This window comes from Nicotiana tabacum, chromosome 23 (genome assembly GCF_000715075.1).
Source record: "Nicotiana tabacum cultivar K326 chromosome 23, ASM71507v2, whole genome shotgun sequence".
NCBI classification, from domain to species: domain Eukaryota; kingdom Viridiplantae; phylum Streptophyta; class Magnoliopsida; order Solanales; family Solanaceae; genus Nicotiana; species Nicotiana tabacum.
In genome coordinates, this window is record NC_134102.1 from 41,382,002 (window position 1) to 41,454,090 (window position 72,089).

Genomic DNA, 72,089 nt, shown 5'->3' on the forward strand with positions numbered 1-72,089 from the left:
AATTGTTAGACCTATTTCTTACCAAACAGTAGAGTTATAATTGGAAAAGCCATTAAATAACGGATTTAAATAATTAAAAAAAATAAAAAAAAATAAAAAGCTTATGCATTACCGTCAACACATGAAAAAACTTTGGAGTGACTAATTTAAGAACTTAAAGGATGAGCTGAAAATACTCACTTTAATAATCACAAGATCTTCTTTCTGGAAGACCAAAATCAAACATTCTATTCCAAACGACCCTTCAACCGCGATGTACGCCTATATCCACTTCATGATCTCATTAAGAAAAAACAATTCACAAAAGACACATGAAATTTGATACTTCCATCGCTTTGATATTGTACATCTAACGACTCGGTCATTTTGAGAATATTAGTCCCGATCCTCCAATTATTGCTCCCTCTATTTTATCTTGTGGTTATGTGACTTGCCGGGGCGTTTAATTTGGTGTCGGGTTCGGGAGAGTTTCGGAGTGGAATGGGACACAGTCCCTAAATTGGAAGTTTAAGTCGTAGGAGTTGGCCGTAGTTTGACTTGTGTGAAGACGACTCCGGAATGTAGTTTTGACGGTTCCAATAGCTCCGTATGGTGATTTGCATCTTAGGGACGTGTTCGGATATTGATTTAGAGGTCCGTTGGTCATTTTGGCGTTAATTGGTGAAAATTGAAAAGTTGGAAGATTTTTGGAAAGTTTGACCGGGAGTGCACCTTTTGATATCGGAGTCGGATCCTGATTCTGGAAGTTGAAATAGGTCTGTAATATCAATTATGACTTGTTTGCAAAATTTGGGGTTAATCGGAGTTATTTTGGTATGAATCGGCATTGGTTTCGAAATTCGGAAGTTCATAAGCTCATTAAGCTTGAATCGATGCGCGATTCATGGTTTTAGTATTGTTCGATATGATTTGAAGACTCGACTAAGTTCGTATGATGTTTTGGGACTGTTGGTATATTTAGTTGAGGTTTTGGAGGCCTCGGGTGAGTTTCGAATGGTTAACGGATTAATTTTGGACTTAGAGGTTGGCTGAAGTTTTCTGGTGTCTGTGTATCTGGTTTCCTCTTTCGCTATCGCAAAGAAAGGGACGCGATCGTGAAGAGTTGTTACAGGCAGGGGGTGAATTATTCTTCGCGCTTGCGATATTAGGCCCGCGTTCGCATAGCTTTGAGAGTCCCAGGTCATCGCGGACGCGAGAAGGTTCTCGCGTTCGCGTAGAGGAATGGTCAGTTGGGGCATCAGGCTTTAAGCCTACGTGATCGCGTAGTTGTGCACAAGTTCGTGAAGAGTCAGGCCGGATAAGCATAGCGTTCGCAGCAGTGTCTTCGCGTTCGCGTAGACTATTTTGGAGGCTGTGATTATTTGTTCTTCGCGATCACGACATAGGTTCCGCGATCGCGATGCATAATGTATGGCAGAAACTTAAATATTTCAAAACGAGGGTTTGAGTTTATTTTCACAATTCGATTTTGGGAGCTCGGTGGGAGGCAATTCTTGGAGAGCTTTTCAAGGGAGTGGTTGGGGTAAGTGATTCTTACTTAGTTTTGGTTAAATTTCATGTTTATATCTTTGATTTCATCATTTAATTAGTTATTTGGGTTGATAATTGGGGGGAAATGGAGGAAAGTCCTTAGGCCGAATTTTGGAGATTTGATCGAGATTTTGATATCGGATTTGTGTAATTCTTATATGGTTGGTCTCGATATCGAATGGGTGTTCGGATTTTATAATTTTGGTCGGGTTCCGAGACGTGGGCCCGGGTTGACTTTTTGGAGCAATTTTTCAATTATTAGCTAAGATCACTATTTTATTATTTAAATTAGTTTTTTATAATTATATTTATAGTATAAAATTATTTTGGCTAGATTTGAGCCGTTCAGAGTTTGTTTTCAATCGTGGTTTGAAGTAAGTGACTTGTCTAACCTTGTGTGGAGAAAATTCTCCTTAGGATTTGATATCTTGGTGATAATTTATGATATGTGAAGGCCGTCTACGCAAGGTGATGAGTGCGTACACGGGCTAAATATTGAAATTTCGATTTTTGCTATGTAATTTCCTTTTCATGCCTTAATTGAGTCACTTTAGCATGTTATTGTTATCATGTTTAGCCTAATCTCACATGTCTACTTGTCTTATCTCCTATTTGCAACTTGTATCACATATTTAGTTGAATTACTTGTTTTTTTTAATTTCCGTATTCATTACTTAACTGTGAAAATTCTTTACTTGAAATTGCTTTCCTTGAAACATCATTTATTTAGTTGTTGTGTTTTGACTTTCTTGTTATTGTTGAAGTGTTGTTGTTATTATTGCACGAGGTTTCTGTCGTGTGGTTGTTATTGTTTGCACGAGGTTTCTGCCATGCGGTTGTTATTGTTGCACGAGATTTCTGTCGTGCCGTTGTGATTATTGATACGCATGCGGTGGTATAAGGTCTGGGTGTTGAAACGCATGCATTGAGATAAGGTGGGCTTGATATGCATGGCTAGTAGGGGAACTACTAGAAGCTCTGCGGTGTGATAAGGTGGGATAAAACGTGGGATGCTATTTCGAAAAAATAATTTTCAAAAACCAAATATAAAGGCTCCCGCAGTGATATAAGAAAAGACTGTGATTTATTTTTATGATTTGGGACTACGAGGCGGTACCTCGGGAGTGCCCTGTTGATATTCTTTATTTGCTGTACTGTTTTGTTCTTGTTTTCCCTAACATGTAAAATTCTTATTTTTCTTTCGTATTGTATTAGCTTTTCTTGATTCTGTGTTGTTATTTCCCGTAAATTTTTCATTGTTCATTTCCCTGTCATTTTTATTATATCATTATATTTTCTGCCTTATTTCTTATTTTCACCAGTACGGCCTTGACCTGGCCTCGTCACTACTCTACCGAGGTTAGGCTTGGCACTTACTAGGTACCATTGTGATGTACTCATATTACGGTTCTGCACATATTTTTATGCAGATCTATGTACATCATATCAGCCTCGATATTAGTGCATTATGTTGCTGATTTGGAGACTTCAAGGTACACCTGCTCGCGTCCGCAAGCCTCGGAGTCCCCTTCTACCCTGTGTTCCTTATTTTTTTATGTTTTGATAGACAGTGATGTATAAGATTATTCAGCATTGTATCTAGAGCTTGTGACTTATATCTTACCGGGGTTTGGGATATTGTACGTATTGAGCTTATAGTCTATTGATGTAACTATTGAAGTTTTGAAATTTTAAGTTTTTATTTGATGTTTCCGCATATTGTTAGGCTTATCTAGTCCTAAAGACTAGGTGTCGTCACGAAATCCTATGGAGGGAATTTGGGATCGTGACAAGTTGGTATCAGAGCTCTAGGTTCATAGGTGTTATGAGTCACAAGCAGGTTTAATAGTGTCTCGCGGATCGGTACAGAGACGTCTGTAATTATCTTCGGGGGGCTATGGAATTGTTAGGAAAAGCTTCACTTCTTTGATTCCTTATCACTTATTTGATTCCTTATCACTTATTTGACTCCCCGCCGCCCGTACCCCAGAGCAATGGGTCCAGGTTGACCAGGTCCAAGAGGTCATACCAGTGCAGTCGGTAGCCTGAGTTCAGTCCGAGGTTAGAGCAGCAGCTTCTGAAGAGGTGCAGCATAGGCTCGAGAGGTACAAGAAGTACCACCCTCTTACTTTCAGTGGCTTGGAGTCAGAGGATGCCCAGAGTTTTCTTGAGGAGTGCCATTGTATCCTCCGTACTATGGGTATTGCGTTCACTACATTCCAGCTTAGGGGAGCGGCTTATCGGTGGTGGCGAGCATATGAGTTGGGTAGTCCGGCCGAGGCAGCTTCACTCACTTGGACTCAGTTCTCAGATATGTTCTTGAGGGAGTATGTTCCCCAGAGTCTCAGAGATGCATGGCACGCAGAGTTTGAGCAGTTGTGCCAGAGTTCTATCACCGTGTCGGAGTATGCAGTTCGGTTTAGTGATTTCGCTATGCATGCACCAGCCTTGTTGCTACTGCTAGAGAGTGGGTCTGTCAATTTATCGAGGGGCTCAACCCCAGTATCAGATTTATCATGGCCTGAGTGTTGGAGATGGACATCGCATATCATCAGGTAGTGGGGATTGCTAGGAGATTTGAGGGTATGTTGACTCAGGAAAGAGAGAAGAGGGAGGCCAAGAGGTCTCGAGATTCAGGCACATATAGTGGTACACGTGCCCCAGCTGCAGCTCATCATGGTAGGGGCTATGTGAGTCGCCCTGTTCATTCCACACTTCCAGCTTCCAGCAGTATTTCGGCCACTCCTAGGCCTCAAGCTCCCTATTATGCACCGCCATTATCTAGTGCACCTCCTGCACAGGGTGCTTTCAGCGGTCAGTCTAGCCGATCAGGCCCGAGCCAACCTCAGCAGCCACATCCTCCAAGAGCTTGTTTTGAGTGTGGTGACACTCATCATATGGTGAGGGATTATCCCAGACTCAGGAGGGTTGCACCTCCACAGACTACTCAGGCTCCGCGTATTCCACCGGGCCCTCAGGTTTCTCAATCTGTGGTCGCCGCACCAGCTACCACCCCACTTGCACAACCAGCTAGAGGTGGAGGTTGGGTGGGTAAAGGTCGCCCTAGATGGGGAGGCCAGGCCAAATATTGCTCTTCCTGCTAGGACGAATGCAGTTACATCCGACTCTGTCATCACAGGTATTGTTCCGGTCTGTCATATAGATGCATCAGTCTTATTTGATCCGGGCTCTACTTATTCATATGTGTCATCTTATTTTGCTCTGTATTTGGGTGTATCCTGTGATTCTTTGAGTTCTTCTGTCTATGTGTCTACACCTGTGGTATATTTTATTATTGTTGACTGTGTGTATCGGTCGTGTTTGGTTGTTCTTAAATATTTTGAGACCAGAGCCGATTTATTGTTGCTCAGTATGGTAGATTTTGATGTTATTTTGGGCATGGACTGGTTGTCGCCCTATCATGCTATTCTTGATTGTCACGCCAAGACGGTGACGTTGGCTATGCCAGGTCTACCGTGGTTAGAGTGGAGAGGTACTTTAGATTATGTTCCTAGAAGGGTTATTTCATTTCTAAAGGCTCAACGGATGGTTGAGAAGGGGTGTAATGCATATCTAGCATATGTGAGAGATATTAGTGTTGATACTCCTACCGTCGAGCCAGTTCCGGTAGTGAGGGATTATCCAGATGTATTCCCGGTGGATCTTCCGGGCATGACGCCCGATAGAGATATCGCCTTTGGTATTGATTTGTTACCGGGTACTCATCCCATTTCTATTCCACCCCTATCGTATGGCCCCAACAGAGTTGAAAGAGTTAAAGGAACAGTTGCAGGAGTTGCTTGATAAGGGCTTCATTCTTGGTTTAGCGGGGTATTGCCATCAATTCGTGGAGGGTTTCTTATCTATTGTAGCACCTATGACCAGATTGGCCCAGAAGGGTGTTCCATTCAGGTGGACTGAGGAGTCTGAGGAGAGCTTTCAAAAGCTCAAGACTGGTTTGACTACAGACCTAGTGTTGGTATTGCCTACAGGTTCGGGGTCTTATATTATGTATTGTGATGTGTCGCGTATTGGTATAGGTGCGGTGTTGATGCAGGGCGGTAGGGTGATTGCCTACCCGTCTAGACAGTTGAAGGTTCATGAGAAGAACTATCATGTCTACGACCTCGAGCTAGCATCTATTATTCATGCCTTGAAGATATGGCAGCACTATTTGTACGGTGTCCCTTGTGAGGTCTACACCGATCACTAGAGTCTACATCATCTGTTCAAATAGAAGAATCTTAACTTGCGGCAGTGGAGGTGGTTAGAGTTGCTTAAGGACTATGATATCACCATTCTATATTATCCCCGGAAGGCCAATATGGTGGCCGCTGCCTTGAGTTGTAAGCCGGAGAGTTTGGGCAGCTTAGCATATCTACCAGTAGCAGAGAGGCCATTAGCCTTGGATTTTCAGGTCTTGGCCAACCAGTTTGTTAGATTGGATATTTCTGAGCCAAGCCGAGTTTTGGCTTGTGTGGTTTTTCGGTCTTATCTTTATGATCGTATCAGAGAGCGCCAGTATGACGACCCCCATCTGCTTATCCTCAAGGATACTGTTCAGCACGGCGATGCCAGAGAGGTCACTATTGGAGATGACGGTGTATTACGGATGCAGGGCACGCTATGTGTGCGCAATGTAGATGGTTTTCATGAGTTGATTCTCAAGGAGGATCACAGTTCGTGGTACTCCATTAATCCAGGTGTCGCGAAGATGTATCAGGATGTAAGGCAGCATTATTGGTGGAGGAGAATGAAGAAGTACATAGTGGAGTATGTATCTCAGTGCCTAAATTGTCAGCGGGTGAAGTATGAGCATCAGCAGCCAGGTGGATTGCTTTAGAAGCTAGAGATTTCGGAGTAAAAATGGGAGCGAATTACTATAGATTTTGTTGTTGGGCTCCCACGGACTCAGAGGAAGTTGGATGTAGTTTGGGTGATTATTGATAGATTGAGCAAGTCAGCTCATTTCATCCTAGTGGTGACTACTTACTCTTCGGAGCAGTTGGCTCAGATTTATATTTGCGAGATTGTCAAGATTCATGGTGTGCCGGTATCTATCATCTCTGACCGAGGTACGCAATTTACATCGCGGTTCTGGAGAGTTGTACAACATGAGTTAGGTAATCGGGTGGAGTTGAATACAACATTTCACCCTCAGACGGACGGACAGTCCAAGTGCACTATTCAGATATTAGAGGATATGCTTCATGCGTGTGTGATGGAGTTTGGGGGTTCTTGGGATCAATTCTTGCCGCTTGCGGAGTTTGCCTACAATAACAGCTACCAGTCAAGCATTCAGATAGCCCCGTACGAGGCTTTGTATGGTAGACGATGTCGATCTCCGGTGGGTTGGTTTGAGCTGGGCGAGGCTAGGCTAGGCTATTGGGTACATACATGGTTCAGGATGCTTTGGAAAGGTTAAATTGATTCAGTACCAACTTCGTACAACCCAATCCAGACAGAAGAGTTATGCGGATCGGAAGGTTCGCGACATTGCATTCATGTTTGGGGAGCGGGTCTTGCTGCGGGTTTCGACCATGAAGGGTGTTATGAGGTTTGGGAAGAAGGGCAAGTTGAGCCCTAGGTATATCGGGCCTTTTGAGATTCTTGATAAGGTTGTAAAGGTGGCCTACAAACTTGCACTACCACCTAGTCTAGCTGCAGTTCATCCAGTGTTCCATGTTTTTATGCTCTGGAAGTATCATGGTGATCCGTCTCATATGTTAAACTTCAGCTCAGTCCAGTTGGACAAGGATCTATGTTATTTTGAGGAGCCGGTGGCCATTTTGGACAGGCATGTTCGTAATTTGAGGTTGAAGAATATTGCTTCATTTAAGGTCCAGTGGAGGGTTCAGACAGTCGAGGAGGCAACTTGGGAGACCGGGCATGATATGTGTAGCCATTATGCTCATCTCTTCACCACTTCAGGTATGTCTCTATACTCGTTCGAGGACGAACGTTTGTTTTAAGAGGAGGAGGATGTAACGACCTGACCAGTCATTTTGAGAGTATTAGCCTCGATCCCCTAATTATTGCTCCCTTTATTTCATTTTATGGTTATGTGACTTGTCGGGGCGCTTGGTGTCGGGTTCGAGAGAGTTTCGGAGTGGAATGGGATACATAGTCCCTAAATTGGAAGTTTAAGTCGTAGGAGTTGTCCGTAGTTTGACTTGTGTGAAGACAACTCCGGAATAGAGTTTTGACGGTTCTAATAGCTCTGTATGGTGATTTGAGTCTTAGGGGCGTGTACAGATTTTTATTTAGATGTTCGTAGGTTATTTCGACGTTAATTGACGAAAGTTGGAAAGTTGGAAGATTTTTGGAAAGTTTGACCGGGAGTAGACTTTTTGATATCTTTGTCGAATCCCGATTTCGAAAGTTGGAATAGGTCTGTAATGTTAATTATGACTTCTGTGCAAAATTTGGGGTTAATCAGAGTTGTGTTTGGTATGAATCGGCATTTGATTTCAGAATTCGGAAGTTCATAAGTTCATTAGGCTTGAATCGATGCGCGATTCGTGGTTTTAGCATTGTTCGATGTGATTTGAAGGCTGGACTAAGTTCGTATGATATTTTGGGACTTGTTGGTATGTTTGGTTAAGGTTACGGAGGCCTCGGATGAGTTTCTGATGGTTAACAGATTAATTTTGGACTTAGAGGTTGGCTGAAGTTTTCTGGTGTCTTTGTATCTGGTTTCCTCTTTTGCGATCGCAAAGAAAGAGACGTGATCACGAAGAGTTGTTGCTGGCAGGTGGTGATTTATTCTTCGCGTTCGCGATATTAGGCCCGCGTTCGCGTAGCTTTGAGAGTCTCAGGTCATCGCGAACACGAGAAGGTTCACGCGTTCGCGAAGAGTCAGGCCGGGTAAGCATCGCGTTCGTAGTAGTGTCTTCGCGTTCACGTAGACTATTTTGGAGACTGTGATTATTTGTTCTTCGCGATCGCGAGGTAGGTTCCGCGATCGCGTTACATAACGTCTGGGTAGAAACTTAAATATTTCAAAATGAGGGTTTGAGTTCATTTTCACAATTTGATTTAGGGAGCTCGGTGGGAGGCGATTCTTGGAGAGATTTTCAAGGGAGTGATTGGGGTAAGTGATTCTTAGTTAGTTTTGGTTAAATTCCATATTTATATATATTTAATTTCATCATTTAATTAGTGATTTAGGTTAAAAATTGGGAGGAAATGGAGGAAAGACCTTGGGTCGAATTTAGGGGTTTTGATCGAGATGTTGATATCGGATTTGTGTAATTCTTGTATGGTTGGACTCGATATCGAATGGGTGTTCTTATTTTATAATTTCAGTCGGGTTCCGATACTTGGGCCCGGGTCGACCTTTTGGAGCGCCTTTTCAATTCTTAGCTAAGATCATTATTTTATTATTTAAATTAGTTTCATTTAGTTATATTTATAGTATGAAATTATTTTGGAAAGATTTGAGCCGTTCGGAGTTGGAAAATCAAGGGAAAGGCCTTCTAATTGATTGATTTAGCGTGATTTGAGGTATGTGACTTGTCTAACCTTATATGGGAGAAATTCCCCTTAGGATTTCGTATTTTGGTGATAATTTGTGATATTTTAAGGCCGTGTATGTAAGGTGACGAGTACGTACACGGGCTAAATATTGAAATTCTGGTTTTTTGCTACGTAGTTTCTTTTTTTCATGCATTAATTGAGTCAGTTTAGCACGTTATAGTCATCATTTTTAGTCTAATCGCACATGTCTACTTGTCTTATCTCCTATTTGCAACTTGTATCATATGTTTAGTTGAATTACTTGCTTTTCTTGATTTCCGTATTCATTACTTAACTGTGGAAATTCTTTACTTGAAATTACTATCTTTGAAACATCATTTATTTAGTTGTTGTGTTTTGGCTTTCGTGTTATTGTTAAAGTGTTGTTGTTATTGTTGCACGAGGTTTCTGTCATACAGTTGTTATTGTTTGCACGAAGTTTTTGCCGTGCAGTTGTTATTGTTGCATGAGGTTTCTGTCGTGCCGTTGTGATTATTGATACGCATGCGGTGCTATAAGGTGTGGATGTTGAAATGCATACCGTGAGATAAGATGGGCTAGATACGTATGGCTAGTAGGGGAACAACTAGAAACCCATACGGTATGATAAGGTGGGCTAAAGCGCGGGATGCTATTTCGAAAAAATAATTTTCAAAAATCAAATATAAAGGCTCCCGTGGTGATATAAGGAAAGACTGTGATTTGTTTTTATGATTTAGGACTACGAGGCAGTACCTCGAGAGTGCCATGTTGATATTCTTTATTTGATGTATTGTTTGGTTCTTCTTTTCCCTAACATGTAAAATTCTTGTTTTCCTTTCGTGTTGTATTAGTTTTTCTTGATTTCTTGTTGTTATTTCCCATAAATTCTTCATTGTTCACTTCCCTGACATTTTCATTATATCATTATATTTTCTGTCTTGTTTCTTAATTTCATCAGTAGGGCCTTGACCTGAACTCGTCACTACTCTACCGAGGTTAGGCTTGACACGTACTGGGTACCGTTATAGTGTACTCATACTACGTTTATGTACATATTTTTGTGCAGATCCAGGTACATCCTATCAGCCTCGATATTAGTGCGTTGTGTTGCTGCTTTGGAGATTTCAAGGTACACATACCCGTGTCCGCAGGTCTCGGAGTCTCCTTCTACCCTGTTTTCATTATTTCTTTATGTTGTGATAGACAGTGATGTATAGGATTGTTCAGCATTGTATCTAGAACTTGTGACTTATATCTCATCGGGTTTTGGAAAATTGTACGTATTGAGCTTATAGTCTATTGATGTAATTATTGAAGTTTTGAAATTTTAAATTTTTATTTGTTGTTTCCGTATATTATTAGGCTTATCTAGTCTCTATCGTCACGATATTCTACGACGGAAATTTAGGGTCATGACAGTACAGCGAGTGAGTGAACTGATCAACGATTTTAGATCTTCCAATTCCTTCTCAGTGAACAATCGATAAAGAGAGATATCGTATGGGTTGAGCTAAAATTAAGATCAAATTTAATTAATTTATAACTATAAAGTATAGTAAACGAAAGAAAATAGAGCGGATTTTTGGAAGACGATTCAGAATTAATTCTGTGATGATCACTTTTATCGTTTTATTCTGTGATTATTATTTCACCCTCGGACAAGTATAGATTATCCCGGTACTATTTTAAATTATGAGTTAATTTATTTCAGAATTAATAATCAAATATGGAATAAGGCGATACTAAATTTTTATCCCATAATTATTTTTGCTTATTTATCGTACCAAACGACCCAAAGGGATTGACTCTAAACTAACATAATAAACTCAGTCATCAAAAGACAACTATTTTGTTTTGAATTACAGATTAGTGAATGAGTAAAACAAAACCTTAAAAAAAAAGAGGAAAAGAAAAGTTGTTCACATTCAAAGTTCCAAACCAACCAAAATAGTTAAAGAGTTTATTTCCAAAAATATGGAATAACCCAAGCTGTAATTAACTTTATCATTTTCTGCCCACAATAGAAATTTTATTAAAGTAATAAGATTCTTTTATATATGTTTGTTTATTCCCTCGTATCATCAGGGGTGCACGTTTGGACAATTCGGATTGAGTATGAAAATTTTAGTTTGAATTTTCGATTTTCAGTTCGAAAAAATGATAATCCAAATCCAATCCAAATAAGTTCGGATTGGATCGGATATTTTTAGTTAGGATTCGGATTAATCGGTTTGGATATTTTGGATTTTCGGTTTTGAGCTTATAAGCTGAGATGTTTCTTCTTTTTATAAAAATGAATATCCAAATGAAGGACTCATATTAAATTGCTTAAAAAAAGTTCCTCATTTACACCGCAATCATCCAAATAAAGTATTCAAGTAATGAAATTATTATCAAGAAAATACAACAGAGACATTAATACGATCGATAAGGAATAGCAATAGTAAAATTATGTCCAAATAAAAAGTACTCTGACAGAAACTTAAAAATTAATATTCAATATATGAAATAATATCCAGTGAGTAGGGTATTTAACTTATTACTATTGGCATATGGATAATGGACTAAATATAAAGAATAAAAATTTCGGATTTTCGGATATCCAAAAGTTCGAAGTACCAAATCCAATATCCAATCCGAAATCCAAGAATTTTAATAATTAAATCCAAAATCCAACCCGTAATCCGAAAATCCAAACCAAAAATCTAAAAAATTTGAATTTCGATTTGAATTTCGGGTTTGCCCAAACTATGTCCACCCCTACCTGTCACCTTCAACCTCCCTCTCTCTATACTTGAAGCTATAAAAAGATGTTAAAAAGAAGTCTCCAATTTCTCAAACAAAAATTCTCATGCCCGCTTAAAGGCTCCCATTTTCTGTGACTTTGTCTGCTTCTCTCTTATTCTTTCTCGCTCTAAAACAATTTTGAGAAGAAAAAGATTGAAGAAGACAAAGCCACACACCTTCACTTTTGTTTTTCTTTTAAAGTATAGTAAGCGAAAGAAAATAGAGCGGATTTTTGGAAGACGATTAAGAATTAATTCTGTGATTATCAATTTTACCGTTTTATCTTATGATTATTATTTCACCCTCTGGAAGTACGATTATTAGAGGTATAGGTTTGTCGTGATCCGAAATTCTCACCTTCGGGACCGTGATGATGCCTAACATTTCACTCGCTAGGCAATCTAACGTTAGAGAAATTCTTAAACCAATTTATTAAAACAGTTCAAATAAATAAACCAATTAAATTGAGATGAAACTAAAATGAAGTACGAAGTAGCATAATAACCAGCATATCTAAATACAACCCGCAATATTGGAGTCACAAGTACACGAACTTCTACAAATAGAGTCTGAAATAAATACAATTGTTTCGAATGAAATGAACAATAAATAAGAAAAGAGAAAGGGGACTTCAAGGTCTGCGGACGCCAGTAGATTTACCTTGAGTCTCCAAATATGCCAATCCGAGCTAATGCACCTCAGGTACAGCTGGGACCAGTACCAAAGTCTGCACAAGAAGTGCGGAGTATAGTATGAGTACAACCGACCATATATACTCCATAAATGTCGAGCCTAACCTTGACGAGGTAGTGACGAGGCTATGACAGGACATTCACATAATTAAACCTGTACAAATAAAGATATACGTGCAACATAACAACAAATAGAGATTAAACACGTATGATTGGGAGGGGACATGCGACATGGGGTACAAGATACGGTAACTACAACAGGAAATGACAACATGAGACAGTCAAATAAACTATCAACCAATGAAAACGGATAAATATAATGAATAAAGATGGTACAACGTCACCCATCGTTCTTTTACTCTCAACCTCACCATGAAATAATAATAATAATGGCACGACATCACTCTTCGTGCTTTTACTTTCAACCTCACAGTGAAATAATAATAATGGCACGACATCACCCTTCGTGCTTTTACTTTTAACCTCTCTATGAAACGATAAATACGGCATGACATCACCCTTCGTGCTTTAACTCTCTTTTTCATCATGTATTAATCAGTAAATGAAGTAACAAATGGCACGTCATCACCCTTCGTGCTTTAACACTCTCTCTTACCATGTAGCAATGAATATAAACATTTGGGAGATAGAATAAGCAAGAATAAACTTTACGTCAACAACGGTTCCAAAATACCGAACCTCAACTTTCAAAAATACTCAATCATCACAAATAGTTCATAAATGTGGAAAGAACGATCAATTAAGTAATAAACTAGTCTAAGCATGGATATTATAATAAAAGAAGATAATAAATTACAAGGAAACAAGTCTCACCCGCATGCTTTAACCCAACAACAACGCATAGGTATTAGTCACCTCACATATACGTTGTACCCACACATTTAAACACATAGCAAATAGGCAAGCAAGTCCTAATCCCTCACGTCAAGGTTAACCATGATACTTACATCGTTCCGCAATCGACTCAAAGCCCAACCACGGCCTTGCCTTTAGAACAAGCCTCCGAACCAACCAAATCTAATAAATTATTAACCAAACGATTCAAAATAAGCCTTAGAAACTACCCACGAATGAAAGAGGTTCAATTTAGGTCATTATTGAAAAAGTCAACAAAAAGTCAACCTCGTGCCCGCTTGGTCAAAACTCGAAATTTGGACCAAAACCCGATTACCCATTCACCCGAGCCTGATTATGTAACAAAATTCGACCTCAATTCGAGGTCTAAGTTTTAATTTTATAAAAATCCCTAATTCTATCCAAATCCCCAATTTCTACCATAAAAATCCTATATTTAATGTTAAAATCTTATGAAATATAGTGGGTAATTAAAAGAAAGTAGGTTAGAGTCACTTACCAATGAATTGAGGAAGAAAAGCTCTTGGAAAAATCGCCTCTAAGGTTTTTAGGGTTAAAAATTTGAAAGAATGAACCAAAATCCCGTCTAACTCAGCTTTTGACTAGGCGCAGATGTCACAATTGCGAACCCCACAAATACGAGATTTTCTTCGCAAATGCAAAACAGCCCACACCTCTGCTATCATTGCATTTGCGATAATTTGTTCGCAAATGCGAACTGGGCCTTACCGCAAATGCGACTAAATTGATCGCAAATGCGAACTAGCTTCCCCAGTACCCATCTCAAATGCGAACTACTTGTTCGCAAATGCGAACCTACCTCTATCATAAAATGCGGCAGAGTACTCGCAAATGCGAGAAACCAACCCCCAGCCTATGCTCGCAAATGCGAGATCTGTAACAAAAACCAGAAGCAAAAAGGCATCAGCTATGATTCTAAGTCCAAATTACCCCTATAGCCTATCCCAAACTCACCCGAGCCCTCGGGGCTCCAAACAAAATATGCACACAAGTCCAAAAATATCATACGAATTCGCTCGCGCGATCAAAACACCAAAATAACACTTAAAACTATGAATCAGACACCAAAACAAATAAAATTTTCAAAACTTAAGAATTTTTTATTTTAACAATCGGACATTCGAATCACATTATAAATATAGTAATGAACCTATACCAAGCTCCGAAACCAGAATCCAGATCCGGTAGTAACAAAGTCAAATTTCGGTCAAATTCATAAATTCTCTAAACCTTTAAACTTCAAATTTTTAGCAAATTGCAATAACTCGAGCTAGGGACCTCCGAATTCATTTTCGAGCATACGCCCATGTCCCAAATCACGATACGAACCCACCGGGACCGTCAAAACACGGATTCGAATCCGTTTGATCAAAACGTTGACCGAAGTCAACTCAAATGAATTTTTAAGGCACAAATTCACATTTTAATTAGTTTTTTTTTCCAGATAAAAGCCTTCCGCAAAAAGTCACGAATTACGCATGCAAATCGAGGAAGGCTAAAAGGAGTTATTTAAGGTTTCAAAACACATAATTAAGGGGTTAAAGTTCTAGATGACCTATCGGGTCATCACAAGATTATCCTGGTACTATTTTTAATCATGAGATAACTTATCCCACGATTAGTAACTAAATAAAGGATAAAGAAATACTAAATTTATATCCCATGATTATTTTTACTTATCCATCGTACCAAACGAACCTAAGGAATTGACTCTAAACTAACATAATAAACTTAGTCATCAAAAGACAACTATTTTTTTGAATTAGAGATTAGTGAATGAGTAAAACAAAACCTTAAAAAAAATAAAGAGGAAAAGAAAAGTTGTTCACATTCAAAGTCCCAAACCAACCAAAATAGTTAAAGATATTTTTTCCAAAAATATGGAATAACCCAAGCTGTAATTAACTTTATCATTTTCTGACCATAATAGAAATTTTATTAAAGTAATAAAATTCTACTATATATGCTTCTTTATTCCCTCGTGTCACCCTCAACCTCCCTCTCTCTATACTTGAAGTTATAAAAAGATGTTAAAAAGAAGTCTCTAATTTCTCAAACAAAAATTCTCATGCCCGATTAAAGGCTCCCATTTTCTGTGACTCTGTCTGCTTCTCTCTCATTCTTTTCGCTCTAAAACAATTTTGAGAAGAAAAAGATTAAAGAAGACAAAGCCACACACCTTCACTTTTGTTTTTCTTTTATATCTCCCAATTCTCAACTTCAAAATACCACTTAAACAGAAGAAGGAAACAGTACTTTTCAAGAATGTTGTAAATAACATATTTACATTTTAACTTTTTTGTTGGGAAGGTGCATTTTTTTTTTTTTTCTCCTCGACCTCAACTCGTTTGAAATTAAATGATTGCCTTACCGATAAGGCAGAGGAAAAAAAGGTCTATTTCGGCCAGCTTCCCGGTGCGTTGAAAATCCAAACCGGCTCAAAGAATGATTATTGCCATTTAACCTTGCTTTTCGCAAGAAAAGAAGTCGTCCTTAAGGATTTTCATTTCTTTCATAAAGTTAATTAATGAGGTGTAAGATGCATCTAGCCGACGCTAGTAGTAGCGTCGGCATTTGTGCTTCGTGTCTGCGCGAACGGCTATTTGCTCTGACCACGGCGGAGGCACAAGCACAAGCACAAACTCATTATAAACATTATGAGGCAATTCAAATACAGGAAGACCACCGGAAAACAGACACCAATCCTCCGCCTCTAGCGTTTCCTCGCTCCGTTTCGCCGTATATTTCTCGCCGGAAATCTGATACTACGCCCTTGCAATTCCAGCAATTTTCATTTCATGGAGTTCCAGATCAAAGATTTTTCAGTACTCCACATGTGGGTCCCAATGGAAAAATAATTGCTGCTGCCACCTCGCATAAGAAGAGTTTCAAATTTCCTTTGTTATCAGGTCTGTTTAGATCCGGGTCGAGTAAACCGGGGTCGGATCCTAGGGTTTCAAATTCTGGAGATTATTGCCCAGCATCGTCGTCTTCGTCACCGTCGTGGTTCTCCGGATTTCTGCCCAGTCGCCGTAAAAAGCAATCACAAACGTTTTCATTGGACGAATCGGCGATCGAAGGTAAACGGAGGATTTGCCGGGATCACGATCGAGGAATGTCTCCGGCGCGATACACCGACGAGGAGGAAGACGAGAATATCCACGGCGGATCGAGCGGGTACTCGTCGGAGACTCCGAGGAGAACACCGGCAGCTCAACTTGGCCGGAGAACCGGCGGGAAGTCGAGCCATAACCGGAGCTTCTCCGGAATGGCGTTTTGCTTGAGCCCGTTGGTACGTGCGAGTCCGGCGAAGCCTCAACTGTCAAATGCGACGTCATTTTGCAAGAAAAGATCGAGGAAGCTTGTAGATTTCGGGAGGGTAAATCCCAACCGTTAAATTGCAGTCGTTGATATTTGACCAATTTGACAATATACGATAAAAGTACGGTTTCGCCCTTGATTTCTTCTATAGTTCTTCCTTTGTTACGTAAGCTTCCCCTTTATATTTTTTTCTGTATAATTCCACCAGAAACAAGGAATTATAAATACGTCTCCTTCCCAACTTATGTGATTGGACATAAAGTTTAAGAAATTTTTTTAAAATTTATAGTATAAAATAAGTATATAGATATTGTATAACTATAAATTATCTTATTAAGAATAAAATAACATATTAAATATTAAATTTTTTACAAAAATAAAAAAATTATTATTTTTTGAATAGATTAAAAATATAAATTGGAGCAGAGCTACTACTATATATATAGATAGATAGATAGATAAATAGATAGATAGATCTTCATATGTTAGTATTGTGCCCGGAGATTTGACTGGAGTAATTAATCTAAGACCTGTTTATGATTTTGTCATCACTGGGTGGAGACTAAAAGGAGTACTCTTAATGCAACAGAAAGAAGTTTAAGTCGTGAAAATACTACCAACAACTTTGTAAAATCTCACTATAAAATTAGATATATAAATCAAATGTGTTTCGACTCTTCTTGAAATTCACACGTAGTATAAATTAAATGTGTTTCGTACACCAAACAATATTTTTAGATGAGCTTAGTGGATTGGGTGCTGCAAAAAGGAGCACGAAGGATGATGCTCCCCATTTGGATTACATTTGGTGGGTCACAACTCACAAGGTTTGATGTTCTGGTCAACGATAAGTGCGAGGCCATGTGTGTAAGATAATGGGGAATACACGAGGTGTGTTTGTGTTTGTCAAAAAGTACAGTATTCTGATCTATTCCCCCCCCCCCAAATATACCTAGTTTCTGCTTTTGTTTTGTATCTCGTCGAGGTGTAACAAAAGGCAACCTTTTCTTTTCCTCTAAATTTGTTTTTTCTTTTTGTGACAATGATTTTGATTGTCTCTTAATATAGCCAGGGATTTATGGAAACGTGGGATGTATGTCATTGGTAAATGTTGTAAATAGTTTAATGAAATATGAGTTGCACTTTATGTTGAGTGAGGGTGCTTGAATGGATGAAGTAAATATATAAATGAGCATTTGATCTATTACAAGACGAGACAAGATATCCTAAGTGAAAAAAAAATGTAAATACAGTTTTTAGAAGTTTCTTTCTTTCTTGTTTTTATTATATATGTGTACGGTCGAAATGCCCGATTTCGTTGGCAGGGGAGTTGCCTCGAGGATAACCTCATAATAGACCAGGCTCGAGTTTGAAGATATAACATCACGCCTGCAGATCGAAGTATTCATTGAGATCGAGGCCGGCAACAATCGAGATCAAACATGACTGACTTCGAGTAAGGCAATAACGGAATGACGAGATATCAGTAACCGGTCAAAGATTCCGGCGGGAATCCCGGAACAGATCAAATCAAAGCGGTTATTAGTGCCAATCATGAGATCTACTTCCGTTATTAGAGTTGTACCTTATTTAAGATTCCTCTATTATATAAAGAGGGATCTCATTCACTTGTAGAGAAGACAATGATTATTCACTGATAAGAATATACATATACGATGCCTTCTTTGTTTTACTTACTGTTCATCGTTGTTTGTTCCATCCTCCACTGTTCTTATTAACTAACCTCGAGACTATCTCGAATCGAGGTCGAGGTATTGTTTGCGGACTGGTTTGATTTATTTTATTGTTCAGTTTATCTATTTGATTCGTTATTTATCAAATGGTGCTGGTTTAAATCACATATTCTTAAAATCACAATATAAGTTTAATTGTTACTTAATTTCGAGGGTAAACAGTTTGGCGCCCACCGTGGGGATGAGGATAATAGTGATTGTTCAGTACTGATTCTGGTAAAACACATTATTTTACGCTTGTTCTTGTCAAGTATTTTTGCTTTCAGGTTAAAACATGTCAAACTCACAAAACGCATCCACACATGGTGACAATGGCCTCGGATTCCACGGTGAAAACGGAAATGTGATTGCTCCAGGAGTCGAAGTGCCACAGACTAATCTCGGGGGAGCACCGGTTGCCAACCCAGTCGATGTCAGTTCGCACGTTGCTCTAAACACGGACCTAGGCGCAAATCTCGATGGGAGTGTACGCAGAGAAGGCCGATCTAGTGGCCAAGGAACACCGGGCAGAGGAGACGAAGGAGTCAGTCTCCAAGTGATATTCGAGATGCTTTAGGCCGAGCAAGCCGTTATTGCTCAGTTACAAAATGAACATAGAGCTCCGAATAGGGTCGATCCGAAAACTACTCGCCGTACCGAGCCAGTACCGGAAAGGTCGAATGGTAACGAATCGGGGACTGATCCTGTGGTAATGAAAATGCTCGAAGAGCTCACCAAAAGAATTGAATCAGGGGAGAAGAGAATCGAAGCCAACGATAAAAAGGTGGAGACATACAACTTTCGAGTTGATCAGATACCGGGGGCACCGCCAATCTTGAAAGGGATGGATTCGAAGAAGTTTGTACAAAAGCCGTTTCCTCCAAGTGCGGCTCCGAAGCCTATTCCAAAGAAGTTTCGTATGCCAGACATACCCAAATTCCAAGGGAGCAATGATTTGGTATCACAAACTGCCACCAAATTCCATCAACTCATTTGCCGTGTTAGCAGATTCTTTCATAAAGGCACATGCCGGGGCCATAAAAGTCGCAACGAGGAAATTTCTTTTCAAGGTAAGACAGAGGGATAATGAAATGCTGATGGAGTTTGTGTCCCGATTTCAAATGGAACGCATGGAGTTGCCACCGGTCACAGATGATTGGGCCATTCAAGCTTTCACCCAAGGGTTAAACGAGCGGAGTTCAATAACATCACGTCAGTTGAAATAAAATTTGATCGAGTATCCAGCTGTAACTTAGGCAGATGTGCATAATCGATATCAATCGAAGATCAGGGTCGAGGACGACCAATTAAGAACCCCTTCTGGTTCAGTACATCCAAACAGGTCGGCAGTTAAAAACCAGAGGGACGTCGACAGGGAGCCAAGGTCGAACAGAGACCGATATCAACCATATACCGCAGATCGAAAGAACAATGGTTCAGGACGCAATTCCGCCCGAAATGATTGAAGAAGTGATCGAGGACAGAATTCTTGGGGACTTATGAGCAAAAGTGGTTTTGATAAGTATGCCGATCCCATAGAGGCACCTCGGTTATCGGAATATAACTTTAGCATCGATGCATCGGGCATTGTATCGACAATCGGAAGGATCAGAAATACTAGGTGGCCCAGACCCATACAAACCAATCATTCCCAAAGAAACCCAAATTTGATGTGCAAGTATCATGGCACGCATGGTCACAATTCCAAGGATTGCAGGCAATTAAGGGAGGATGTAGCCCGTCTATTCAGTGAGGTCCACCTTCGGGAGTTTCTCAGCGATCGAGCCAAGAATCATTTTAGAGAAAGGGACGCCAACAGGAAAAATGAACAGGAGGAAACCCAACATGTCATTCATATGATCGTCGGTGAGGTCGATATTCTATAGAGACCCATATTCAAACGCACTAAGGTATCAATCACTAGGGAAAAATGAACCCGAGATTATGTGCCCGAAGGCACTTTATCATTCAACAACGAAGAAACAGAAGGCATTTCTCAGCCCCACAATGATGCTCTGGTAATTTCTATCTTATTGAATAAAGTTCAAGTTAAGCATGTTTTAGTGGATCCAGGTAGCTCGGTGAATATCATCCGATCAAGGGTCGTGGAGCAGCTCGGTCTATAACATTGAATCCTACCCGCAGCTTGGGTCTTAAACGGCTTCAATATGGCCAGTGAAATAACTAAAGGGGAGATAATCCTACTGGTGAACGTGGCTGGAACCATTCAAGATACGAAGTTCCACGTAATCGAGGGCAACATGAGGTACAATGCCCTGCTCGGAGGGCCTTGGATCCACAATATGAGGGTAGTCCCTTCGACTCTCCACCAAATGATGAAATTCCCGACGTTGGACGGTGTAAAAATAATATATAGGGAGCAACATGCTGCAAAGGAAATATTTACGCTCGATGAGGTAACCTCGATATCGACACTATCAACCTCGGAAAGGTTGAGCATCAAAGGTAAATAGGAAGTCAAATAGCAATCACAGCCACCAGCCTCAATCGAATCGAGGAAGCAGGAGATAGAAGAAGAGGAGGAGGATTTTTTGACCCCTCAGACTTTTATTGTTCCCAAAGATTCTGACGCCACCAAATCAACTGTCGAAGAGCTGGAACAGGTTATATTGATCGAGTACCTGCCCGAGCGAAAGGTATACCTGGGAATGGGATTAACCCCCGAACTCAGGAAAAAGCTTATACAATTTCTTATTGATAACATAGATTGTTTTGCTTGATCCCATTTAGACATGACAGGGATCCCACCGAAAATAACGATAAATCGGCTAAGCTTGGACCCTAGGTTCAAACCGGTGAAGCAAAAGAGAAGACCCCAGTCCGAGGTAAAGCACGCATTCATAAAGGATGGGGTAACTAAACTTCTCAAAATAGGATCCATTTCGGAGGTGAAATAACCCGAATGGTTAGCCAATGTAGTTGTAGTCCTTAAAAAGGGAACAAACTTAGAATGTGTGTAGATTATAAGGATTTAAACAAGGCGTGCCCCCAAAGATTCTTTTCCACTGCCTAACATCGATCGCATGATCGATGCCACGGCCGGCCACGAGATCCTTACTTTTCTCGATGCCTATTCCGGGTACAATCAAATCCAAATGAACCCGGAGGACCGAGAAAAGACTTCATTTATCACCAAGTACGGAACATACTGTTATAATGTAATGCCCTTCGGGCTATAAAATGCAGGAGCTACTTACCAACACCTAGTAAATAAAATGTTCGAAGAATAAATAGGTAAATCAATGGAAGTTTATATTGATGACATGCTAGTTAAGTACCTGTGTGCAGAGGACCATTTGGCTCATTTGCAGGAAATGTTCGAGATTTTAAGGAAATACAACATGAAGCTCAACCTCGAGAAATGTGCTTTCGGGGTCGGTTCGGGCAAGTTCCTTGGCTTAATGATGTCGAATCGGGGGATCGAGTTCAACCCCGATAAAATCAAGGCCATCGAAGACATCACCATCGTGGACAGTGTAAAAGCCATGCAGAGGCTAACTGGATGGATAGCTGCCTTAGGCCGATTCATTTCGAGGTCGTCAGATCAAAGCCACAGATTTTTCTCTCTACTCAAAAAGAAGAACGATTTTGCCTGGACCCCGGAATGCCAACAGACATTAGAGAAATTGAAGCGATACCTATCGAGCCCACCACTGCTTCACACTCCAAAGGCAGATGAGAAATTTTACTTGTACTTGGCAGTAACGAAAATCATGGTAAGTGGTGTCCTAGTTCGAGAAGAGCAAGGTACGTAATTTCCCATTTATTATGTAAGTCAAACCTTAGGAGAAGCAGAAACTAGATATCCACACTTGAAGAAATTTACACTTGCATTAATAAGCACCTCTAGAAAGTTAAGATCATACTTTCAATGTCACCCCATATGCATATTAACCACTTACGTACTTCGTAATATTTTGCGCAAGCCCGAACTATCGGGCCGATTGGCCAAATAGGCCATCGAACTCAGTGGGTACGATATCGAATATCAACCCCGGATGTCCATCAAGTCTCAAATTTTAGCAGACTTTGTGACCGATTTCACGCCAACCCTCGTACCCGAAGTTGAAAAGGAACTCTTGTTAAAATTGGGTACATCATCGAGGGTATGGACCCTCTTCACAGACGGTGCATCAAATGTGAAGGGGTCCGGGCTAGGCATAATTTTGAAGCCGCCCACGGGTAGCACTATTAGGCAATCTATCAAAACTTCTAGATTGACTAACAATGAGGCCGAGTAGGAGGCCATGATTGCAGGTCTCGAACTAGCTAAAAGCTTGGGAGCAGAAGTCATTGAAGCCAAGTGTGATTCTTTACTGGTGGTGAACCAAGTAAACAAAACCTTTGAAGTTCGAGAGGATAGAATGCAAAGGTGTTTGGACAAACTGCAGGTAACTTTGCACCGTTTCAAGGAATGGACTTTGCAGCATGTACCTCGAGAACAAAACAGTGAGGCCGATGCACTTGCAAATTTGGGGTCATCGGTCGAGGAAAATGAGATCAGCTCGGGGACTGTCATTCAACTCTCGAGATCCTTGATCGAGGAAGGTCATGCCGAGATAAACTCTACAAGCTTAACCTGGGATTGGAGGAATAAATATATTGAACACTTGAAGAACGGAAAGCTCCTATAGGACCCTAAAGAGTCGAGAGGCCTACGAACCAAAGCTGCTCGATTCACATTGGCTGAAGATGGAACTTTATACAGAAGGACATTCGATGGACCATTGGCAGTATGCTTAGGATCAGGAGACACTGATTATGTTTTACGAGAGTTCCACGAAGGCACTTGTGGGAATCACTCCGGCGCCGAATCACTGATTCACAAAATCATTAGAGCAGGATACTACTGGGATAGCATGGAAAAAGACACTAAAGAGTTTGTTCGAAAATGTGATAAATGTCAAAGATTTGCACCGATGATCCATCAGCCCGGAGAACAATTTCATTCAGTCCTATCCCCATGGCCATTCATGTAATGAGGAATGGATATCATCGGCCCTCTGCCATTGGTCCCAGGTAAAGCTAAGTTCATTTTATTTATTTATGACTATTTCTCTAAATGGGTTGAAGCACAGGCGTTCGAGAAAGTGAGAGAGAAAGAGGTTATAGACTTCATCTGGGATCACATCGTATGTCGATTTGGGATACCCGCCTAAATAGTGTGTGACAATGGAAAACAATTTATCACCAGCAAAGTGACAAAATTTCTTGAAGACCACAAAATAAAAAAGATATTATCAATGTTGTATCACCCTAGTGGGAACAAACAGGCCGAATCGATGAACAAGACTATCATTCAAAACCTAAAGAAAAGGTTGAATGACGCTAAGGGGAAATGGAGAGAAATTCTACCTGAAGTCCTTTGGGCATATCGAACAACATCAAAGTCCAGTACGGGGGCAACCCCATTCCCCTTAGTATATGGCTCCGAAGCCTTGATTCCAATAGAAGTCGGGGAACCCAGTGCCAGGTTTCGACATACAATAGAAGAGTCAAATAACGAAGCTATGAATACTAGCCTCGAATTATTGGATGAAAAATGAGAAGCCGCACTCATTCAAATGGTTGCACAAAAGCAACGAATCGAAAGATACTACAATAGGAGAACCAACCTTTGCCACTTCGAAGTCAGGGACTTAGTCCTGAGGAAAGTCACCATTAACACTCGAGATCCTAATGAAGGGAAGCTCGACCCAAATTGGGAGGGACCCTACCATGTCCTCGACATCGTCGGAAAGGGATCTTATAAGCTCGGCATGATGGACGGCGAACAACTGCCAAATAATTGGAACATATCGCTTCTCAAACGGTATTATTGCTAAGGTATGACTTTATACCCTTTTTTCATTTATATATTCGACACTAACTCACTGCAGGTGTTCGATCGAAGACATCTAGACCTCGGGTTTTAAAGAACGCGTTGCATTCTTTTTTTCCTTAGATCGGTTTTTGTCCCAAGTGGGTTTTTCCGGTGAAGTTTTTAACGAGGTAACAATTATTTGCTACCTGAGGACAATTCAACAGTATCCAAGGCTCCTTTACAATCAACCTCGAATACTGGGGGCATCACCCTTGGATGTTACACTTTCGAGGAAAATACTTTGTGTCAAAGGGTCTCCATAGAGAAACTTTGTAATGGGCCAAACGGTCGAATGAACCGTGTCTGTATAGATTAGTCGAACCCTGATGGAAAAACATGTACACATGTATAAATTATACAAAGAAGCATTCTTTCTATACCAAATATCTTGCGTCTCAAAGAAAATTTGCTACTATACATGCTCCATACTTATGATTTTGTGAAAAATGGCTCAAGGGCCAAGTGCAAATATACCTCGTACAATCGGGGACTGCCATCGACGATCGACATATTCGAGTAATCTAAACTCAAATTCATAAGACCTCAAAGAGGCACCCCTCGATCTATAGGCCAAGAACATCACTCTCGGGGACTAACACTTCGAACAAGTTTGAAGTATTATTGGGAAATAAGACCAAGAGGCATACCCAAAGGCCACGGCCAAATTAAGGCGACTCGGAGACGTCCGAATCCCGCAATAAAAATAGACCTTCAAATTCTTTGAAAACCGGTTAAAAAAGGCTACCATCGGCAAGTAATCAAAAGGGCTTCGATGAAATTAGTCCTAGAAAAACCTTAAGAGGTATCAAATTTTCTTAACACAAACGTGCCAAGGCACAAAAGGCAAAGGGGTTTTAATTGACATCAAACCCTCAAAAAACCCAATGGGTAAAGAATACATGTTAAGGCATAAAGAAATTTGTTTTTACTAAGTCTTCTAAGCCAAAAAAGGGAAAACATAGCCATCTTTTAGAGATCATATCGGCCCAATCTAAAGAGCCTAAGGGCCAATACACTTAGAGTTTGAGATTTTGTTCTCACTCAATTTGGACCTAAGGGTTCTGCCATTCCGAGCTCAAATAAAACTGACTTGAATATAGCTCGAGGATTCATCATTATTTGATATAAAACCTTAAGGGTTCTGTTATTGTGAGTTTGAAACTTACTCGAACTCGGCTATAAAAACAGTACGATTACGGCTTTGATCAAGCCATCCGAAATCAAAATCCCGAACATATTTTTGAGCTCGGGGACTCGCCCTCGCTTGACTAAAAAACCTAAGGGTTTGTTCTACTCTGAGTTCGAGCTATTGCTCACTCGATTATAGAGGCTACAACAACCCGATTGCAGCAAAGTTTTCACAAAGAAAGGGCAAAACAAAATTTATCATAAATCGGAGATGAAGCGGAAAGAAAATGAGTCTTTCATATATGCAAAATATTTACAAAGACCACACAGGGTCTTACACAAATTATTTACTAAGTTCCTAGTCCGCCTCGGGAGCCGTATCTTTGGGAGCTTAATCTTCATCTCCTTCGTTCTCAGATCCACTCGCAGAGTCTTCATCATCGGAAAGCAAAGCTCCAGCCTCGTCCTCCAAAACTTTCGCACTCTCGATATTGGCCGTAAGGTCGAAGCCACGAGCATGTACCTCCTCAAGAGTATCTCTCCAAGACTGATGCCTAGCATGCTCAAAAACACGGGGTAATCTAACCTCAGCAGCGTCAGAAATTTCCTTTGCTCGAGTGTTAGAGGCTTCAACATCGGCTCGGTAGGAGGCCACGAGCGCCTCTGCCTCAGATATGGCCCTTGCAAGCTCAGCAGCCAACCGAGTCTCGAGCTTTTCAACCTTCTGGGCTCGGGCCAAGTTCTCCTCCTTCACACTTTGGAGTTGATGCTTAACCGAAGACAGTTGGGCCCAAACCGTATCTTTCTCCGAGGCGAGACGGTCCATGTTCTGTTTCACCCCAAAGCCTCTGCCTCTTTCATCTTGGCCTCCTCACAAAGCTGCTCAACCATTTCGGCCTTCTGCTGAACCTGCAGAATCAAAGTGTTAGTCACCAATATCAAGTTAATACATAACAAGCTCCCAAATATTTACATTACCTGTTCAATGAGCTCGGTCTGATCTTGATGAGTTCTTGTCAGCTCGGCTCGAATACTCATGATCTCCTCTTCTTTTTGCACATAGAGGAGTTTGAGGGTGTCTCTCTCCTCCATAAGCTTTTTGAGATCAGCCTCACCTCGGGCCAGTTCAACCCGGTATTTAGAGGACTCTTCTGGATGGAGCATCGTAGCCTGTGCATAAAGAAAGGAAATGAGACTTAGAGAAATAAGAACAAACGCAAGCATGGTAACATCATCGACCGCAAGTAAAACTAACTTGGTTAGAAGCCGCTGAGCCTCATAAAAAATGAGTGATGCGTCCAGATCGGAAACATCATCGACCCCCGCGAAGCAGCCGTGAAATATATCATCCCCTTAGGGGGCCGTCCCCACGTCGGGTGTCCCCATGAGTCGGGCATCCCCAAACTACCCCTCAGAGAATGTGGGGCCGGGTGGCGCATCATCAATGTTAATTGCCCCAAGTGAGTCACTTGGGGCATTCTCTTCTCTTTGAAGGGCCTCAGAACTAGACCCTTCGAGCACACCTATCAGTTGCTTATCATGACAGGAGGCATCCTCAACACCCGATGACTCGCAGACTTTGCTCGAACCTTCCTACGAGATCACCTCGATCTGTGGCTGAACTTCCTCGACCGTCACCAGCTCAGCAGTTCTCGAAACTTCGATGCCCTCCCTCTTCCAAGCCACCAGCAGGCAGTCAATATCTTCTCCCTTCTCGTCTTTATCTCGTAGGAGTTTGGACTACATCGGCAGGTAGAACGGCGAGATTAGTCTTCGACTTTCGAGCCCTGCTTTTCCTGGGCTTTGGGGTGTCTGGTGGCGAGGCCCTTCTCATTTTCTTGTCTTTGGTCGGCTTCGGGACCTCTTCTTCCCCGAGGGGAGGCGGCCTCATAACAACATTATCTCCAAGACCTGTATAAGAAGAAATCAAGTTAAAAAGAAGTATTTCACAGGAAAGAATCAAACATGGACATGGGAACTTACCATGATTTTTGGCCTCCCATCGACCCTTGGCCAAATCGTGCCATAAGCGCTCAGCTTACAAAGAGGTTGAAACCAGTTGTCGAACCCAACCTGCAAGGTCCGGGACTGCACCAGGAAACCAGGGAAAAGCTTTAACATAAAGAAAAATATAGATAAGAAGAGGTAAAGGAAACATAACAAGTAATCAAACGTTATCGGTGAAGTTCTACTTATGCTTCATGTTCCATTCTTCGGGGAATGGCATCTTCTCGACGGGGATTAAGTCGGAGGTACTGACTCGGACAAACCAGCACATCCATCCTCGGTCCTTATCCTCGTCTATGCTCAAGAATAGTACCTTCGTGGCCCGGGCAGAAGCCTTATCAGTCCGCCCCGATAAAGACGGGGGCTGTATAGCCTAATGGGATGATCGAGGGTGAAAGACATCCCCTCGATCTTTCTCGAGAAGAATCTGAGCAAAATGACAATACGCCAAAAAGAGGGGTAGATATGGCCTAGGGTTACCCTGTATTGGCGGCAGAAGTCGATTATGACAGGATCAACGGAACCCAGTATGAAAGGGTAAGTATACATACTTAAGAATCCTTTCACATGCGTGGTGATGTCCTCTTCGGGGGGTAGGAATCACCACCTCTTTATTCTCCCAGTGGCAGTCCTTTTTCACCTGCTCGAGATCGTCTTCGAATATCGAACATATGTATCTAGACATGGGCTCGCATCGGCCAGGAACCGAAGAGGGGTTTTCGACTTTAAAGTCGAAAGTAAGTTCACATAGCCCGGGGATGCACTCTTCGATATGTGGCTCCACCGGTGTTTTGTCACCGGCCGGCCGCGATAAGGAGGCCTTTTCTTCTTGAGTAATGGTCTTTGATGTTTTTGCCATTGCTATATGATGTTTAAGGAAGGAAAAGGCGGAATTTGAATTTTAATAAGAGATTGGCAAATGGAAACTGACAAAGTTGATGAACTTTAAGAGAGTAGAAGAGCTTTTGAAGATCAGAAGAAGTTTGAAAAGATTATGAAGGTGGTCTATTTATAATAGCCACTTTGACAGTTTGAAAGCACTAGTGGCCGACCATCAACTGGTGTTAATTAATGACCTTGGGAAGTGTGCAGACGTGACACTTCCATCGCTTCTGTCGCTTACGTCATGATGTTGACGTCATAATTGATCGAGGTATTAAATTGAAGTCTCAAATTCGTTTCTTCTTGTTATACTCCAAAAAATGAGGGGACTATCTGTATACGGTTGAAATCAGGTATACCCGATTACGTTGGCAGGGGAGTTACCTCGAGGATAACTTCATAATAGATCGGGCTTGAGCTCGAAGATATAACATCACGCATGGAGATCAAAGTGTTGTTCATTGAGATCGAGGCCGGCAACAATCGAGATCAAACGTGACTGACTTCGAGTAAGGCAATAACGGAATGGCGAGATATTAGTAACCGGTCAAAGATCCTGGCGGGAATCCCGGAACAGATCAAATCAAATCAAATCAAATCAAAGAGGTTATTAGTGACAATCATGGGATCTACTTCCGTTATTAGAGTTGTACCTTATTTAGGATTCCTCTATTATATAAAGAGGGACCACATTCACTTGTAGAGAGGATAATGATTATTCACTGATAAGAATATACATATACGGTGCCTTCTTTGTTTTACTTACTGTTCATCGTTGTTTGTTCCATCCTCCACTGTTCTTATTAACTAACCTCGAGACTATCTCGAATCGAGGTCGAGGCATTGTTTGCGGACTAGTTTGATTTATTTTATTGTCCAGTTTATCTATTTGATTCGTTGTTTATCAATTGGTACTGGTTTAAATCACATATCCTTAAAACCACAATATAACTTTAATTGTTACTCAATTTCAAGGGTAAACAATATGTTTTACATCCCATGGAAGAAGCTTACACGTTCTACAGGAGGACAATGTAGTTGAAACGTTTTCAAATAAATGTAACTAGAAAGAAGAGAAAAGGGAAAAGAGACAAAAGTGTCAAGATGTAAAGAAAAAAGGAAAATTAGCGATCTTAAAAGTGATAGCAGTGGGTGCAAATAGATGTGCATTTGCAACATACGTAACGGAGGAAATGAACGAAGAATAGAGAATAAAGAGTAGAGGAGTTTACCCGCCACACCACCAATACCAATACCAAAATCCAAAAGTAGCCTAAACCTCCACAGCACTGAGAGCTTCCTTTAAATTCAAGTAACAAAGTCTTTTTTCAAATTACTATTTTATAACTATTTTGTTGAATATTGAAGTTTTGATGATTAATAAAGTATGACTAAATGTTCAAAGAACCAGGTCCTCAACATAACTGCTTAACTGTTCTGAAGAATCTGCTCCTCAGTGGTGGACCAAAAAGTATAATTTCGGTTAAACTATTAAATTTATGTAACAAGGGGTTAAATCTAGCTAAGGATAATAACTCTAGACATTAATCTTGAAAATATATAGTAGATGGGACAGACCCCGTAAATGATTGATGACAATAAATGCAAAATATTCTCAAAGCCTGAATATTAATGGAGATATAACTAACAATAAATGACATTTAAGTAAATAAGGAGAAAGATTAACCCAATAATGAGTGGGTTGAACAAATATTTCTCCTGATAAAGATGAATGACAGATAGGTCCAAGATTCGTATGAACAATCCTCAGATCTGGTGGAAAGGTAGGAATAATATGGACAATAATCTTTATCAAAAGGTAGTCTTTGTATTTTTACAAGAGAGGAAGTCTTCTTCTCAAAAGTGTTCTTATCAAAATTAATATTACATGCCCCTATTACTGTCTCTTCCTTCTATATATATGGGGCCTTTTTCCTAGGAAACCCTAATAGTACAGATGTAGGGAATATCCATTATAATATTCCCTTATTAGCCGTTACAAGTCTTATCATCAATAGTCAATCTCGACCTCGACCCCTGTTGATATCTTGGCTGCGGTCCCCGTCAATATCTCAATTACGGCTTATGTCGGTACCTCGGCCAATGACTTCGCTACATCTTGGACTAGCTCGACCGACTCTTTTTTTAATGCCATATTACGCTAAATATCCTAAGGACGGATTTTGGCCTATACAGTTAGTCCCTCTGCTTATTAAGGCCGAGCCCGGACGACCTTGATGAGCGGACTCTGTTTATCATAGTTGACAAAATTGGGCGAGCAAGTCGGATAGCGGCGCTTTTAGAAGAGGTGGCAACATGACTTTTCGTGAGCTGCAACCTTTGGGGATGCATTGTTTCATAATGACGTCATAACATCATGCGTCATTCTGACGTGTTTTCCCAATGCTTGTGTCGTTTCCCGTGCCTCTGCCATTTTGATACCTGCGTTGGGTAATGATGGCCAGATTTCTCGATTTTGGTGCTTGAACTCTTATAAATAGAGATCTGAGGCCATTTGTGTTTGTTTTGCACATTTCTAATATCGAATCCCCTGTGTTTCCTTCTTTATTCTCCATATTGAACCCTAGTCTTTGAACCCTAAACTCTTTTTTACTTCGTCATTGTGTATCCACTCCCCTGATTCCAGCGATTTCAGTTGCTTCCAAACCTTCTGTGCTTAGAACATCCTCTTTCAAGAATATGGTTAACACACTCTCTGGTTCCGGCATGGCGGCTAACCATACCCCCTTGCCGGTACGTATTCCCCCTCACGGCGACGGTGCTTCTATTGCCCTTGAGGATGATAGGTTTCCTACAGTGGAGGAAATATTTCCTCGTAGTGAAAAGACTAGGTATGACTTTTTGAAGTTTCCAGAAGATGATCCTAAGGCCTCGGAGTCGATGATGACCGAGGTCGACCTCGCTGAGTTTAGGGAAAAGTTCAAAATTCTGGCTCACATCGATCTGATTCCAGCGGGGTACGACGTGGTACAGGTACACCGCCTAGGATATTGCACGTTCTACGTGTATCCGTTCTATGTAGGCTATTCCTTTCCTCTTCTCCCATTGGCGGAGGAATTTTGCCGCTACTACGGCATCTGCCCGGCCGAACTCTCGCCTTACATCTACAAGCTTATCCATATGTTGACAAAATATGCAGAGTTGGCTGGCCGTGGGGTCTCACTTCGCCACATGATGCACCTCTTTACTCCTAGTTTCTATAGGGGGACGATGTTGCACCTTCGCCACCGAGGAAGTAAAAGTTTTGTAGTGAAGATGGACGATAAGGCAAATCATCAGTTCTGGCTCAACTACTTCTTCGTCAAGCCGAGGACGTGGTGGTCAATGCGAGCGGATTCCCTGAGGCTTGGAATTATGCCCGTAAGTATCATTTTACCAAGCGTTTGTTTTGCTTGTTTCAATCATAGTCTAATATTCCGTCCCTTCTTCGCGCAGCCGAGACTTCGCCCCTCCTTTGGTTGGGGACATCCATGACTGGGTCAGCCAGGTCTTGCCTCACACAATGGGGATTCGTGAATGGCCGACTTTTATCAAGAAATTCGGGCCCATGCCTTCAATGACCGGTGAGTCCGTCTATATGTAATTATCTATACATTTATTATCTTTTATCCATACCGTTTTGACCTCATGGCCGCCTGCTCATTACGATTTTGTACAGGAAGTGACATCCTTCTAATTTTTCTTTTTCAGCCCGAGGATCTTCGAGAAGGCCGAGGGCCCTTGCTCTAGCATTCCGCAAAAGGAAAGCAGCTTCTGTTACTTCTACCGTGGTAAGGTCTTCTCGGTCGCCAACTATGCCTGCAGCGGGACTGTCGACCTCTCCTCTGTATCATCTAATAGATGAGGACAATGAGGAGGAATCATTGCCGAATGGTGATAACTTGCTTCCCCATAAGAGGCGATCTGTAGATGCCGGCGAAAGAGCTGTCCATGCAGGGAGTTCGATGATGGAGGATTTCGTCATTCGAGAAATAGCGACCATAGAACTTAGAGATTACACCGAGCTACCGCCCACGATTCTGCCATCGCCAGGAGCCGAGGAGGGTACGTCTCTCCCTGAAGCCATGATGGATTTTGAAGGGCCATCGGCGAGAGTCCCTGACATCTTACGGAAGGATAAACCATCGGCCTCGCTACCAGCCGAGGATCCTTCTTCCCGGGTTGACACAAAAGGAAAAAGTGTAGCCGAAGAAGGTTATGAGACGGGCTCTGATATGGATGCCGAGGGAGTGGGGATGATGGGGGAAGGACTTACCGACCTGAGGTGAGATTGGAGGGGACCATACGGACTATTGCAATCCCCTTGGACCGGGATTTGCTAGTTGATACGGAGGACGTGGTCCCTTCTCTTGGTCCCCTCTTTTCCGAAGTGAAGGGTAAAACCCTTGAGAAGCTAAATGATGCCACTTTGTCGAGGAGGTTAACTGAAGGAGAAGGATGATGAATTGATAAGAGTCACTGGTGGTACGAGGATGAGTATCCCGCTGGCGATGGCGATGGTGATGGCGAAGAGGTAGGTGGAGATGGCCTGGGTGATCAAGCTGGTGACACTTTCCAGGCTCTCCGAGGTGAACTGAAGGAGAAGGATGATGAATTGATGAGCCAAGGTCCTTTTATTCCTAACAGCTGAAGACTATGAACTATGGACCATAGTGAACCAAGGTCCTTTGATTCCTACTAAGAAAAATGCACAAAATGAAATAGTTCCTAAGGACCCCTCTGAATTTGTGGCAGCACATTTCAGAATGATAGAGAAGAATGATGAATTGATGAGAGTCATTGGAAAATGCAGCGTTCTCGAGGGGGTGTTGAGGGACAAAGAAGGGGATCTCGAGGTGAGCAGGGGGGTTGAGGCCTAATGTGCCAACCTTTAAGCCCTAGTAGTCTCATTACGCGCCGATCTCGAGGAGTGTCAACTCAAAGTGGTCGCTCTGAGTGGCGAGGTCGCTGAGAAGGAAGTGGGTTTAGAGAAGGCGGAGTTGGCCCAGCTATCAGCTGCGAGGAGAACATGGGCTTTAGAGATCGTGATCCGCGTTCTCCGTTCTTAGCGGGAGGGTGCTTTGGAGATGACCAGGATCAGAGAAGAGCAGCTTGATGAGCGGATAGGGGAGCTGGAAAAAGATGCTTCGGGCCTTAGTGATCGAGTTGCTGCTCTCGAGGCCGAGAAGGCGCAGTTATTGGCTCATCCATCCTCCTCCCGCGCTTCTGCTTTTCCTGATGTTTCGTAGGATTTGTACGAGGAATGGATTCATGCCGAGGCTCAGCTAGATATATTTAGGGACTTGATGGGGGCGGGGGCTGTTTCAGAAGCTTACTTCGAGGATGCTCGTGCTAAGGTACGTAAAGCTCGGTTTTCTTATGGCTATGACCCTATTATACTGGAAGACGGTGATGACGATGGAGCGGGCGTGGATCAACTTGAACAGGATATATGTTACAAGGATGAGTATCCCGCTGGCGATGGCGATGATGAAGAGGTAGGTGGAGATGGCCTGGGTGATCAAGCTGGTGGCACTTTCCAGGCTCTCCGAGGTGAACTAAAGGAGAAGGATGATGAATTGATGAGAGTCATTGGAAAATGCAGTGTTCTCGAGGGGGTGTTGAGGGACAAAGAAGAGGAGCTCGAGGTGAGCAGTGGGGTCGAGGCACAATGTGCCAACCCAAGCCCAAGTGGTTTCATTGTGTGCCGAGCTCGGGGAGTGTCAACCCAAAATGGTCGCTCTGAGTGGCGAGGTCACTGAGAAGGCAGTGGGTTTAGAGAAGGCAGAGTTGGCCCAGCTATCAACTGCAAGGAGAACATGGGCTTTAGAGATCATGATCCGCGTTCTCAGTTCTGAGTGGGAGGGTGATTTGGACACGGCCAAGCTCAGAGAAGAGCAGCTTGATGAGCGGATAGGGGAGCTGGAAAAAGAGACTTTGGGCCTTAGTGATCGAGTTGCTGCTCTCGAGGCCGAAAAGGCACAGTTATTGGCTCAACCGTCCTCCTCCCGCGCTTCTGCTTTTCCTGATGTTGCACGATATTTGTATGAGGAATGGATTCACGCTGAAGCTCAGCTAGATATATTCAGGGACCTGATGGGGGGCGGGGGCTATTTCAGAAGCTGACTACAAGGATGCTCGTGCCAAGGCACGTAAACTCGGTTTGCTTATGGCTATGACCCCGCTACACTGGAAGACAGTGATGACGAGGGAGCGGGCAAGGATCAAATTGAACAGGATGCCTGGTACGAGGATGAGTATCCCACTGGCGATGGCGAAGAGGTAGGTGGAGATGGCCAGGGCGATCAAGCTGGTGGTGCTTCTAGGCCGGGCGATGTTTAGTTATTTTTCCTTCTTTTTGTTAGCCGCAGGCTTGTATTCGAGCCTTTGTAAAAAAAAAATATTTCAAGTATGAAATGTCAGTTCTATTATTCGTACTTGATTCTTTTCTTTATTCGGGCTTGTACGCTTTTTTGATTTTGTTGCTTGGTTGCCTTCGTCATGATAGATTTGTTCGAGTACGTCGAACGAGGTTGAAACGAAGTGTAGGTTCGATTATAGCCGAGGGCCAATAGTTGGTTTGAATAAGGTCGAACACGTCGTATGTATAATTTGAACGAGGTCGAATGTAACCTTTATTTAGTTCAGGCCGTGGGCAGAGTAGGCATTAATTCGAACGAGGTCGAATGTAACCTTTATTTAGTTAAGGCCGTGAGCCGAGTAGGTGTTAATTCGAACGAGGTCGAATATAACCTTTAATTAGTTAAGGCCATGGGCTGAGTAGGTGTTAATTCGAATGAGGTCGAATGTAACCTTTAATTAAGGCCGTGGGCCGCGTAGGTGTTAATTCGAACTAGGTCGAATGTAACCTTTATTTGGGGAAAGCAGAAACAAACTTCATGTACTTGTGCTTTGTTCATATTCCTGGAGAGATTTACATATTTTTTGGGCGCTGGCTGGTAGTTCAGTCCCAGTCCCGGTTAATCTAGTCCCTTCATTTGTCGAGTTGGAAAAATAGTGAGAAATCAAGCAATGAACTAGTTGTCCAGCGTCTTTGTCTGTGCGCACTTCAATCCTGAAGTATCCCCGTCATCGCCTCGTTAAAAACCTCCTTGAGAAAACCTAATTGGGACAAAACTCGAGTGAGGGAAAAAGAGTGCGACTTTGGGGACCTTGTCTTTTAAAAGTTGAAGTACTTGAGGTGTGTAATATTCTAGTTGTTTGGTAGTCACTTTCTTTCCATTGTTTCTAGTGTGAATGACCCTTTGCTTGCTGCATCCGTGATTTTCTAGGGGCCATCCCAGTTTGTTCCTAGTTTGCCTTCCCGGGGATCTTTGCCTTCTTGTGTTTTAGCTTTAAGCACGTAGTCCCCGACTTTAAGTGGCCTGATCTTTTCTCTTTTGTTATAGTAGCATTCTTCTTGTTGCTTTTGGGTGACAATTCTCACGTAGGCCATATCTCTTCGTTCCCTAACTTTGTCGAGTTCCTGTTGTCACGCAACAAACTCGGGAAGTGCGACCGGCGCTCAACCGAGAGAACCCGGCCGAGCAAGTTTGTTAGATTTTCTTCTACCCAAAATCATCCGTGAATAAAGAGGAGATGTACTCCATTCATCAAACACTGAAAAGATTTTATTAACAACTTTCTTTTCATTCCCATTAGCAGCTTCATTCATAATTTTTAAAATATTACGAGTTTATAGAATTAATGAAAAATATGATTTCCAAATACCAACATTTCTAGTTCAATTCCCCAACATCAACCACAACCCACAACCTGTCTACGGAGCCTCTAAGTACAATAGAAGAATAATATGGAATTGCCGGCAACAAGGTCCCGGCTATACCACAAAACACAGTACATGAGAAATAAAAGATCCATGACCTCGAAATGAAGTGGCGCTCACCAAATCAGCTGAAAAGAGTGTAATGCTATCACTGATCAATGCCGCCTGTTGTAGAACCACTTGCATCCATTAAAGATGCAGCGCCCCCAGCAAAAGGGACGTTAGTACTGTCGAATAGCACTAGTATGTATAGCTAAAAGTCCTCTTTCAAAATAGAATGCCCATATAAGAAAAGGCAACACATAGAAATAACAAGCCCCAATCAACAATATCCAAATGTCCAGTGAAAACATAATAATTTTCAAAATACGAACTTCATATACAATTTTGGTTGGGAGATCATTAGCACCTATATACCACCATCTTTGTTAGCATGGATTTCGATCACGCCCGATCGGCTAGGCCATCTCCCCACGGACAATGTGGTTTGACATGTGATGCGAAAGAAAGTTGTAACCAAGAGTAGTACCACCATATGCGCAATATGGCTTCTGATCTCCACCCGATCAGCTAGGCCGCCTTCCCACATATGCCATGTGGGTTGACTTTTCCAATCCACAAAGGTTCCGGTTTCATCCCAATTAAGGGGAATAATATCACAATTTTCCAAAGGTTCAAATTTTATCCCAAATAAGGGGAATAATCCCAATCCACCCCTACACCGGCACGTGTAGTTTAGGTGTGGGCCTTATGGCCCACCTTCCTCGGTTTTTCTAATGATGCTCCCAAATACATTTTTGATTTGATTTGATTTGTACACAGAGGTAACATAAATACAATTGTACTCACCTTAACATCTTTCACATTGTATAAGTTCTCATTAGTATTTCTAGTCATTCACAACGATAATATTTCCTTAGCTCATTTAGCCATTCCCAAGATTCTTTATTCCTGGCACGATGGCCGTATTTCATATTCCACACTTTCACCTCTTTCAATATCAAAGACCACCATCAAATATTAACATATAGAATATTTTAGAAATCATATACTTCAAATCCATTTAAAATGAGAACTTCAAACACAAATGGTTTCCTCCCAAAATATGAGGCATACCAACCAACAACAGAAACACACATGAAAAATCATAAACAATCAATACACCATTTATTCTTAAAATACTCTTCCCCAAAAATGACAATGTACAATTTCAACACATGAGTATATAGAACTCGAATCACACTGGATATATTTATTAAGCAAGCATTAGTTAAAGCAGCCACTAATGGGCATGAATTGAGTACAAAAGCTCTTAAGCAAATTCTATTTTCCAAATCACCTTTAAAACAGTTGAGTCGAGTCTCATTTCACATTATTTATCGCATTCTCTCAAATCATTTGCACTACTAGCCACAATCATAACTTAAATTCTTGGCACGTTGGCCACACACTATATTCCCAATTCAATTATTTCGTTTCCGACCACCTTTATAGGTTATCAATAGTAAGGCATTTCCAATCAAGACTTTAGGTAGACATATGAGCAATTAAGAGTTTTAATAATATTGAGATTTTATTACACAATTTGGCATACTAACTTTCATTTGAAATACGATTCAAAGCCATTACATTTTAATACGCAACCCATACTTTGAAACTTACGGGAACATTATGGAATTCTATTCTAAGAGAGAAAGTTTAGCCAACATACCTTGATGGAGCTCTTTAGCGATATTAAAACCACCAACTACTCTTACAACTTCAATCTACATCAACATAATTCAATTGGACCAATATTAGTAAATATTTACAGGTTTTTGGTCATTTTGGCATTTTATCAAACACCTAGAGTGCATAGCATTCAACTACCTCTAGTAATGGTGTTTCTTCCTCCAACAATACCTTCTTACCACAAACAAGAGATACTACAACATCCTTTGTCCACTAACTACCTTCTTAGCACTATTATAATCATCAATGAACTCACATCTACCAAATTTTACTAATTAACTCGTTACAAAATCTCTACCGCACCCAATAATCTAGTTTAAGTATTTATGGCTTCCAATCACCATATCATAAGTGCTAATACTTATTCCTTGCTCATTTATTCACTAACAATCCATGCATGTAGGTTTAAGGGTGAAAGATTACCTCTTGTAGACCAAATCTTGAAAGTCAACTTTTGGGGTATTCTTGAGATTTTGAAGAAATCCTATGGATTCCAATACAAAACCTTGTTGTAACTAGTGATTGAGAAGTGAAATCATCATAAAAACACACTTAAAAACTTACCTTAGGTGTGTATTGGAAGCCTTGCCGGATGGGTGGTTGAGAGAAAGCCCTAGTTTTGAAGAAATGACTTAGTCCCTCTCTATACCCGTCCTTGGGGTTATTTAATGGGCTCCTACGTGTGCGGCCGCACACCTGGGCAAGTGGCCGTGCATCTGGCCATGCACCTGAGGCAGAAACTCTCAAATATGTGCGGCCGCGCATATGACATTGGTCCAGTAAGATGGCCATAACTTTCTCTATACATATCCAAATGACGAGCGGTTTGATGCGTTGGAACCTAGACTCAAAGGGATTTAATATGATTGCATATAACCACCTAAGGCATTATATTTAGGGAGTTATATTCATTTATTAATCGGGTCTTGTGCCAATTGAAACATCCTTTCCACTTAATATGTCCAACTTGTTCCACACAAGTTCTTGCCATTCCCAAAACTCCTTAGTATGTTCCCACACACCTTAAATATACATTATCAATTCAACATGATGTGGCTCTATCACATAGGTCTCCTTTAATACTCAAATACGTTATTCCCAAATACCGTTGGCGCACTTTAAAATCTTAAATCATTAGAAAAGTTTTACGGGGCCTTACACTCTCCCCCACTTAGGATCATTCGTCCTCGAATGAGGAGTAGAGTCCGTCCCCAAACACTTAACATAACTCGACTCTTCTTTCAAACATTTCAATCCCCCAAATTTGACTAACTCCAAAACATTTCAGAAATTTCGACAGAGTCTCCCCTGTAATTGGGCCTAACCACCTGCTAGAGAATCACCACAACCACCCTAACAACATATCCATAACTCAACAAAGCATCACAGTATATTTCAACAACACTGATCTCAACATTAAGGGCATTACATTAACAGAAGTGGTATCTAGACATGAGTTGCACATATTTAAATCATAACATATATCAAGTACCCTTTTGAATCACAACCATTTGGTTATACAAGCATGTGAGAATACTTCCTTTACTTTGACGGAGGCAGATCTCAATTTCCGGACTTATCTAACAGTGATGACAACTAGGTACCTCTGATAAGCAAATTACCCATTATCTTCACCTTCAATAGTTTTCACCGGAACGATAGGCAAAGGATTTCCAACAACCTTCTGGAACCTAGATACATGATGCATCGGGTGCATGGAGGACAACAATGAGAAAACATTATACTCATAGTTTGACCTATTTCCTTCAATATTCCATAAGGCCTAATGTGACTACACATACTTTACCTTCTTTAACAATTCACCCAATATATTCATAGAGAAAATCTTGAGAATAACCGTTTCACTTTCTTTAACTCTAAATACCTACGCCGAACACCTAAAGTAAACCTTTGGCGACCTCAAACAATTACTCTAAGATGTGCTAGCATAAATATGACCATAAAATTTCCTATCCAATATATTTGATCACGGGATGATGCTTCTTCTTTGACATGTTTGAACCTTCAACCCCCATAGGTTACTATAAATAGAAACAACGAGGTCCGAGATTGGGCTAGAATTTTTCAAGAATCCATCAATGTGCTGAGTAGGGCATTTCAAGAGGTTATATCCTAAGAGACATGAAGGTTACTACCAATAGTGCTAGCATGGTTAATCATTGTGATGACATCATTGATTTGACAAATGAGGCATAGAGTTGCCTAGTATGCATTGATAATGTGGGGACCATGTTCATGATTCTGAGATTTTAAAAAAATGAGTCATGAAAAGGACAACAACAATTGTTTTATTTCATATGTGCCTTGTTCGGCAATAGTAGGCCTCAAAGTGAGATAGCCAAGTATGTGACACTAGTCACCTGTTAGAATGTAGGAAAAATCCGTTTAACTAGAAATGAGAATATTCTAATACTCTGAATGTGATATGGGTTTCAAGATACACGAAGTTGCATTACACTCTTAACAGTATTTGACACAAGAAATCTATGCCACAAACCCAATGAGGATGAAAAAGAAGTTGAACATTTTTGAGATTATTATCATTCTGACAGCTTAACCCTTCCTGATAGTTGATTCTATATGAGAGGACTAGATATAGAACGAACTTTTCTTTCAAATCAATATGCTCTCATGTTACTAGATGGTGAAAAGGATTCATGATAATATACACAAAGGAACAAAGTGGTTGTTCAAACCATAGGAGCAACATACACCAGAGAGAAAAAGAGTGGCTCAAGAAGGACCTCAATACTAGGTTGCTTTACATTAGATTTGATACCACATATGTAAATATTATGGTAGTGTGCGCATAGGTACAAGTGAGCAGATGTTATCCATTTGAATCAAAAGGTTCTGTATGAAATTCATCAGGTATGGTCTCTTGTTGAGAATTTAGGAAATCAAGTAGGAAGTATTACTCCTAGAGTTATAACTCAATTCAAGGACATAATTATATGGCTCAATTCCACAAGAGGTTGTAAATAAGAGAATTTGTGATAGATTGAATTCACGAATAATGCGTCTTGTTCAAAGAGTAGATACAGAGAACGACTCATAAAGTTGTTCCTGTTCTATCCCAACTTTCATAGTAACATAAGGAGTGACATATGACAAAGTGAAACTAGGATCAATAAGAGCATACACATCGTGAGATTGGACAGTCAACATACTTGTAATCACATCTGGATAAGCCTCAAACTTTTGACGTTTCCTCATAGCATAAAACCTGATGGGCCCTCTCGAGCTCTGAATACCACCCCTAGCTATTCCACACCCTACGGGCGGTATAGTGCTTCTAGTTGGGGGAGGCGTTGTGGATGTAGTGGCTATAGAACTGGATGGTTGTGTCGCACCCCCGCCCATGCTCTGGCGAGACGAATGAAAATCTCTCTGAATGTGACCCCTCATACCACACTTGTAACATACATAGGTACTATAGTGACATACTCCCGGATGACATCTCCCACACTTCACACAACGGGGATGAGGTACGCTAAACTCACTCGTCCCACTAACTTGATAATTACCCTTTTTTGCATACACTATAAGCATCCCCCTTATCCTTCTTCCAAGCATCCAATGCGGGAGTAACTAACCCCATATCGGTTTGCTATGTGGGCCTTTGGAATTTCCCAAACATGCCACCCCTAACATGCTACTGAGCATACTCACCACACGACGCCAAATATTCCTTCCTGCACATCGGGTAGACTGGGATGGGTGTACCCAACCTAGGGCATTTGTTCTTCTTGTTCTCCCTCTTTCCACAACCGTAACATATTTCAAGAGTCATCCAACATCTCCCTAAGTGACGCTTCTTGCAAACCAAACAATCCGGCTTATTAGTACCAACAACCCTTTTTTGTTTCTCAGATACACTCACTACATGATCCGGTGGTGCGGTGACATTGGTAGGAATAGTGATACTTTGCCTAGCAATAAGTTCTTCCAATCCCTCCACGGCTCGACGCATTCTCCCAACGAACTCTTGTGTAATCTCCCCTAGATTCAATGGCGTGGTCATTCCCTCCTCGCTACTTCGAACTCGTGGATTACTCATCTGGAAAATAAGACATGGCGAGGAAATTAGCTTCCTATCTTGAGCTCTATCGCACGATATGGAGTATCAAAGAAGTGTGAAATTTCTAAATGTCCAAGTAGCCTCCTCATTATAGATGTGGTCGACAACACATTGATAAGAAGGACTCTACTATATACGGCTCCGAGACATCCTAGGACACATTAAAACCTTAGGCTCTTATACCAAGTTTTGTCACGCCCCAAACTCGGGGAGCGCGACCGGCGCTCAACCGAGAGAACCCGGCCGAGCAAGCCAGTTAGATTTTCTTCTACCCAAACTCATCCATGAATAAAGAGGAGATGTACTCCATTAATTAAACACTGAAAAGATTTTAGTAACAACTTCCTTTTCATTCCCATTAGCAGCTTCATTCATAATTTCTAAAATATTACGAGTTTATAGAATTAATGAAAAACATGATTTCCAAATACCAACATTTCTAGTTCAATTCCCCAACATCAACCACAACCCACAACCTTTCTACGGAGCCTCTAAGTACAATAGAAGAGTAATATGGAATTTCCGGCAACAAGGTCCCGGCTATACCACAAAACACAGTACATGAGAAATAAAAGATCCATGACCTCAAAATGAAGTGATATCCATTAAAGATGCAGCACCCCCGGCAAAAGGGACGTTAGTACTATCGAATAGCACTAGTATGTATAGCTAAAAGTCCTCTTTCAAAATAGAATGCCCATATAAGAAAAGGTAACATATAGAAACAACAATTCTCAATCAACAATATCCAAATGTCCAGTTAAATCATAATAATTTTTAAAATACGAACTTCATATACAATTTTGGTTGGGAGATCATTAGCACTGATATACCACCGTCTTTGTTAGCACGGATTCCGATCACACCCGATCGGCTAGGCCATCTCCCTACGAAAAATGTGTTTTGACAGGTGATGCGAAAGAAAGTTGTTACCAAGAGTAGTACCACCATATGCACAATTTGGCGTCTGATCTCCACCCGATCAACTAGGCCGCCTTCCCACATATGCCGTATGGGTTGACTTTTCCAATCCACAAAGGTTCCAGTTTCATCTCAATTAAGGGGAATAATATCACAATTTTCCATAGGTTCCAATTTTATCCCAAATGAGGGGAATAATCCCAATCCACCCCTACACCGGTACGTGTAGTTTCAGGTGTGGGCCTTACGACCCGCCCTTCCTCGGTTTTGCTAATGATGCTCCCAAAAACATTTTTCATTTGATTTGATTTGCACACAGAGGTAACATAAGTACAATTTTACTCACCTCAACATCTTTCACATTGTATAAGTTCTCATTAGTATTTCCAGTCATTCACAACGACAATATTTCCTTGGCTCATTTGGCCATTCACAAGATTCTCTATTTCTAGCACGATGACCGTATTTCATATTCCACACTTTTACCTCTTTCAATATCAAAGACCACCATCAAATATCAACATATAGAATATTTTAGAAATTATATACTTCAAATCCATTTGAAATAAGAACTTCAAACACAAATGGTTTCCTCCCAAAGAATGAGGCATACCAACCAACAATAGAAACGCACATGAAAAATCATAAATAATCAATACACCATTTATTTTTGCAATACTCTTCCCCAAAAATGACAATGTACAATTTCAACACATGAGTATATAGTACTCGAATCACACTGGATATATTTATAAAGCAAGAATTAGTTAAAGCAGCCACTAATAGGCATGAATTGAGTACAAAAGCTCTTAGGTAAATTCTATTTTCCAAATCACTTTTAAAACAGTTGAGTCGAGCCTCATTTAACATTCTTTATCTCATTCTCTCAAATCATTTGCACTACTAGCCACAATCATAACTTAAATTCTTGGCACGTTGGCCATACACTATATCCCCAATTCAATTATTTCGTTTCCGACCACCTTTATAGTTATCAATAGTAAGGCATTTCCAATCAAGATTTTAGGTACACATATGAGTAATTAAGAGTCTTAAGAATATTGATATTTTGTCACACAATTTTGCATACTAGCTTTCATTTGAAATACGATTCAAAGCCATAACATTTTAATACGCAACCCATACTTTGAAACTTACGGGAACATTATGGAATTCGATTCTAAGAGAGAAAATTTAGCCAACATACCTTGATGGAGCTCTTTAGCGATATTATAACCACCAACTACTCTTACAACTTTAATCTACATCAACATAATTCAATTGGACCAATATTAGTAAATATTTCCAGGTTTTTTGTCATTTTGGCATTTTATCAAACACCTAAAGTGTATAGCATTCAACTACCTCTAGTAATGGTATTTCTTCCTCTAACAATACCTCCTTACCACCAACAAGAGATGCTCCAACATTCTTTGTCCACTAACTACCTTCTTAGCACCATTATAATGATCAATGAACTCACATCCAAATTTTACTAATTAACTCGTTACAAAATCTCTACCACACCCAATAATCTAATTTAAGTATTTATTGCTTCCAATCACCATCTCATAAGTGCTAATACTTATTCCTTGCTCATTTATTCACTAACAATCCATGCATGTAGGTTTAAGGGTGAAAGATTACCTCTTGTAGACCAAATCTTGAAAGTCAACTTTTGTGGTGTTCTTGAGATTTTGAAGAAATCCTATGGAATCCAATACAAAACCTTGTTGTAACTAATGATTGAGAAGTGAAATCATCATAAAAACACAGTTAAAAACTCACCTTAGGTGTGTATTGGAAGCCTTGGCCGGATGGATGGTGGAGAGAAAGCCCTAGTCTTGAAGAAATGACCTAGTCCCTCTCTCTACCCATCCTTGGGGTTATTTAATGGGCTCCTACATGCACGGCCACGCACTTGGGCAAGTGACCGCGCATCTGGCCGTGCACATGAGGCAAGAACTCTCAAATATGCGCGGCCGCGCATCTGGGCGCGCATATGACATAGGTCTAGCAAAATGGCCATAACTTTCTCTATACATATCCAAATGACGAGTGGTTTGATGAGTTGGAAACTAGACTCAAAGGGATTTAATATTATAGGTAGATAACTACCTAAGTCATTATATTGGGGGAGTTATATTCATTTTAAGTCGGGTCTTGTGCCAATTGAAACATCCTTTCCACTTAATATGTCCAACTTATTCCACATAAGTTCTTGCCATTCCCAAAACTCCTTAGTATGTTCCCACACACCTTAAACATACATTGTCAATTCAACAAGATGTAGATCTATCACATAGGTCTCCTTTAATACTCAAATACATTATTTCCAAATACCGTTGGCGCACTTTAAAATCTTAAATCATTAGAAAATATTTACGGGGTCTTACATCTGTCTTCTACTGTCATCGTTCTGGGGTCCGTTTTTATGGAAGTATCTTAGGCTGGTCTCCCCGACTTTGACTTGTATTACTGCATCAGTCCCATAGACTAACGATTAGGGCGTTTCCCCTATACTCATTTTTGGCGTTGTTCGGTAGGCCCAGAGTACTTCTTGTAATATTTTCGGCCACAGTCCCTTTTCATCTTCGAGTTTCTTCTTCATGATGTTCAGTATTGACTTTCTGGAGGACTCCTCTTGCCCGTTGCCCGTGGGGTGGTAAGGCGTTGACATCATTCTTTTGATGTGTCATTTTTCAAAAAAGTCGGCGACCTTCTTTCCTGCAAATTGAGGTCCGTTGTCGCATCTGATTTCTTTGGGGAGACCAAAACGACATATGATATTTTTCCATATGAAGGCGATCACTTCATGTTCGAGTATTTGGGCGAATGCTCTTGCTTCTACCCATTTAGAGAAATAATCAGTTAAAACCAAGAGAAATCATACGTTACCTCATCCTGCCGGGAGGGGGCCCACGATGTCCATTTGATGAACGACCAAAGGAAAGTTAGTGAGTGTAGGTGTTCGCTTGCTTGGTGGATCATTGGGGCGTACTTCTGGCATTGCTCACATTTTTTCACGAAATCTGCGGCCTCCTTTTTCATAGTGGGGCCAGTAGTACCCCACTCATATGAAGCACCTGACCAAAGCTCGATTGCCGGAGTGAGCTCCACAGTGGCCTTCATGCACTTCTTCAAGGACGCGTCACGTCTGATTTGGGCCTAAGCATTTCGCAAGGGGGCCGCCATATGTCCTTTTGTACAGGTCGTTGTGAACGGTGTTGTATCTGGCCGCTTGCATTTGTAGCTTCTTGGCCTCTTTTTTATCGTTGGGGAGTATGCCGTCCTACAAATATGCAATAATACGTTTGCGCCAGTCCTAAGTCAGGTTTATGGTTCTTACCTCAATTTGGTCTATCGACGAGTTGAGGAGGTGGACCATATTTTGGTCTCCGGTTGTAATGTTTTTGGTGGCTACTGCTAATTTGGCGAGGCCATCCACCACGATATTCTGTGCTCCGGGAATCTGGGGTAGCTAACATTCGTCGAACTCGGGTAGTAGTTTGTAGATTTCGGTATGGTATTTTTGTAACCTTTGCTTCTTGATTTGGAAAGTCCCTGTGAGTTGGTTGACCACGAGCTGAGAATTGCAGCACAACCTTAGCCGCTTCGCCCCGTAGTTGAGTTCTAGTCTTAGTCCTGCAATTACCGCCTCATACTCAGCCTTATTGTTATTCATGTCTGGGCACCTTATGGACTGGCGAATCACTTTGCCTATTGGGACTTCGAGTATGAGTCCCAGATCGGACCCCGACGTGTTAGATGTGCCGTCGGTGTATAGGACCCAGAGGTCATCGGTTTGGGAAGAAGCGTGGACGACTTCCTTTTCGACTTCGGGCGGTATATGCGTATTGAAGTCGGTGAGGACCTAAGACTTTATCGTCATTCGCGGTCGATATGTAATATCGTGCTCGCTTAGTTTGATAGCCCATTTGGCCAATCTACCCGATAGTTCGAATTTGTGTAAAATGCTTCTTAAGGGGAAAGTCGTGACGATCGAGATGGGATGGCATTGGAAATACAGTCTAAGCTTTCGTGAAGTTACGACTAAGGCCAGAGCTAGTTTTTCAAGATGGGGGTATCTGATCTCGGCGTCGACTAGTGTTTTGCTAATGTAATAGATAGGAGATTGCATACCTTTATTTTCTTGGACAAAGACTGCACTCACAGCTACTTCGGACACGGCGAGATAGATAAGGAGAGGCTGTCCTGGTTCTGGTTTTGAGAGCAACGGTGGCGAGGACAAGTACACCTTTAACCCCTTCAAGGCTTGGACATACTCAGGGGTCCATTGGAGGCCGTTCTCCTTTTTGAGTACGCCGAAAAACTTGTGGCACCTATCAAAGGATCGTGAGATAAACCTCGAAAGAGCGGCTATATGGCCAGTTAGCTTCTGGAGCTGTTTTTGGTGGTCAAGTGCTCTGGTATCCCATCGATGGCCTTGATTTGGTCGGGATTGACCTCGATACCCCACTGCGACACTAGGAAACCCAAGAATTTCCCTAAGGCCATATTGAATGCACATTTTTCGGGGTTCAATTTCATGCTGTATTGCCTGAGTATGCCGAATGCTTCTCTTAAGTGGTCGATGTGATCTTCTTTCTTTTTTGGACTTGACCGGCATGTCATTGATGTATACCTCCATCATTTTTCCGAGTTGTTCTTTGAACATCTTCGTCACTAACCTTTGGTAAGTTGCCCTTGCATTTTTCAATCCGAAAGGCATGACCCTGTAGCAGTACGTCCCCTGGCAGGTGATGAAGGTGGTTTTTTCTTGGTCCTCTTTCTCCATAAGGATTTGGTTGTAGCCCGAGTAGGCTTCCAAGAAACTTAGCAACTCGTGCCCGGCTGTCGCGTCGATGAGCGGGTCGATATGAGGTAATGGAAATGAATCCTTAGGGCGTTCAGGTCGGTGAAATCTACACACATCCGCTACTTGCATTTTTCTTTTTCACCATGACCACGCTGGCAACCCATTGGGGGTACATCGACTCTCTGACGGAGCCATTTTCCAATAAATTTTCTACTTCTTCGCGCACTGTATCGTTGATTGCAGAGTTGAACTTACGTCAAACCTGCCTCACCGGGGGGTAGAGTGGATCGACGTTTAATTTGTGTGTGGCGACCTCCTTTGTGATACCTGGCATATCTGCATGGCTAAAAGCAAACAAATCCGCGTTAGCAGTTAAACATTCATGAAACTTACCCGGTTCTTGAAGTTTGTTGCCGATGTAAGCTTTCTTCCTGTGGTCGTTGCTATCTAGTTGAACGAGGTTGAGGGCCTCTATGGTCGATCCTGTAGCCTCGGCCATATTGGGGTCTCTGATGACGTCCCCACTGTCATCGCTTACTGACCTCGACCCTGTTGATTGTTATGCCTCTTTCTCTCTATCTCTCATTTGTTGGGTAGTCGTGCAGTCTAGGGCGATGCGGTAGCACTCTTGGGATGTGCGTTGCTCCCCGCGTATGCTCAGTATGCCCCATAGAGTTGGGAATTTGATGACTTGGTACAAGATAGAGGGTATAGCTCTCATGGTGTGCATCCGTGGTCGCCCTATTATGGCATTGTATGCTGTGTCCTGGTCCATGATGTGGAAAGTGGTCTCCAGAGTGACGCCACCCGCCAGGACGAGGAGTGTGATCTCGCCAGATGTTCGTTCAACTGCATTGTTAAAGCATGTTAGTGTGATGCAGAGTGGTACTATCTTGTCCTCAAGTTTATTTGTGTGAGTACTTGAGGATGGATAATACACGTGCCGCTTCCATCATCTAACATAATTCGTCTTACGTAGGTATCTAAAATTCGTAAAGAAATAACGAGAGCGTCGTAGCGAGGGAATGTCAAACAGTTGGTATCTGACTTATTGAAGGTGATACTTTCTTTGAGTTTATCATACCGTTCGTGGGTGATCGACCATTTGAGCTTGTGGGTTGTGGTGAACTTCACACTGTTGATGGAAGCGTCATCCCCGCCACCGATGATCATGTGGATGGTGTGGGCTGGCGAGGGCGGCTTTGACGGCCATTGATTTTGTTTGTGTCCCCTGGCAAAGTTGGTCCTTCCCCGATTGCCCAACAATTCTTTGAGGAGTCCCTGTCGCAGCATGTTTACGACCTCCTGTCTTAGGGCGATGCAATCCTCAGTTTTGTGTCCTCGCTCTTGATGGAACTCGCAGAGGGCATCTGATATTCGGGTATTGGGATCCGACTTCATCTTTTGTGGCCACTTTACCTTTGGTCCGAGCTTCTCCATGGCGTAGACGATATCTGTAGGTGACACGCAAAAATTGTGAGCGAATAGTAAATGGTGCATTCCTTTCTCATTCCGGTGAGTCCCTGTTCTTGATCGGGGTGGGCCTTCTTCATGGCGAGATGAGGATACAATGGTAGTTCTGACATATGGGAGATGCCATTCACGGTTTGGCCATGGGGCCGCTGGACTCTTCTGATATCATCGCTCCAATCTTTTCTGGATTCTGCTTGTACTGAGGCCAGTCGATAAGTCAGTCCATTAAGGTCGTCTTCGTGTGCTCGGACTTCGGCACAGTACACATTATGTATTTTGTCCCAAGTCGTTGGGGGATATTTCATAAGCCGACTTAATAATTTTTGTTCGCCCTTGAACCATTTCTGTTCAACCCATTTTGAAAAGAAGCTACCGCCATTTTTTCTGATACATTGGGCAAAGTCATTCTTACTCGGTTGAAACGGGTGAGGAAGTCCCTCAGTCCTTCTCCCGGGGACTATTTGATAGCAAAGATGTCATTCACTCTTGCCTCATCCTTCTTGGATCCGGCATGGGCTGTCACGAACTTATCGGCCATTTCCTCAAAGGTTTTGATGGAATGTGCTGGAAGTTGAGGGTACCAGGTTAATGCACCTCCCGTGAGGGTTTCACCAAATTTCTTTAGCAAAATGGAGGATACTTGTTCTTTGGCGAGATCATTGCCTTTCACCGCGCTGACGTAATGGGTCACATGATCCTCGGGGTCGGTTGTGCCATTGTATATTTTCAGATAAGGCGGAATTTTAAAGGTCTTTGGTATGGAATGTGGGGAAGCGCTATCACCGTACGACTACTCCACGAACCGACCGTCGTCTCTCTTCGGCAATAACTTAGGAGTGCCCGATATTTTATCGACCCTTTCTTGGTGCTCTCTCATTTGATCCTGAAGTGTCTTGTTCTCGTTTTCCATTTCCTCCATCCTTTTAAAAATGGTTGTGAGAGCGTTGCCGCCTGCATTGTTAACAACACTATGAGTAATACCTACCGTCGTGGGTGGGGGAGGAGGCTGATCATGTTGCTCGTCCACTGGTGGTGCGGCACAGGTTCTTGCCTTTACTGTGGCCCGTCCTGAACGGGCTTATGGAGGATGCTGGTCAGTGTATCAGTTAGCCAAGCCTCAAGGAGCTTCTTTATCGCTGGTGGTGTCACCTCTCCCACGGATGTGGAGGCTATCTTGCCATGGGATTTTGTGATGCTGCAGTAGGGAGGAGGTGATCCACCTCGCCTAGGAGAGGCATTGGGCGTTGTGTCCTCGTCCACTGCTTCAGAGCTTTCGTGGATGATGTCCACGAGGTTGGTTGGGAGGTCAGTCATTATTCTAGTTCTTACTTCTCTGCTACCTGCCATGTTAGATCTATGCATACAAAGAGAAGAATTTTTTTTTTTTGCATCAGTAACCAATGTCGGTTGTAGATCCAGAAGAAACTAAAAGACTTAGCTAGAAAATCCCCACAGACGATGCCAAATTGTTTAACCAAAAAGTATAACTTTCGGTTAAACTATTAAATTTATGTAACAAGGGGTTAAATCTAGTTAAGGATAATAACTCTAGACATTAATCTTGAAAACATATAGTAGATAGGACAGACTCCGTAAATGATTGATGACAATAAATGCAAAATATTTTCAAAGCCTGAATATTAATAGAGATATAACTAACAATAAATGGCAATAACTGATATTTAAGTAAATAAGGAGAAAGATTAACCCAATAATGAGTGGGTTGAACGAATATTTCTCCTAACAAAGATGAATGACAGATAGGTCCAAGATTCGTATGAACAATCCTCGGATCTGGTGGAAAGGTGGAATAATATGAACAAGAATCTTTATCAAAAGGTAGTCTTTGTATTTTTGCAAGAGAGAAAGTCTTCTTCTCAAAAGTGTTCTTATCAAAATCAATATTACATGCCCCTATCATTGTCTCTTATTTCTATACTAATTTCTGGACACGCGCGTTGCGCGTGTATCTCATATCAATGAGTACCAAAATGCAGGGAATATCCACTAGAATATTTCCTTTTAGTATCCTATCCTGACAAATTAGCCGTTACAAGTCTTATCATCAATAGTCAATATCGACCTCGACCCTTGTTGACATATCGGTTGCGATCCCCGTTAACATCTCTGTAATGACCCGACCGGTCGTTTTGAGAATTTAAGCTCTGTTCGGCGGCATAAGGTCTTGAATAGCTTCGTATAGTGATTTTGGACTTCGGCGTGCGTCCGGATTTGGATTTGGATGCCCGTAGGGTAATTTGGAGCATTTCGGCGAAAGTTGGAAAAGTTGAAGTTTTGAAGGTTGAGAGGTTTGACCAATAGTTGACTTTGGCGATATCGGGGTCAGAATGCGATTTCGAGAGTTGGAACAGTTCCGTTATGCTATTTGGGACTTTCCTGTAAAATTTTACGTCATTCCGGGTTGGTTTGATAGGTTTCGGTGCGAGTTTTAGAAGTTGGAAGATTTGAAAGTTCATAAGTTTGATTCATGGTGCGATTTATAGTTTCGATATTGTTTGATGTGATTTGAGACCCCGAGCGAGTCCGTGTTAGATTATGGAACTTGTTGGTATGCTTGGACGGGGTCTCGGGGACCTGGGTGTGTTTCAAACGAGTTTCAGATGATTTTTATAGTTTTGAACAGGTCTGGTTATGTTGTTTTCGCACCTGCGACACTTTGGAGTGCAGGTGCAGCTCTGCTCATGCGTGAGTCTGATCGCTTCTACGGTCAAAAGGGCCTGGGAACTCGTTCTCTTTTGCGGAGGCCGGCATGCGGGTGCGAAGGACGCTTTTGCGGTCCAGTGCTCTCTTCTGCGGAGCCGCTGGTGTGGCTGTAAATCCGCATATGCGGTTCCAGGCCTGGCTAGCTGAGTTCACAGATGCGGACTCTTTATCGCAAATGCATGTGTGCAGGTGCACCTCCTTGTCCGCAGATGCGGAAATCCTAGCAGAATCATTTAAGTCGAGGGTTTGGCCATTTTCTTCATATTTTGAGTTTTAGACTTCGGTTTTGGGAGCTTCCTTGTGGGGTTTTCAAGCAAAACGATTGGGTATGTGTTCTTCACCTAGAATTTTATATATTTCATGATTTTATCTTCATTTTTATCATTTAATTTGTGTTTTGAGTTGAGGAAAATAGTAATTTTTTTAAAGAAAGTTTTCGAAATGAAAAATCATGATTTGAGGGACGAAATGGTATCGGAATGGGTGTTCGGGTTTTTGTGAAATTTGTCGGGTTCCGAGGTGCGGGCCGGGGGGTCAATTTTTGGGTCAATTTTTAGATTTTGATAAAGATTGAGCCTTTATGATCCGGAATAGTTTATTATGAGTTTTATTTGTGCTTTGAAGTTATTTTGGTTAGATTTAAGCCGTCCAGAGGTCATTTCACCCGAGAAGTTCATTTTACAGTATCGGTTTGTCTTCTTTGAGGTAAGTATCTTGCCTAACTTCGTGTGGGGGAACTACCCCTTAGGATTTGAGTCTTTAATGCTAATTGTAGTCCGTGTACGCGAGGTGACGAGTACATGCTCAGACTTATTATTGGAAAATTGGCCTTTTAGGGTCCTTAGGCCCTTGTATTCACTGAATATGCAGTTGTTCTTGTTATGATTAAGCTTCTTAATTACTAGTTTCACCTCTACCTGCTTAATTATAATTAATTGCTTCATGATTCACTCTTATTGCTTATTTGATTCGTATGTGCCTTAACTGAAATTGTTACCTTTCTATTTCCATGTTATCCTTTCCCTAACTGCTTATCTTTAATTGAAATTATTACTATCTTTTCTGTAATTGTTCAGCCTTAATTGAGGTTATGGTTACCTTTCATCCGCTTCTTCTTAGCTGAATTTGTTGTATCTATTCGACTTGTGTTAGCTTCCTCGTTGTCGAACTGTATATTGTGGACCATTGTTACATAGTATTTCCTTTCTTGTTGAGATGTTTTTATTATGACTAGCATTCCCCGATTGTGGCTACTCCTTGTAAATTAGTTCCTCCATTTCTTTAAGTTCTGGAATCTCTGAGTTGACTTATTTGTCGTACCCTTGTATTATTGTTATTGTTGATGTTATACTTATTGTTGTGATGCACAAGGTTTCTGCCGTGCGGTTGTTGTTGTTGTAATGCACGAGGTTTCTGCCATGCGGTTGTTATTATTGTGATGCATGAGGTTTCTGCCGTGCGAGTGTTATTGGGTTGCACGAGGTTTCTGTCGTGCTATTATTACTATTGATATTTGCGTATGCGGCGTGACAAGGCAGGATATATATATGTGGGTTGCGCATGTGGCGAGACAATCTGTGAACATTATTATGCACGTGTGGCGAGACAAGGCGGGCATTTATTTTACTATTGCACACGTGGCGAGACAAGGTGGGTTATGTTAGGGATTGATCTGTGATGACTTGTGATGGCCTGGGGGCATTCTTGTTGTTGATGTTTGTGTAGTGGTACACTTACTTATGTGAGTTTTATCTTATGGAAAGTTGTGAGAAAATATTCTACGTGATGTCCATTTCCTTTCCTTTACTTATTAGCTGGCATGAATTATGTAAGGACACTTGCACAAGCATACACGTAGTTGAGCACTCTTATCGGTTTAGAGGTTTTTCTTGATATTGCTGAGTATAGATGCACACCCTTGTTACTTGCCTTCTATGTGAGAATGGCTCTATTTGGAACGTGAGTCGTCAGTACGGTTATGAAGTGTAATGAGGGCACAAGATGCCCAGTGTTAGGATTCAGGTATTGGGACCCGTGAGATGTGAATAGTATGAGGTTCGGTACCTCATGGAGTTTATTGACTAAAACCTAGAGTGAAAGTGGTTGTTTTCATCTAGCTGCTACCTGCCCTTCTTTTAATTGTGTTCATCGGATTTAGGCTATGTTTCCGTTCGTTCTTCTATGTCATTACTATGGTGTTCTGCTGATAGTTGTTGTTTTCCTTTCTTACTGAAATTACCGTATTCTTTGCCATTTCGCATAGTCTTTATGTAGAACTATACTCTATTGTTCCTATACTTATACTTGTTCAGGTTATTTAGTCTAGTAGGTGTCTTGACTATTCCTAGTCACTACTCCATTAAGGTTAGTCTTGATACTTGTTGGGTACCGTTGTGGTGTACTCATACTACACTTCTGCACATTTTTGTGCAGATCCAGGTATTTCGAAGTCAGTTGATCATTAGCTAGCTGTGCGGACTGTTTCTGTGGAGACTCAAGGTAAACCTGCTACTGCATTCGCAAGCTTCGGAGTCACCTTCTGATTTATATTCACATTGTTTACTTTATTTCAAATAGTTGTATTTAGTAAATTGTAGCAAACTCTGTAGAGCTTATGACTTGTACTACCGGTTTTGGAAATTGTAAATTTTATAGAGATTTCTATTTCGAAAATTATTAGATGTTATTTAATTATTATTGTTATTCAGTAAATATTAGGTTTACCTAGTCCCTAAGACTAGGTGTCATCACGATACCCAACGGAGGGAAAATTGGGTCGTGACAATCTCGATTACGGTTTATGTTGGCACCTCGGCCAATGCCTTCGCTGCATCTTGGGCGAGCTCAACTGACTCTTTTTTTAATACCATATTACACTAAATATCCTAAGGATGGATTTTGGCCTATACACTCAGGATAAAGAATCAACTCCTCCTGAGTGATACTTGTACGTCTGTACAAGACAGTAACTTTATCTCAAAGTTACCCATGTCCGAGTTTGGTGGATGATGACTACTATAAGTGATAAGGGTCGTTGCTAAAAAAGATATGGATAATTCAGTCAGAGACTAAAGTTCCAAAGCGTGTGGAATCCTTGGAACAGTAGGAGTCCTATCAAAGAGGAAGCTGACTTTGAATTGGACTCCTAGAAGATCTCAGGTCATGTTTAAATAGGACTAACTTTGGACTTCTAAACCATCCTTTACACATCAACCAAAGAGTGATAAGTCGTTTACTTGTGTTGAGTACTTGCCTTGTATTCTTTCTGAGTAAGTCTAGTGAATGTGTTTCTGAGTTGTAATCAAGTGTCATAAACAATTAGTGAGTTAGAGTGAGTATTTTTCTTTACAAGTTAGAGTAACTTGTGAATCAAATAGGAGTAGTAGGAGTAATGGAGAGTATTTAATTACAGTCTTGTAATTGATACATTTTGGCTCATTGTTCTAGTAGAGTTGGAGTTGAAACTCCTACGTGGTAGGTTGTGGTTTTTGCACTGTTTGAGCCGGGTGATTTTCCACGTAAAAATCATTATGTTCATTTTATTGCTTGTTTACTTTACACTTAAGAAACACGGTAAAGAACCAAGTTCTTTAGTAATCCATACGGGCACTCAAACTAACAATTGGTATCAGAGCAGGTTCTCTCATTTACACGACTAACACCTAGAAAGATCTTGGAAGCAAGATGAGTGCTCCACTCGAAATTAATGAAGGACAATCAACTATCAGGCCACCCCTGTTTAATGGAAAATATTACAGTTTGTGGAAAGCAAGAATGGAAGGCTTCCTAATAGCTGAAGACTACGAACTATGGACCATAGTGAACCAAGGTCCTTTGATTCCTACTAAACAAAATGCACAAAATGAAAAAGTTCCTAAGGACCCCTCTGAATTTGTGGCAGTACATTACAGAATGATGGGGAAGAAAGCAAAGGCTAAGAAAATCCTTATCTGTGGACTTGGTCCTGATGAGTACAATAAAATTTATGTGTGCTGTAATGCGAAGTAGATATAGGATGCACTCCATACTGCTCATGAAGGAACAAACCAAGTAAAGAGATCAAGGATTGAACTACTCATAAGAAACTATGAGCTTTTATCCACGAAGGAGTTTGAGCCCATACATGATATGATAACTAGGTTCACTATAATAACAAATGAACTAAAATCACTTGGAAAGATGTTTTCCTCAGAAGAGTTGGTTAGCAAAGTTCTAAGAATCCTTCCAGCTTCATAGGAATCAAAAGTCACTGCAATCCAGGAAACCAAGGAATTGGACGAAATCTCACTTGATGAGTTGGTTGGAAACTTAAAAACTCATTAAATGAGACAGATAGAACTGCGCAAGGAAGAACCAAAGAAGGATAAGACCTTGGTTCTTAAAGCGTCTAAGGATGATGAATCTGACTATGATTATCGTGCAATGTTTGCCATGTTCAAGAGGTTCATGAAGAATTCCAAAAGTGCATCAAAGAGAGAGACTAGTAGTAAGCCCAAGTAGATCGACAAAGCTAATTATGATGGGTGCTACAAGTGTGGCAAGCTGGATCACATGGTCAAGGATTACCCAATGTGGGAAATTGAGCTGAGGAAAGAACAAGCTAAAAAAGAGAAACGGGAGAAGATGAGAGAAAAGGGTTCCAACAAAGGAAAAATCCTTGGCAAAGGATTTACTGAAGCAATGAAGCAAGCATTCTTGGCAGCATATGAGGATAGTGGAAATGATCAAGAGGAAGAAAAGGAGGATGAGGCTATAAGTCTCTATGCTGTGATTGAGGAACACCAAGTTGTGAAGACCTAACCCCAGTACAACTTGGAATGCATATTGGAAGACCTCATTTGTTTGATGAACATCATTATGATGAATGAAAGCTACGTATGGAAACATTTCTTACATGCTATTGACTTTGACCAATGGGTAATTGTCAGTCATGGACCACTTTTCCCAACCAAATTGGATAGTGAAGGTAACAAGTGCAACAAAAGAGAAGAGTAATATGATGAGGAAGATCGTCAGCTAGTTCAGAAAAATACTAAAGCAAAGAACTTGCTCTACAAAAGCATGTCTAGAAACACTCTCCTCAGAGTATCCTCTTGTATCTCTACTCATGATATGACCTTGGAAACTAACGTTGGAAATGAAAACATTGAAATGGCTTTGATGGCGATTGAAGAATCCAAAATAGAGGAAGAAGTGATAGGAATGATGGCCATGACTGATTCAGAAACTGAAGATGAAGCAAACCAGGTAAGTAAATCTGACTTGAAAGAAAATATTCATACTACGTCCAAAAAACAACTTATGGCCATAATTGTGACCTTAATGAATGAAATGGATAAAATGAGTATTGATTATCTAATAAGCAACATTTCTTGTGTCAAACTTGATATCAAAGAGCTTGAATCTGACAAAGCTAGTTTAGAGAAATAGGTCAAAGATCTTAAGAACCAGGTTCTTGAGCTTACTTCTAAGAATGAGAAGTCTCTTGATATACATAGCAAAGGAAAAATGAGTAATCTACAGGATAAGCTTGGAAATGAATTAAAAATTGCTAATGCTAATTTTTGTGATGCTGAATGTAGAAATAATGTCATGCATGAAAACCTAGAAAAGGTTAATTATGAACTCTCTAGACTAAGCAAATGACATAGATCTTCTGATGCCTTAAATTGGTTGAATGAAAACTGTAGCTCTAACAAATCTGGAATAGGCTACAGAAAACATGTCCCTAAGTTTGACCCAATGTATGTATAAATTTCTTATAATAACATGTGCACTCATTGTGGAAGAGTAGGACACTTTAGAGACACTTGTCCTGCCTTAATTCATGCTCAGTTTAGAAACACCTTTGGTATTGCTAAAAATGTGAAGAAGGAAGAAGAGCCAAAGGTTAATCCTCTTGTCCATACTAAGTGGATTAATGTTAACAAGAAAATAACTTCTAATCCTCTCCCCTTCTAGGCAAGAAAGGATCTGATTCATCCTTTTCCAACAAAAAGGGACCCAAGCTTGTCTGGGTTCCTAACTTGTGAATTTTGGTGCATGCTAAGGTGAGAGGAAACAATCAGTACTGGTATCTAGACAGTGGATGCTCAAGATATATGACTGGAGAAAAGAAAAACTTCCTCTCACTGACAATCTTCCAAGGAGGGAGTGTGTCATTTGGAAATGGGAAAAAGCGCCAGATAACAAGTATTGACAAGGTTGGAAAGTCACTCTATCATGCTATAGAAGATGTTTATTACGTGGTAGGCCTTAAACACAATCTTCTTAGAATCTCTCAAATGTGCGATAAAGGAAATGGGGTAAAATTCAATTCCAAAATATGCACTGTCACTAATCTTGATACTGATGAAATTATGTTAAAGGGTAAGAGACATAACAATGTCTACAAGATATCGATTATGTCACTTCCCCAGAGTGAGTACACATGCTTGAGTGTAGTGGAAGATTATCCACTGCTATGGCATAGAAGACTAGGACATGCCAGTCTCACTCAACTCAACAGGTTGGTAGCAAAGGACTTGGTCCTTGGGCTATCTAAAGTTGAGTTCACCTCTGACAAGGTATGTGATGCCTGTGTTAGAGGGAAACATGTTAGGTCATACTTTAAATCTAAGAAATTTGTAAGTACTTCTAAACCTCTAGAACTCCTTCACATGGACCTATGTGGACCAACGAGAATAAGGAGCAGGGGAGGTAAGAGGCATGTGTTTGTGATTGTTGATGACTTCTCCAGGTATACCTGGACTTTGTTTTTGGGATCCAAAGATGAAACCTTTGATGCCTTCTGTGTATTTGTGAGAATGATTCAACAAAAGCTAAGATGTAATGTTTTAAGTATAAGATCTGACCATGGAACTGAATTTGAAAATTCAAAATTCCTTGTGTTTTGCGGCTCACATGGCATTGACCATAATTTCTCTGCACCTAGAACTCCACAAAAAACTGGGGTTGTAGAAAGAAAGAATATATCCTTCGAAGACATGGGGTGAAGCATGTTGATTGCTAGTGGACTGCCTAATAATTTCTGGGCTGAGGCAATCAATACTGCTTGCTACCTGCTAAATAGATGCATGGTCAGACCCATTTTTGAGAAAACTCCCTATGAGTTACTTCGAAGAAGAAAACACAACATCACTCACCTAAGAGCCTTTGGGTGCAAATGTTTTGTGCATAATAATGGGAAAGAAGCTCTAGGCAAGTTTGATGACAGAAATGATGAGGGAATTTTCTTGGGTTACTCACATAGTAAGTCCTATAAGGATTTTAATAAAAGAATTATGTGTGTGGAAGAAAATATTCATGTTATTTTTGATGAATATAACAATTTGTCTGAGAAAGGCTTGCAGGATGAAGATTATGACATAAGATTCACTGGTGATGGCGATACAAAGGAATCTGATGAAGATGGATCTGAAAACCACAAGGAAATTAACAGTGATCATGAGGAACAAGAAGAAGAAAGAACTACTCTAGCTGTTGACTAGACTAATGAAGCCACACCTACTGAACTTGCTCCTTTGGGTCACTCCTCGGGTGAATCTTCTCTGGGTATACAAATCAGACCATGGAAGCATCAAAGCTCACATCCTCTTGAGAATATCATCTCTGATCCAAATGTATGGGTGCAAATCAGGTCTTCTCTAAGAAATCTATGTGCACTCACAGCATTCCTCTCACAGGTTGAACCTCAGACCATCAAATAATCTCTAAAGGATCCAGACTGGATCATAGCCATGGAAGAGGAGCTAAATAAGTTTGAGAGAAGCAAGGTCTGGCACCTGGTACATAAACCCAAGAACAGAATTGTCATAGGTACCAAATGGGTATTCAGAAACAAGTTGGATGAACAAGGAAATATCACAAGGAACAAGGCCAGACTGGTGGTTCAGGGATACAATCAAGAGGAGAGCATTGACTATGATGAGACATTTGCACCTGTAGCTAGAATGGAGGCTATAAGAATGCTGATAGCCTTTGTTTCCCACATGGAGTTCACTTTATACCAGATGGATATAAAGAGTACCTTTTTGAATGCTTACCTGAAGAAGGAAGTGTTTGTCAAAAAACCTCTTGGATTTGAAAGTGAAGAATTTTCTGACTATGTGTTCAAACTAGATTAAAGCTCTTTATGGACTGAAACATGCTCCAAGAGCTTGGTATGGAAGGCTCTCAAAATTCCTCTTAGTCAATAACTTTATAAGAGAAAATGTGGACAACACTTTATTTCTAAGGAGCAGAGGGAAGAATATTCTGATTGTGCAAGTGTATGTGGATGACATTATCTTTGGGGCCACCAAAGAAGCAACGTGCAAGGAATTTGCTGAGATGATGGAAAATAAGTTCGAAATGAGCATGATGGGTGAATTTCTTTCTTTCTGGGGCTACAAATAAAGCAAACACCTACTGGAACCATGATACATCAGTTGAAATATATCAAAGAATTACTGAAGAAGTTCAACATGGACTCCTCTGAGTCTATTAATACCCCCATTGCCATTGCAACAAAGCTGGACCTTGATGAAGAAGGGAAAAGTGTGGAACAGATGCTATATAGAGGAATGATTGGGTCACTGTTGTACCTCATAGCCAGCAGGCCTGATATAGTGTTTAGTGTGGGATTATGTGCAAGATTTCAGGAAAATCCCAAGGAATCTCACCTGAAGGTTGTCAAAAGGATAGTAAGATATCTCAAGGGAACCCCTGACCTCTGTCTATGGTATCCCAGAGGGTATAACTTTGATATAGTTGGTTATGCTGATGCTGACTATGCAAGTTTTCATGTTGATAGGAAAAGCACTTCAGGAACATCTCATTTTCTAGGTTCTTGTCTGGTGTCTTAGGGAACCAAGAAGCAAAACTTAGTGGCCTTATCTACATCTGAGGCATAATGTGTGGCTGCAGCATCCTGCTGTGCTCATTTACTATGGCTAAGACAACAGCTAAGAGACTATGGTTTATTTGTTGACTGTGTTCCCATTTTCTGTGATAACACCAGTGCCATAAACATTGCTAAAAATCCATGTCAGCACAAGAGAACCAAGCACATTGACATTAGACATCACTTTCTCAAAGACAATGTTGAAAAGGGGAATATCTCAATTAACTTTTGTAAAACTGTAGATCAAATTGCTGATATTTTTACTAAAGCTCTGAGTAGGGATCACTTTGAAAGAAATAGACTAGAACTAGGTCTAATCAACTCCTCCCACTAAGTTGACTCCCAGTGATTGGTTTGAAAAGGCATAATAAGATGTAGATAGTTAAGTACAATGTATTTGGTTTAGCTTTATGCTTGTATTAAGCTCACACACTTGCTTAGAAAATCTGGCTGATAACTGTGTTGCATGATACTAATATGAAGTGCTGAAGCTTTATTGCAGAAACGAATAAGGAGTTTCTAAGGAGTTGGTTCTTTGATTCAGGTATGTGCCATACTGTCTTAAGTCACTAGGACTTTACATTCTAAAATTACTGCTATACTGAGACTTTTAATTCCATTAGCATCACTTCTAATCATCTTCTAGTCAAAGAGCAAGGGGCAATCCTTGAGCAATTAGAGATCAATTACTCATGAAAACCTTACAGTCAAAGTAACTGTTATAAGAGTCCCGTTAGAACTCAAATTCAGTCACCTTCTCTCTTCTAGTCAAATCAGGAGTAACGCCTTTAAAAGGCTCTTATGATCAGCTTCTCTAACCTCACTGTTTCTCTCAAACCCTAAGCAAGAATCCAAAGCAATTATCAAGAACTAACCCTTTTATTCTCTTCTCGAGTCTCTCATCTGATCACCATGCCTAAAGCTGGTCAAACACCCTCTAAACCTAAATCATCAACCAAGGCTGAAGCAAAACCTAAAATCTTGAAGCCCAAATCGAAGAAAAATGCCAAGCCTTCAAGAGAACCCACAACCACACCTGCTCCTTCTCATTCGATATCATCCAATATACTTAGTACATCCTCCTATGTTCCTACTGTTCATGTTGTTCCTATCATTTCCACCTCTACTGTAACCCCTCCTTCAAAAACAACTACCCATGCACCTGAGCTTCCTGCGAAAAATACCTCCTAGTCAACAAAGGTAAAAGCAACACCAAGAAAATCTATCAAGAAAGTGACTGAAGCTGCTACGAAGGTTGACAAGGTAGCCAAGGTACGGTAAGTGCGGTTTTAGTCTGGGAAAATGAAGGTACGCAATCTCCTATTTATTATGTTAGTAATCTTTTATAGAGAGCAAAAACTCGTTACCCACATTTGGAAAAACTGGCCTTAGCTCTCGTAGTCACCGCTCAAAAGCTGAGGCCCTATTTCCAATGCCACCCGATAGCCGTGGTGTCTACTTTCCCTTTGCGGTACATTCTCCATAAACCCAAGCTCTCGGGTAGATTGGCCAAATGGGCCGTCGAAATGAGTTATTTTGACATAGAATATAAGCCGAGGACTGTAATTAAATCGCAAGTCTTGGCTGACTTCGTGGCCGATTTCAGTTCGGGATTATTGCCTCAGGAAACCATGGAAGCAATGATAATGTTAAAATCGACATCAGGTGTTTGGACCTTATTTACGGATGGGGCTTCCAATGTGAAAAGGTCCGGGCTCGGTATAGTCTTAATCATGCCTTTGGGGGAAACCCCGAGGCAAGCCATCATGACAGTCCATTTAACTAACAATGAAGCAGAGTATGAAGCTTTGATTGAAGGACTCAAGTTGGACCGAGGACTTGATTCCGAGGTCATCGAAATCAAATGCGACTCACAGCTAGTGGTACATCAGGTCTACAGGATCTTCTAGACCAAAGAGGAGCGCATGCAACAATACGTGGTAAAGGTTCAAGCTCTTCTAGCACGATTCCAAGAGTGGCCAATTACTCATATCCCAAGGGAATAAAACACAGAAGCAGGCACATTATCAAACCTAGGATCATCAACAGAAACAAAGGGATCGGAATCTGGGTCAGTAGTACAACTGATGAACTCAGTCCTCGATAAAGATGGTTACTACGAAGTAAATTCAACTAGTCTGGTTTGGGACTGGAGGAATGAAATTATCATATATCTCAAACATGGGAAGCTACCTGAAGACCCCAAAATGTCCCGGGCGTTGCGCGCCAAAGCAGTGCGATATAGCTTCAAGGGAGGTCAATTGTATAGAAAATCTTTTCAAGGCCCGCTGGCCCGATGCTTATGAGCGTCCAAAGCTAACTATGTCATGAGAGAGGTCCACGAAGGGATATGCGGAAACCACTCGGGCGCAGATTCCTTGGTGTTAAAGCTGGTAAGGGCAGGATATTACTAGCCCCGTATGGAACAAGACACCAAGGAATTCGTGTAGAAATTTGATAAGTGTCAACACTACGCGCCACTGGTGCATCAACTGGCAGAACCCTTACATTCGTTCCTATCTCCGTGGACATTCATGAAATGGGGAAAGGACATCGTCGGACCATTACCACAGGCTCCCGGAAAGGTAAGATTTCTTTTAATTTAACTAACTATTTTTCTAAGTGGTTGGAAGCAGGTCCTTATCTGAAAATATGAGAATGCGAAGTGGTGGATTTCTTGTGGAAAAATATAATTTGCAGGTTCGGAATACCAAAAGAGATAGCATGCGACAATGGGCCAAAATTTATTGGCGCAAAAGTTACAAAGTTCCTCCAAGATTTGAAAATTAAGAGGATCACATCTTCCCCTTATCATCCGAGCACAGTCGACGAACAAAATAATTATTCAAAGCCTCAAGAAAAGGTTGGAAGTAGCTAAAGGAAATTGGACCGAGGAAGTACCCGGAGTTCTACGGGCATTCCGAACTACGGCCAAGTCAAGCACACGGAAACCCTTTTTTCCCTCGTGTACGGTGCAGAAGCTTTAATCCCGATGGAAGTAGGGGAGCCGACCTTGAGATAATTCCAGACAGAAGAAGAATCAAACAACGAAACAATACTTGTCAACTTGGAACTGCTCGATGAATGCAGGGAATTGGCATATGTAAGAATGGTAGCTCAAAAGCAAAGAATGGAGCCGACCTCCGTTATTTCAAAGTAGGTGACTTGGTCCTAAGAAACGTAACTCACAATACCTGGGAGCTCAACGAAGGGAAGCTAGGTCCAACATGGGAAGGCCCCTACCGGGTTTCAGCTATCACCGGAAAGGGTTCATACGAGTTGGAAAAAAGAAAGGAGAGAAGTTTCCCAACAATTAGAACGTGGCACATCTCAAAAGATATTATTGGTGATGAACATTATCCGATCAGAAAGTATGTGCTGCACTCTTTTTCCCTTCGTTCAGTTTTTGTCCCAATTGGGTTTTTCTGGCAAGGTTTTTAGCGAAGCAGCAACAGAAAGCATACTGCGAAGACAACAACAATAAGACCTTTAATAGCAAGGCACACAAGCAGATATCCATTTGGGGATTGTTAGATAATCTTTTGCTATATAGCAAATTCCCACCGGGAAGTTAAGTTTGCTATTGAGCAAAGGTTATCTGTTCATACACGAGCACAAACCACTAGAAGATTGTTAGATAGTTCTTCGCTCGATAGCATAAATTCCTAAGGGGAAGTAAATGTGTTACCAAGTTAAGGATTATCTAGCAATGTATTAGTGGAATCTTCAAAGATACAAGACTTCCACTGTTCCAATTCGTGTTCTTCACATTCAAACACTGGGGGGGGGGAATGATATGAGGATACAAAAAAAATGACTACCACGTCGACCGGGAACAAAAAATCGGAATATAATTACATCATCGGAACCGGGGACTGCGCGAAAAACCCCGTAGAAACAAGTTGTAAATGTTAGTCACAAGTAATAGAAATTTCTTTTCAGCATAGCAAGTGCTTATGTATTTATTGAAAATAGAAGGAATAAAATGAAATCCTTTTATTTTTATCTTTTTTCTTGTTTGAATGATGAATTAACTTTGTCATTTGAAAGTTAAACAAGTACTTCAAATGCTAGTGCCGTAATGAACAAGAGATATCCTCTTCAAGAGCACCATAAACATAAGAGGGCCCTCTCTTATAAAATCCCTCACAGTAAAGGGTTGGTTCTGGAAGCATTTATGCTCGGAATCAAAAATACTTTAGGGAAAATACACCCAAAAGTTTCACATAATAAGACGCAAAAAAGTCTGCACAAAATTCTTAAAGAAAATGCAAAGATTAAAGGCTTGCATGAATATTCTAATGATGTGAAGACTCAAACAATACTTGAGCAAAAGATGTTTTTATTTACAAAAATATGACAAAATGGCATAGATACGAGAACTGGAAAAAGAAAATAAAAGCTAAACTGCATTGTCTCCGGAACCAGGAGGAAGAGAAGTGTCCGCGCCCCCGAAAGAAGTAGACGGATCCGTCGATGACTCAACATTTTCACCAGTTTTGCCTTCGGCATCATCATCCTCCGATTCTTCTTCAGTTCCCGAAAACTCAAAATTGGAACCAGAAGGACCAGGTGCATCAGACCTCGATGGGAGTCCACTTTTAGCAGCTAACTCAAGCTCGCGGGCCTTAACAATTTTGGCATCAAAATCAATGACACCAGCTTTGGCATCTTCCAAGATTTTTCTCCTCATGCTGTACATGGAATACGTTGTTTCAACAATGAGGGAAGTTGCTCGGCTCTTGAGTTCTTCTTTGAGTTGGGTTACCTCGGTAGAAAGGTTTTCCCGAGCGGACCTAACAGATTTGAGGCTGACATAAAGGTCGCGGATTGTTGAACTAAAGATCCTATTATGCTCGATAGTTTTCCTGTACTTCTCTTCCAGCTGGGCATGTTTCGCTCCCACTGCAACAAGCTCTTCAATTTTGGAGTTCAAGGCTGCCTCTAAGTTAATCACTCTTTCAGCGGAGGCAGCCTCACGTTCGGTTGCAGCAAGAACGATGTTATGGAATTCAACCCATTTGGCCCTAGCTTTGTCAAATCTAACCCTCAGAGGGCCAATTTCTTGGCTAAGGGATACTACTTCTTGTTCACTCTGCCACAAACGAGCTTCCAATACAACAGCCTCAGCGGCTTTGGCTTCCAGTTCCAAAAGGCGAGCAACATATTGCTCTTGCTCTACCAAAGGCTGATCCCGTGCGGAGATAATCTATTATTTTTCACGTATCAACCTCTGAAGGCCCTCAGAAGCAAGAAAGTTGGCCTACAAAGTAATAAGGGTAAATTCAAGAGATGTTCCCATCCAAAAATAGGAGAAGTAATAAAGGAAGAAAGAAATGTACCGCTTCGGCGTTATGCATAGCATTGTTCAACAAACACTCTCCCGAGAGTGCTTGAATCTTTTCCCAGTCTTTCTCTGAAGCCAAAGGCTTCAGATAATTAGCAAGCTCCACCGGCCTGGATAGCAAGTTGTATCCGGTAGAGACCGAAAGAGTAACGTTCCTCCTCCTTTGTGGATCTTCAGAAGGGTCAGCATAATTTTGTCCCAAATTCCCATGAACTGGGGATTGAGGAAGAGGAACCTCTTATTCGTGGTCAGACACGGCCGACGGAGGTGGTGTAGCAATTGCTGGTAGAAGAATGGATAAAGATGGAAGTGATGTAGCAATTACTGATGTTAGTGAAGATGGAGATGAAGCTGATGGAATTGAAGAGTGAGAAGCAGATGCATCAAATGCAGTGCTGGTTGTTGGATGCTCACCAACCAAAGACAGCAAGGGTCCGGTACTCAGCTCCGCAGTACCAGACACAATAGTTGGGGCCCGAAAACGGGAGTTGACATTATCTACTAAATCAAATTCTTCCCAAAGTGCTGAGGCATCATCCTCGGTTGGTGTATCTTTCTCAACAGGTTGAGCATCTTGTTGAGATGATGAGGATCGTCATCTTCTATATAGAAAAGCTCCCTTATCAATAGCTTCTTCATCATCATCAATCATCACAGTGTCTATGACCGGCCCGGAAGGAGTGCCAGTCACCATGATGACTCAGAGGCATCGATCCTCGCCCTTTTATTCTTTTCCCCGGTTGCAGAGTAGCTTCTTCTCTTTGGTTGTTTGTCTTCCAGCCGAGGACTCCGAAAAGAAGTATTTGTTCTCGAAGCAGGCCCGGAGCCACCTGTTCGAGTAAGCGCCTCCTGAAGCAGCCTCCCTGTATCAGCAGGGTTAGCCAAGACATCCTCCTCGGGAACAGTAACAGAGCACGCGGGTAGACCTAATTTCATAGTCAGGTTAGAAGAGATCAATCAAGTTCTTTACATGAAAAATTGAAACAAGATGAGTTTGAATTACTGTGATTCTTGGCCTTCCACCCGTATTTAGGGGCCAGTTCTTTCCACAAGCGAGTCTTAGGGGTCATAACGTCCAAGAATTTTCGTACCCACCGGTCCAAACCTTCAATCACCGGTGGAACCCATCGAGTTGCTGAAATAAATGAAGGATCAAGGATCAATACGGCCATTGAAATTTTTTTAATAAATGGAAATACTAAATAAAGAGCTTACGAGTGTGGTTTCAAGCGACCGAAAAGGATGAGGTCGTTGCCAGAATGATCGTCGGTGGAAATTGCAACGAACCGTTCCATCCATCCACGGTTGTTTTCATCATCCATGCTAGACAATAAAGCATGGTGGCCACGCTTGCAGAGATTTATCATTCCCCCGCGGAAGATTTTGGGAAAGTAAAGATTCATCATGTGAGCTAAGGATAGCTCCTCTCCAGCTTCCTGGTACAAATGCCGAAGGCAAGCAACCGTCCTCCACACAAAAGGACTTACTTGTGCCAAACACACCTGGTAACGGAGGCAAAACTCCGCAATCATGAAGTTAAGCTGTCCGCTCAAAGAAAACGAACCCAAAGTAAAGGGATACGTGTAAGCATATGTAAAACCCTCCTTGGGAAGGGTGACTCGCTCCGATAGGTTAGGAGCGATAATTTCTAAGTCATGGCAGTGAGAGTCTTCCTTCACACCAGGAATGCTCGAAGCATGTATGGAAGAAGGATACCTGCTAACAGCCCATGTACGAGAATTAGCAGTAGGGAATTTCTCTTCGAAGTCTTTTGTGGTAATAAGACTTCTAGGGATGATGGAGCCCACTATTGGAGGAGCAAAGTCCTCGGCTTTATTTTTCCTTTTTGAGGAACCAGTACGTTTCGAGGAAGAAGCCATTGTAGGAAAGAAAGGGTCTTTCGTTTGAAGAGAATTAGAACAAAGATGAAGAAACAATATGGAAGTTAGATGAAGGAAGTTCGAAAAGTTATGAAGTATAAGGGTGGAAGGTGATACGTATAAGTAAAAGTTTTGGCGGCTAAATTCATGGCCAGGATTACCTCGATAATCGGCGAAAGATGTGCTGAATCATAAGAAGACGCGTGTTCGAGGCATTAAATGCGGAGAGACACGTGTCTAATCAACCGTCAGAAGCCTTCAGAGGGAATTATAGTAATTCCCGCGATAAACGTATTTCTACCAACTTTCGGGTAATACAATGTTATGTCACCGAAAAGCAGGAGGACTATCTGTATTGGGTAAAATATGTTATGACACATGGCCGTCCGAGAAAGGGACACATAGAACTCAAGATAGGGAGATGATTGACGACTAAAGACAATTGTTTGTCACCGAGAAGAATAATGCTCATAAAGATGTGATAAATGCTCTTCTCCCGGTAGCATTCAATAGAGAATATTCATAGCATTAAGAGCAGTTATCCGTTACAAGGAATTTGACATTTATGTTCACCGTTACATCTTCAACAATGCCCCTCATAATTGACATTAAAGAAGGGCAGGACCTTAGGACCTTCTTCGTAGCTATAAATAGTAAGCTCAGTTGTCATTGTAAAGGAGATGAATTTTCTAGCAAACTTATACTATATTTTATACAAAGCTCAATCCAATCTTATCTTCTAATTTCTCGATTCTTTTGTTGTTAGCCCGGAAACCTTGTTCCCAGAATTGTTGCTTCTGTTGTTTCGTCTATATCTTAAGGCTAAGTATTGCGTAACTCTTCAATTATTTATTTATCTCAGGATTAAATTAATTCACTTATCTAGAAACTATGTATAAATTTAACTGTACCGTTTTATTAAGCATCGATGAATATTTACTCCACTCCTTGTTAGCCTAAAGTTACTTACCTCATTTCACCGGATACATTGGCCGAAGTCCTATGAGATTAACAATCCCACATTATATATAGGATAGTTAAAACCATTATTTTGATATAATATTTATATCAATATTAATTAATATCTACAACCAAACAGGAGATATACAATAGTAAATTCTATCTCCAAATTAGAATTTATCTCTAGCTAGTACCTAATTCTGTCCATACAATTAGATGGCCATTGGGATCGATATTTAATAGATGCATTTCATTAAGCGAATCTGCACTACATTCTCAATTCAATTTCAAACATAAAATAATACCACATGTTCGGGGGAGGGGTCAGGGATGGAGGAGGTACAGATTTGACCGAACTCAGTTTAGTTCAAATTTTATATTTGTATTAAGAAGTTCACTGAATATATATAGAATTAAATTCAAAACCTAGTTACTAACCCGTGATGTTACTATCTTGGAATTTAAACCGATAAAGTTCAAACAGATTAGGCTCCATCTTTTAGAAGCTCAGCTGGACCTTTCCAGGATGTGAACATAACTAGAAAGATAATGTAAAACTTATATTAACTGGTCAAAAAAGAAAACGCAAAAATATTTTCACAGTTACTAAGCTAGGTATTAAAAATGAATACTTTCCAAAGTCCTGCCTAATGCGGGCTTGGTACAATTGTTTATTTTTCTATTCTATATATTCCTGTGAATTATAGTTATTTTTGTTGGATAAAGTCAATAATTATAGTAAATCCTTTCAAATGATGTAGTGGGATCTTCCTACTAATTTATAAAGCACACCTGATGCATAATCTGAATAATGCTTTCAATTCTTATTTTATTTATTGAAGTCTAACTATTATATTTGTCGATTGAATTCAACGTAGGTTTCCAATTTAGAAATTTATTGGCTCTATGATGTTTTTTTTCAGCATTGGATTTATGATGTTAACCACACTTAAATGTTACTTCTTCCGATTTACTTTAATTGATTTTTAGGTTATTTCACACATATTAAGAAATCCGCCTTTTAGCATTAATTATTAATGAAATTGACCAAATTAATCTTAATTTGTTTATTATAAATACAACAAATACTCATACACATTTTACTCTAAGGACAACTTTGGAAAAAAAAAAGCTAATTCCTTCTTGATATTAATAAAAATTAAATATTGTGAACCACAAAAAAAAACTAAATCAATTAAAGTAGACCGGAGGAAGTAGAAAAGTACAGTGCCAAGTTGCTTTAAATCCATGTAACAAATTTCAGAGTTCGGCGATAAGGATATTGTATACAGTCGAAATCGGGCTCGACTATTGCATGACAGATCGGGCTCGGAACGCGAGGGGTTGAAGATCGACCCCGAGTCTCATCGAACTAGAACACGAGGTCAGAATATCCATCCTCGAGAACATTGAGCCCATGATCCCGAAATCGATCCTGACCCCGAATAAGCTCGAGGAAACATTGCCGGTATAACCAACAGAAGACCGAAATAACGGAAGGCCGAAATATCCGTAACCGGTCGGATATTTCGACGGAAATCTCGGCACGTATCAATAAAGAACCGGTAAATCAACAAACCAAGAGATTTTTACCTTTTATAGAATTGTACCTAAAGTAGGACTCCCCTACTATATAAAGGGGGTCTGATTACTTGTAAAACACACTGTAACTCGTATCCCAAAGCAATATATTGTTATTTTCAGTTCTTATTAATTCTCTTGTCATTCTGTTTTGATATCAATAAAAGTACTTTTGGCTCGAGGGAGGCTAACCTTCTAAGGCGAAGACCGTTCAACTTGTGTGGTTTGCATTTACTTTTCTATTTTTTATTTCAATTTCAATCTGATTTATCATTTTGTATCAAGCTAGATCACATATTTTTAATACCACGTACAAATTTAATTATTATCCTATTTTATGGGTAAACAGTTTGGCGCCCACCGTGGGGCTAAGGATAATAGTGATTATTTTATACAAATATCCATAACACACACTACTTTACGCTTGCTCTTTGAAGTGACTCCGATTTCAGGTTAAAACACAAAATGTCGAACTCTCAATCAGCACCCCTACATGTTGACAACGAGTCTGGTTACCACAGTGAAAATAATAATGTAGCACTCGGTAACAACGTACCGCCCGCTGATCCCATCGAAATTCCGGTCGCAGACCCAATTGACGCTAATTCACATGTGGCTATCGACGCAATTTTGCCAACTTACCTTGAGAATAGTGTCTGTGGTGGAGCCCGATCGGCAACTCAAAATACAATAAACATTAGAGGGGACGAGATCAGTTTACGGGTGATCTTCAAAATGCTGCAGGCTCAACAGGCGGCGATAGCTCGGTTACAAAACCAAAGCCGTGCACCGAGCAGAGTTGAACCCGATCTAACCCGGGAAGTCACCCGCAGGGATGAACCGGTCGCAAAAAGGTTGAATGAACATGAATCGGGGACTAACCCCGAGATCATAAATATACTCGAAGAGCTGACAAAACGGATAGAATCAGGGGAGAAGAAAATCGAAACTAATGATAAAAAGGTGGAAACCTACAATTCCAGGGTAGACCAGATCCCAGGAGCACCACGGATATTGAAAGGCCTGGATCCCAAGAAGTTCATGCAAAAACCTTAAGAAATTCCATATGCCCGAGATACCTAAGTATAATGGAACGACCGACCCAAATGAGCATGTAACCTCTTATACATGTGTCATCAAAGGGAACGACTTGGAGGACGATGAGATCGAGTATGTTCTGCTGAAAATATTTGGAGAGACCCTATCAAAGGGAGCTATGATATGGTATCACAACTTACCTCCTAATTCTATTGACTCATTTGCTATGCTTGTTGGTTCTTTCATGAAAGCACACGCTGGTGCCATCAAGGTCGAGACCAGGAAGTCGAACCTTTTCAAAGTAAAACAGAAAGATAACGAGATTCTCAGAGAGTTCGAATCCCAAATCGAGATGGAACGGATGGACCTACCACCGGTTGCTGATGATTGGGATGTTCAAGCTTTCACTAAGGTACTCAATATTTGAAGCTCGGTGGCTTCACAACAGTTGAAGCAGAATGCGATAGAATATCCGGCTATTA

The 72,089-nt window shown here is 41.0% G+C and overlaps 1 protein-coding gene across 1 annotated transcript; it reads left to right on the forward strand.

Annotated features, from left to right (window-relative positions):
- The first annotated feature begins 15,400 nt into the window (after positions 1–15,400).
- LOC107784522 (uncharacterized) lies at positions 15,401–18,420 on the forward strand. Its single transcript, XM_075246786.1, has 2 exons — positions 15,401–16,848; positions 17,466–18,420. Exon 1 carries the CDS (start codon positions 15,934–15,936, stop codon positions 16,801–16,803), a length of 870 nt encoding a protein of 289 aa, XP_075102887.1. The 5' UTR covers positions 15,401–15,933; the 3' UTR covers positions 16,804–16,848; positions 17,466–18,420.
- The last annotated feature ends 53,669 nt before the right edge of the window (positions 18,421–72,089 follow it).

Excerpts from the sequence above, each read along its gene's own strand:
- LOC107784522 (XM_075246786.1), top strand. The coding sequence starts at position 15,934 with ATGAGGTGTAAGATGCATCTAGCCGACGCTAGTAGTAGCGTCGGCATT.